The sequence below is a fragment of the Pistacia vera genome, unplaced genomic scaffold (assembly GCF_008641045.1).
Source record: "Pistacia vera cultivar Batoury unplaced genomic scaffold, PisVer_v2 Contig321, whole genome shotgun sequence".
Taxonomy (NCBI): domain Eukaryota; kingdom Viridiplantae; phylum Streptophyta; class Magnoliopsida; order Sapindales; family Anacardiaceae; genus Pistacia; species Pistacia vera.
Genome location: NW_022196137.1, coordinates 291,870 through 361,779, shown reverse-complemented (window position 1 = coordinate 361,779; position 69,910 = coordinate 291,870). Strand labels below are relative to the sequence as shown.

The 69,910-nt window shown below is 33.3% G+C and overlaps 9 protein-coding genes across 13 annotated transcripts; 4 read left to right on the top strand and 5 right to left on the bottom strand.

The window, feature by feature from the left end:
• Positions 1-7,789: 7,789 nt before the first annotated feature.
• Positions 7,790-10,297, top strand: LOC116137226 (transcription factor MYB97). Its single transcript, XM_031422893.1, has 3 exons — positions 7,790-8,083; positions 8,383-9,508; positions 10,026-10,297. Exons 1-3 carry the CDS (start codon positions 7,790-7,792, stop codon positions 10,295-10,297), a joined length of 1,692 nt encoding a protein of 563 aa, XP_031278753.1.
• A 4,576-nt stretch (positions 10,298-14,873) lies between these two features.
• On the bottom strand, positions 14,874-17,279 carry LOC116137236 (autophagy-related protein 8C-like). 2 transcript variants are annotated; one of them, XM_031422916.1, is made up of 6 exons: positions 17,148-17,279; positions 16,869-16,943; positions 15,983-16,038; positions 15,825-15,877; positions 15,257-15,375; positions 14,874-15,172 (listed from the first exon to the last, which is right to left on the bottom strand). In XM_031422916.1, exons 2-6 carry the CDS (start codon positions 16,903-16,905, stop codon positions 15,075-15,077), a joined length of 363 nt encoding a protein of 120 aa, XP_031278776.1. In that variant the 5' UTR covers positions 16,906-16,943; positions 17,148-17,279; the 3' UTR covers positions 14,874-15,074. The 2 variants fall into 2 exon arrangements, with proteins under 2 accessions (XP_031278776.1, XP_031278775.1); XM_031422915.1 differs by lacking the exon at positions 17,148-17,279 and adding an exon at positions 17,086-17,141 and having other exon boundaries at positions 16,869-16,946.
• Positions 17,280-18,640: 1,361 nt separating this feature from the next.
• LOC116137235 (CASP-like protein 2D1) lies at positions 18,641-20,577 on the bottom strand. Of its 2 annotated transcripts, XM_031422914.1 has the most exons (4): positions 20,265-20,577; positions 20,059-20,170; positions 19,620-19,925; positions 18,641-18,967 (listed from the first exon to the last, which is right to left on the bottom strand). In XM_031422914.1, the coding sequence occupies exons 1-3, from the start codon at positions 20,399-20,401 to the stop codon at positions 19,659-19,661; spliced, it is 516 nt and encodes a 171-aa protein (XP_031278774.1). In that variant the 5' UTR covers positions 20,402-20,577; the 3' UTR covers positions 18,641-18,967; positions 19,620-19,658. The 2 variants fall into 2 exon arrangements, with proteins under 2 accessions (XP_031278774.1, XP_031278773.1); XM_031422913.1 differs by lacking the exon at positions 18,641-18,967 and having other exon boundaries at positions 19,541-19,925; positions 20,265-20,576.
• Positions 20,578-21,805: 1,228 nt separating this feature from the next.
• On the bottom strand, positions 21,806-26,972 carry LOC116137242 (probable beta-1,3-galactosyltransferase 3). Its single transcript, XM_031422927.1, has 11 exons — positions 26,494-26,972; positions 25,480-25,576; positions 25,314-25,378; positions 25,020-25,231; positions 24,835-24,898; positions 23,654-23,726; positions 23,390-23,510; positions 23,089-23,176; positions 22,849-22,974; positions 22,649-22,758; positions 21,806-22,381 (listed from the first exon to the last, which is right to left on the bottom strand). The coding sequence occupies exons 1-11, from the start codon at positions 26,616-26,618 to the stop codon at positions 22,233-22,235; spliced, it is 1,230 nt and encodes a 409-aa protein (XP_031278787.1). The 5' UTR covers positions 26,619-26,972; the 3' UTR covers positions 21,806-22,232.
• An 11,075-nt stretch (positions 26,973-38,047) lies between these two features.
• Positions 38,048-39,193, top strand: LOC116137255 (heterodimeric geranylgeranyl pyrophosphate synthase small subunit, chloroplastic-like). Its single transcript, XM_031422938.1, has one exon. The coding sequence runs from the start codon at positions 38,053-38,055 to the stop codon at positions 38,968-38,970; it is 918 nt and encodes a 305-aa protein (XP_031278798.1). The 5' UTR covers positions 38,048-38,052; the 3' UTR covers positions 38,971-39,193.
• A 3,340-nt stretch (positions 39,194-42,533) lies between these two features.
• On the bottom strand, positions 42,534-43,702 carry LOC116137252 (WD repeat-containing protein 48 homolog). 2 transcript variants are annotated; one of them, XM_031422936.1, is made up of 2 exons: positions 43,429-43,702; positions 42,534-43,290 (listed from the first exon to the last, which is right to left on the bottom strand). In XM_031422936.1, the coding sequence occupies exon 2, from the start codon at positions 43,275-43,277 to the stop codon at positions 42,633-42,635; it is 645 nt and encodes a 214-aa protein (XP_031278796.1). In that variant the 5' UTR covers positions 43,278-43,290; positions 43,429-43,702; the 3' UTR covers positions 42,534-42,632. The 2 variants fall into 2 exon arrangements, with proteins under 2 accessions (XP_031278796.1, XP_031278795.1); XM_031422935.1 differs by having other exon boundaries at positions 42,537-43,290; positions 43,536-43,702.
• A 6,870-nt stretch (positions 43,703-50,572) lies between these two features.
• LOC116137251 (ATP synthase gamma chain, chloroplastic-like) lies at positions 50,573-52,162 on the bottom strand. The gene has a single exon (XM_031422934.1). The coding sequence runs from the start codon at positions 51,797-51,799 to the stop codon at positions 50,666-50,668; it is 1,134 nt and encodes a 377-aa protein (XP_031278794.1). The 5' UTR covers positions 51,800-52,162; the 3' UTR covers positions 50,573-50,665.
• Positions 52,163-52,941: 779 nt separating this feature from the next.
• Positions 52,942-56,015, top strand: LOC116137225. The gene is made up of 9 exons (XM_031422892.1): positions 52,942-53,245; positions 53,536-53,592; positions 53,704-53,756; positions 54,019-54,070; positions 54,304-54,369; positions 54,442-54,501; positions 55,025-55,118; positions 55,400-55,441; positions 55,618-56,015. The coding sequence occupies exons 1-9, from the start codon at positions 53,134-53,136 to the stop codon at positions 55,679-55,681; spliced, it is 600 nt and encodes a 199-aa protein (XP_031278752.1). The 5' UTR covers positions 52,942-53,133; the 3' UTR covers positions 55,682-56,015.
• Positions 56,016-58,385: 2,370 nt separating this feature from the next.
• LOC116137237 (aconitate hydratase, cytoplasmic-like) lies at positions 58,386-65,896 on the top strand. 2 transcript variants are annotated; one of them, XM_031422917.1, is made up of 20 exons: positions 58,386-58,841; positions 60,054-60,158; positions 60,377-60,537; positions 60,621-60,713; positions 60,859-61,044; positions 61,332-61,493; positions 61,890-62,034; positions 62,120-62,262; positions 62,385-62,441; positions 62,536-62,615; positions 62,712-62,787; positions 63,131-63,316; positions 63,486-63,553; positions 63,641-63,759; positions 63,945-64,066; positions 64,315-64,413; positions 64,502-64,981; positions 65,073-65,171; positions 65,255-65,497; positions 65,588-65,896. In XM_031422917.1, exons 1-20 carry the CDS (start codon positions 58,535-58,537, stop codon positions 65,657-65,659), a joined length of 3,003 nt encoding a protein of 1,000 aa, XP_031278777.1. In that variant the 5' UTR covers positions 58,386-58,534; the 3' UTR covers positions 65,660-65,896. The 2 variants fall into 2 exon arrangements, with proteins under 2 accessions (XP_031278777.1, XP_031278778.1); XM_031422918.1 differs by lacking the exon at positions 62,385-62,441.
• The last annotated feature ends 4,014 nt before the right edge of the window (positions 65,897-69,910 follow it).

Here is a 69,910-nt window from a genome sequence, read left to right as displayed (position 1 = left end):
GGGAAGACTCAGAAGGTAATCTTAGCAGCAACGTAAACTTGCAAGAACAAAATTTCTTATGATATGGCATAGAAATGGATATGCCTATCTCAGAACTCAGACTTAAAAAGTTTTAGTTGCAGAAGTGGATGAAATAAGTTGGGGATGTCGGATTGCTTCCTCGACTTGAGCCATATTTAGAAGTTGCAGAATATGGAATCATTCTAGGTGGAACTTAAGAGAGGGATAATTTTGAATAGAGCTTCTTTTTTTCTCTCATCTTTTCCTAACAAGAATTATTACTGACTTGGAAAAATGGAATGGCGCTACTTTTATCTGAATATTCACAGGGAGCTAAGCGAAATGGGTTGGAAGAGTTGAGCCAGAGCAGATATTGCTGCAATGGTTGTTGCCCAATTGATTAGAAGTTGTTGATCTTGATTAGATGAAATTAAATGTAAAACCTAGTTGATGCCTTGTAAATAAGATTACAGGTGTACTAGAGTTATTATTTGGTTAGATTGTAGTTTGTATTTTATGCCCTTCCACTAAATTGCATTGATGATTCCACTTCGCTTATGCTGCTTGCTCAATCTGATCCAATGAATAGGTCTAATTATTGTATAATCTCCGTAATCAAGAATAAGCTTACTCTTGAATCTTGATAACCTCAACGTCTGACTCTGGAAATTTGAACATCCTATTAACGCTAATAAGCTACAAGAGTCAAAACTATGGGTGATCGGTTTCAGGTATCTTGTATTTTTTAGAGGAATTGGAACTGGAACCGGTTGGTTTTAGTTTTGATTTCTGGTTCTAACAATGCAGGAATTGGAATTAGACCTAAGAATTCCTAATTCTGATTCCCAATTCCAACACTGCAGGAATCGGAATCGAATTGGCAATTCTCGATTCCAATTTTTTAGAATCGGAACCGGAACCGGAACCGAACTGTAATGGGGCTGGTTCTGGTTTTACTTAGTCAAAACTATTGAACAAAATAAAGATTCAAGGTAAGGATTCTGAATTCTGGCATTCTCATTTATTTACTTTTTTTAATTTCACAAAGAAAAATCATTTCCATGGCCGACGTTCTGACCTTGGACGGCTTCAACATACAAAGCCACGATTATGTACACATAATTGACACAAAAAATCTGCTATCTAAAAATAAGAATACTCATTCTACTATACGGGTACACTAATCACTGGTAAAGGTACACCGTTGGATAAGAACGAAGTAATTGTCTCCAATGATTTAGACATACCCGATATTCATACTACATTATCTTCACGACGTTGAACTTTTTATACAACAATATTATCACGACTAATTTACTTACCTGCATGCAATATGGCCGATTTCCGGGTATAAACCACGGGTAAACCCGACCGGAATATTCTTTGTTTCTACCTTTCCAAGGGACCACTTAGGAGTTAGGACCCATTTGTGCTTTTATCAACCTCTGCAGGATGAACGGCCAGAAAACGGAATACGGAAAGTCTGTTTTCGCTTGTTTTTCGAGGTTTTTTCTCTGAAATTCTTCCCGTTTTCCAGAATACAAGTGTCTCCGTTGCAAACATAACGTTTGGATTGAGATGGATCCGAAAAACAATCGAAAAAGTTTGAGAAAAAGGCCATGGAAATTGAGAAGAAGTATTGGAACTTGGAAGTATTAGAATCAAAGGGCGAGTCTGAAATTTCTTGATATTAAACATTATTTATAACGTAAATGGGCATGCAATTTAATTGTGCTCAACATGTCAAGGTTGGTGGCCTTTTGACCTAACTTGTGGCGTTGGTGACTTGGTTCAGAATTAAATATGATACACGCTTCATTTATATAAACCATACAACTTTTTTTTTTTTTTTCTTTTTTGTGCAAAAAATTATGGACCAAATTTTGGTCCTTAATTTGACCTAGTTTAACGTGTTCATATGCTTTAAAATCATTTTTTTAANAAGGGCCAGTCTGAAATTTCTTGATATTAAACATTATTTATAACGTAAATGGGCATGCAATTTAATTGCGCTCAACATGTCAAGGTTGGTGGCCTTTTGACCTAATTTGTGGCGTTGGTGACTTGGTTCAGAATTAAATATGATACACGCTTCATTTATATAAACCATACAACTTTTTTTTTTTTTCTTTTTTGTGCAAAAAATTATGGACCAAATTTTGGTCCTTAATTTGACCTAGTTTAACGTGTTCATATGCTTTAAAATCATTTTTTAAAACAACTTTTTCGTTTTTTATTTTTATTTTCATACCTACCCCCTTATTAACATATAATTTTGGATTTGTAACGTTTTAGACTGATGATAAAAAAGCAAATTCATGGGCTCTTGAGTTTGAGTCCCTCAGACACTAATAGGAGTAACCACTAAAACTCTTACCGACTAGTAGTTTCACACCTTGAAAGATTGGTTGAAGTGTGCACAAACTGATTCGGATACCCTCGATGATAAAAAATAATAATAAAAGACTTAGAATATCGGACGTAAAACTCTTAATATAAAAATAAAAGTCATATATTAATATTAGTAAGGTATTTTAAGAGATATAAATATATAATATCATTACAAAAATACTCTATCAGAGAAGGTAGGATTATTATATATCAACACATGTTTTGCATCGGAGGACAAGGTAACATTTTCGGTGGTTTATGAAAAATGCGTACATTAAATGTGAAATTCATAACAAATATGGATAATAAGGTATATGTTTAATTTATAATGAAATTTTTTAAAAAAAATTTATAAAACTGTAATTTGAAATTTCGGCTATTTTTAAATACCCAAAAAAAGATGTCAATTATTTTGAAAAATTAAATTACAGGGTTCGATCCCCTACATATCTATCAATTTATAATCCACCTATGAGTAGCTCAACAGTAACGGCGTACTAAGGGGGTTGTGTAGGACTATAACCCACAGTCTTAAGTTCGAGTTTCTACTAGACGCAAAGGTAGTACATTTGCCTATGATTTACTTGGGGGACTGCGACTGTGAGTTACTGTAGAATAGCTTCCCCTAAGGATTAGTTGAACTTACCCGACTACCCCAGTTAACAAAAAAATAAAATAAATAAATAAACCCATTTGACAACAACCATTCAAAGACAAGAATATATATTTGTCAAAATGAGATTAGAAAAAATCAAATCAAGTTTCTAGATGAATTGGAGGCTTTAAACCTAAATGAGTAATTAAATTCAAACTAATTAATTCTTTATGTGGACCATGACAACTCAAAAGGCATAGAACATTAAGCATCTGCCCACTAGTTCAAATAATGAAAAGACTATTTCCTCTCTCTTTTTAGTTCCTGTTATGCTTATGTGTGCCTTGCCAATCAAGGAGTAAATTGTAATACTGCCTTCGTATTTTATGTTGCCAAAAGCGCGTTTCTTATGTGTTTCACTAGTCACAGGGCTATTATCCCACAACCCCCCTGAGGTTTAAGTTTCAGTGTTACTCACACCCCAAATGTATTATTAAAGTAGCCCTATATATTTGGAGAATTATCCAATACCTCCCTTCATTGGCCTTAATTGATAATTTTCGTCCATATGGTTTATTCAATATAATCCTATGAGATTCATTAATATCAAACTCATCCATTTTATTCTAAAAGTATCAAAAACACCCCTATTCAATTTTAAAATTAAATCTCCATTTTATTCCTTTCCATCATATACCAACTTAAAAGATCTATTTTTTTTTTATTCCTCCTACCGTATTGTTTCCATAAAACTTTAAAATGGTGAATAGCTTCCACATAATTTATTATTTATGATTTTTGTTTTAATTATTTTTTAGAAAAAAGATTTAATTTTACCAAAACTTATTTTTTAATTTAATTTTTAATTAAATGTTTGTTAAAATGTGTTATATAAATGTGTAACCTTTCCTAGGAAAATATAATTATTAGTTCAAGGTTGATTTTGTGGATTTAGATTTGAGAAATCTGTTGAGTTAATAAGCAACGGAAGGGTAAAATAGACTTTTAATTTTAAGATTGGATGGAGCCATAACATATAATTGACAACAAGGGTGCTTTTAATACTTTTACAACGAAATGGATGAGTGAATATTAGTCGATCTTATAGGGGATAAATAAAATAAGTCAAGACAAAAGAAATCTATCAATTAAGGCCAATGAGGGGAGGTACATATCTGATAATTCTTCAAATGTGAAGGGAGGTCATAGCTATTTTTTCATACCTTTGGGGTGTGAATGACTACAATTGAAACTTAGGGGAGGTGTGGGATAATAATCCCAAATTTAATGTTGTCCCCATGAGCATATAGATTAATTTATAATGTCCATTTAACTTATAGATGCATTTTAGATAAAAGATGATTTAGTAAAGTCTAATAACAAATATATATAAGTTAGATATAAAACAAAAAATATCTATTACGTATCTGGATTTCCACCGTTACAATTGATGTTAAAATAGGCTCGCATGTTGTGTAATGACCCCAAGAAGACGCTAGGTTCCTTGATTGCATGAAGCTCAAAAACAAATCTATGGGGATTGGGCTTAAAGCAAACCTTATTAAGGATGAAAAAAAAAAAAAACCTGGTCGATCGAGTATTTTATATGAAATCCCAAAATTACCATGACTCCATTGGAGATTACATAAAACCTCTAAAAAGCTACAAATAACCCCCTAAAGACTCCAAATCCCTTCTATGAAATAAAATTTTAGAAACCCTCCCAACACTAGTCAAGCACTCAAGCGATCTTTCATAAAATAAAATTTTAACGACCGCTAAAAAATTCAACACCCCATAAATCAAGTAAAATTATAAAAAGATACCTGATGGTTGTAACTAAACCTGGCTGAAGCCCGGGTAGGCCCAGCCGGGTATTGAGAACCCATTTCTTTTTCCAGGCCTAGGGTATTTATATTACATTTCATGTATAAAATTTTATTTTAAATTTCATATAAATTGCAAATTTAGTTATTTTATTTTGTTTAATATAATTAATTTTCCATCATTTAATAAGGTTTTTTGTAAGTATAATCTTAAAAAAACTTACTCTAAACATACCTGTTGTGCCTGAATTTGTTGTAAAGCTCGGAGGTTTTGGTAGCTTGCCCAACTTTAAGCTCACCGCTACAATGTAGAGCTCGCGGTGATCTAAAGCTCGTTGATGCGTTATTAAAGAGTATGAATGCTAGACCTATTAAACATTTGTTGTTACGTGAATGACAACTCACTTGACATACATAACAATGAGTGCCAGGTTAGACCAGGGTTTTCTGATTCGAACCATGTCAGTATGGTAAACGGTAAAAAGAACCTAAAAAAATTATATATATATACACTATAATTCACAAATAAAATCACCACCATAATATTTGATAACACTACATCAATTAAAACAATATACAATAAGAAATTAGATATAATTTTTTGAAACAAAAGAATTTTATAAATAGAATAAGCATAGCATAAAGGGTTGTAATCTACTTAATAATATCCTTGTGACACAAAATTAGTAACATATATATAAATGATATAGATATTTTGAAAACAATCAAGACTTAAATTATAATTCTGACTCGCATTTTGGAATTTGGGTTGTTTTATAACCACAGATTTTATTATTGGTGCTGCGAATCCAATGAATCACGAGAATGTAACGTTAATATTTGAAAAACTTCTATTATTAAATGTTATTAATATATATATGACAACACATATCATTATGTAATTGGACGATAGTGTTAAAATATAGATAATTAAAGTGGGATATTGAGCTGGAATTGCCAATTTAAAATTTATGGAAATGTTGAACAAATAATTTAAGTAATAAAAAATGGCATGATGTAGATGATGAAGTGGCAAATGGCAAATCCCACTTGTTGCCTTGACTGGTCTTCAAAAATTATCCAGATATTAATTTTACCCTTCTGTTTCTGTGGTGTTTTTTTTTTTAACCCAATTTTACCCTCCGCAGTCAAAGAGTAAAAGAAGCCCAAAAAGCAGCTTTTTGGCTTGCTCAAGACAAAAAATATCTTTCTGTTTTAAAACATGAGAGAAATACTCATTCACCCTCAGTTTTTCATCAACTGTCATCCAGGTCCTGCATTTTTTAAATACTAGAATTTACTCCTCTTAAATTTAACAAACCTTTACATAATCTGTCGATAAGGGGATTTTATAAGTGATGCTATATGCACCCCATCAATTCTCTAACTAGCCCTCATTTAAAATAAATCAACATTAATTCCAAAATAATAAAGATTGGATAACAATTCAGACGTGATAGCTCGTAATTGGTCAGACAAGACCCATTGTTGGGTAACAGAACCTATTACATGCTGCCACATCGGGATTGTAAGAGAAAGTTTGTGAGATTTAAAATCACTTTTTAACTCCTTCAAAAATATCAAAACTAATTGAAGTCATTGTTATTTGTAAATAAACCACTCATGTCTATGAACATATAACTCGTTGGACAACAAGTCATCGTATGAATTTTGAGTCATAAACTATATATGGGATTAAGTGTATATGTTGTAGAAAAAAAAAAAAAAAAGATTATTTTGATGCGTATTATTTCATTTCAAAGTGAAAGAAAAGATCATAACGCTTTATCTAGTGAGAAGGTGTCCGAAGAAATGTTAAAATAGGTGAGAGCTACAGTTTTGATACTTTTAAGTAAAAAAAATTGATTAACTTGAAATAGAAGACATTTGATGGGGACGGTCTATTTAGCATTACTTTTAATATATACATATGAAATCGCTTTTATCACTGACAGGTTGTTTCTCATTAACACTGTTACAATCAGGGTAATACTATACTTACAATTCAACCTTATAAATTATCTCTCATAATCTCGACGTAACAGTTTACAATTGGTCAGCTTGTAAATGGGTCTCACTTGTCCATTTGTAAGTTGTCATGTCGAGATTGTGAGATAAAGTTTGTAAGATTGGGTTGTGAGCTAATCTTTATCCTTACAATCAGGATGTATGTCCCAATATTTTAAATAGTAAGATTTTGACATAATTAACCTAAACCCTAGGGGGTAAATAGAAATTAAGTCATTTTCAAACACAGACAATTTACAGACAGTAAAAAAAACTGCAAGCAAATCAACCAACTAAACCAAGCTGTAAAAACTAAAGCCGGCTTCTCAGCTCCTCCATTAAATTAAGACTGATTTCTCAAAACTCTTCATTCATTTCATTCATTCACTCTTATCACTCTCTCTTTTGATTCAATCAAATCTCGACCGTTTATACCGACAATATCAACAAAAACAATATCAAGATTTTTTTTTTTTTTTTTTTTTTTTTTAACCATTTTCCCAGAAACAAAGAAAAAAACTGAAACAAGAATTATAAAAATCAAAATATTTAAGATTCTTGTTGGGAATTTTTGTTTCAGGATTAGAACAACCAGAACAGAATTATTTAGAAGCAAACACAAAAACCCCGTTTTGTTTGCTTCTAAATAAACTTTTTTTGTTTTCAAAAACAGTCTCTCTGTCTCTTGTTTCATTTGTAGAAGAATCATTGAAGCATTAACAGCTTGACAATGCAACAATCTAGCCCTTAAAAAAGAAAACACATTCTCGAGGACCCACTTTGTTGTTTTTGTTCTTTAGCGACAGATTTTGCCTTCTTCTCCTTCTTCTTCTTCTTCATTTGATATTCTTTTTAGACGTACGTATAAGAAGGTTTTTTTTTTTTTTTTTTATATTAGTTTATTACTACGACAAAGATGATGCTAGGCAACAATGAACAACAACAACAACTTGAAAATGGGTCCTCGGGAATGAACGTAGAGGGAGGAGGAGGAGGAGACGGTGGAGTTCTGTTGAAGAAGGGGCCGTGGACGGCCACGGAGGATAGTGTTTTAACGGAGTATGTAAGGAAACACGGAGAGGGTAACTGGAACGCCGTGCAGAGAAACACCGGCTTGGCTCGTTGTGGCAAAAGTTGCAGGCTCCGTTGGGCTAATCATTTGAGGCCTAACTTGAAGAAAGGTGCATTTTCTCCTGAAGAAGAAAGGCTTATTGTTGAATTGCACGCTCAGCTCGGTAACAAATGGGCTCGCATGGCTGCTCAGGTTCGCAAAATTCTTTCTTTGTTTTTTTGTTTTTTCCGTTTCTGTGTTTTAATTAAGAACATGTTTTCGACTGTGTTGTTTTCTTTCTTGGGAATGTAATATTGTCGATATGTTTTGCTTCCAGAAAACATTTCTGCTACCAAACCAAAACCCTTCTGCATTTGAAAACAACTTTTCTTGTTTTTATTCCTATGAAAAAAAAAACTCCTTTCTGTCCTTTTCTCTTAAAACCAAAAACAAAAACAATCTGAGTATCTCCCTAACATTCATTTCTGTTTTTGCTTTCTGTCTTGTTGTAGTTGCCGGGAAGAACTGACAATGAAATCAAAAACTACTGGAACACAAGAGTCAAGAGACGCCACCGCCAAGGCCTGCCGCTGTATCCGCCGGAAATTCAACCGCAACACAAACACCAGCAACTCAACCATCCACAATCTTCACAATCTCATCATTCTTATCACTCAACTCCTTCAACTCCCACAACACCAAACTCAGCTTCCTTCTCTTTCCACACAACTCATACAACTCCCAACACCCCCAACGCCAGTCACCACCACCACCATAGCTACCACAACCACCCCTACCCTTCACCGTGTTACAGCCGCAGCCAAACTCCCAACCCTCTCTCCCCAACTCCTCCACAGCTCTCCCCTAGCCTCCAGTCTTCAACTTTCCCAACTCTTTCTCTCTTTGACTCCACGAATGGCCATCACTCCAACCATCCAAACTCAAATGCAAATATGAACAACCCCTTTAATATGCCTAGAACTCCTCCTATTCTTCAAAACCCAATTCGTTTTAAACGCATTCATCCTGATAGTAATAATATCAATAACAATCCTAGTAACAACAACCAAAACATGGAGAATATTCATAATAATATGAATATGAGTTATCAAAATAACAACTTTTCGCTTCCTTTTAGTCCACAGTTCTTGAGAAATTCTTCATCGCCTATGCTAATTCCCCAGAGTACTAATAGTAATAACAATAACATTAACAGCAATAATCATAACAATCCTTTCTCAAATAATTCTAAGTTGTTGTCACATCCTTCGTTTTCATCTATTCCCGTTAACTTCAATGCTCAAAACTCATCAATGTACCGAAGCCCGGTTGAGAAAGATGGGTTTTTGAGCAATGATTCGGGAAGTTTTAGTTTGAAACCGGAGCTTCCTTCAAGCCAAGCATTGTCTCAGCAAAATGGAAATGGTGAGATGAATTTTGATAATGAGAAGTTGAGTGTGTCGAGCAGTGGAAGTGGGTTGTTGGAGGATCTTCTAGAGGAGGCTCAGGCCATGGCTAGCAACTATGGTGATGGTTCAAGGCGGCTAAGCGGTGTGGGTTCCATTGAAGATGAGAATAAGCGTGAGTTTGGTGGGTTTAATCAATGGAGTGATTCAAATTCTTTGAATTTATCTTCAGGTACTAAAAGATGAAACCTTTATATATATAAACTTCAAATGTTTGTTTAATCATTAACATTTCTGCATGTGTTAGATTCTCTGATTAATTTAGTTTTCACACACATCAATTCTCATTATGAGCTTTAATTGTGATTTTTAATGAATCTTTAACTAGAATTTTGTGTCTCTCTGGATCTCTGCATGAACTTTAGTATCAGTTTCAGTGAATAGCTTCAAGTTTAATGAATTAATGTTCAGTTGCTTTCAACTCTCTTGATTATGCTCTAAAATGCTTTTAATTATTATCAGAATCTGAATGCATTAACTCTCTCTCATTCATGTGCTATCAGATTCCATAATATGATTATTGAGTGTAAAACAAAATGTCATTATCATCGTCATTTAGGGTAATCTTCATTAAATGTTCTTATCATCCTGTTGCTTATAAACCCCATTTTGGCATATACACAAAGCACATTTATAGAATACAGATTGATTGTCAACAATTCTTTATTTTCCTTTAATATTTCTTACAGGAATGAAGCCTAAGGAAGAAAACGAGCCAGGTCAAATGAACACGCATGAAGATTTATCAAAGTTCCTGAATGTGATTCCTTCAATGCAAGTTCCAGAATGGTATAATGACTGTGGAGAAGCCTCAAATTGCCAATCTTCAGTAGTAACAGATGATAATATTGGACTTGAGATGCAGCAAATAGCTTCATTATTTCGAGGTGACTCTAACACAGGCCATGTCAGGAGCAATCAGGGCTCCTGCTCTTTTGATAACTTTCCAGGAATCTGCTAAAGACTGCAAAATGGAGTTTTCTTATTTTAAATTGCATGTCTATGTACTGAGTTGAACTTGATGTGGCTTTTTGTCCCATCAATAAACTAATAAATAAATAAATAATTATTTGTTTGCATTTTTTTTTTTTAAATGACCTTAGGTTTGTGGGGCAAGTTACAATCATCTCAATTAATCCTCTGGGACTTTGTTGGGTAAGAGTGTTGGTGGTCATTCCCATTAGTAACCGTAAGAATTCGAACTTAGAAGACGATGTTAAATCCTCCTTTTGTTCTTTTATCTTTAAGATGACTCAAACTTTGGAAGACCATGTTAGATTTTTCTATACTTTTTTACCGTCAGGTCACTCGGTGGTGGTTAATTTATAAAAATGACCTCTCTTTTTCATGTTGATTTTCTTTACTAAGACAGGAAGATCACTTAGTTGCATTTATCCAAAACTTTATCTGCACTAAAATTAGCAGTTCAAAATGTGGTAGAACAAGTTATCTATACTGCCAAATTAGGTGTGGGGGCATTTTGTTAATTTTGGAAGCAGAATAGTTTCATTATACAAGGAAGCTTTGGTGTTAAAGCTAAATAAAGTGAGATTGGTATTTGGTTCTGGTGATTCTCTGAGTTTTGGTGGGTATGAAAAAGTACAGACTGGACATTTCCAAAATTACAAAGGACAGACTGTACATTTTTTAAATTAAAGCCTTCCTTTACTATTCTCAATAAACACTAAAAATACAATACAGGCTCTAATTTATTTAGTATTCAATATTTATCGCACTCCCTCTTATTTATTAGTAAATATGCATAATTTAATTTATCGGGGTATTCTTTTAATATTTTTTATTTTGGTAATCGAGGTGTCCGAACTAGTTTACGTATGCCTCAATTAATCTTCAGAATCCATTGAACCAGTGTTTTAAAACCCAACCCGGGGTGAAACCCGGCAAAGTTTCCGGGTCTTAGGTTGACCGGTTTAACTGGTTTGTCAGTTGACAAAAACTTTTAAATTCATTCAAATATGCCCCTAAAAATTACATGGAAGTCCCATGTGTTTGAACTTTATCAAACGCACCCCAAATACAAATCGACCAGCGACTGATTGGTAATGGCAGCACTGCAGATGCAACCCCAATCGTCCATTGAGCTCATTTCCATTAAAATCCACCCAATATCTGGCCGAAATAGGTTCATTTTGGCCAGATCTCACCGACGCCGACGTTGGCATTCCAAGCCAGATCTCATCCACGCCGGCGTCGACAACCCTCCCCATCACCTAGAAAACACTCCCCTATTCCTCCCGACCAAAACCCAGCTCACCCCACCCCTGTTAGCCTCGCCAATCACCGGCAAAATTCCATTGTTGCCTCTGCCATATTTATTCGATTTCCGGTTGATTTACTCACAGGAAATCAACGCTGTCACCACCATTACATTCAGCGGCACTTAGTCTTCAAAAGCCCCAACCTTTCGGCCGTTGATTGTTCGCCAATCATCCTCCCAAATCTTAGGGTTTTGGGGTGAATCGAAAAAGTTAAACCGGGCCCGTTGAAGCCTCCGGGTCCTGGTTCAACCGGCCGGGCCGGGCTGGGTTTTAAAACACTGCATTGAACACCCTACAAGCTTCAAGGACCAAGTAAACCATAATGTTATTGTGGTAGGTGACCCCAAGTTTGAACTTAAAGAAGGGAGCAAACCTCTTCCCTTGTAGTCGGATGACAAACCCTTTAATCACTGGGGTTAATTATACCCAAAAAATCTTGTATTAGAGTTGTAAGAGAAGTGTCTATCACATAATTTATGGGGTGCGACCATAACAGTATTCTTTTAGTATTCAAACATTCGTTTATTGGTGTCAATAAACTTAATCAATTATGATGAGAATTTTTCGTCTTAAACTTGTTAGTATTTACAAAGTGTTTTATCTGCTAATAAAAGAACAGAGAAATCTAAAAGAAAAGAATCCATTGTTTAAGAAACAAGAATATTGGAGGATGGTCTGGAGGTATACGAGAGTAGTGACATGAAAGGTACTTTGTCGACACTGATGAACTTGTAAAAGAACTGCGCATTTGCTAGGACGACAGAGAACATGAACTGCAGCTACCCCATGTGAACTCAGTAAGGACATTATTCCTGGACCACTTTGAGGGATGAGGTGAAAAAAAAAAACACCGCCTGTATTTTCAGTTTCAGTGCTATTATAATACCATCAGTTTAATCTGAATTTTTCAGAGTTTTAAAATTTTAATAGATTTTATGAGTTATGACAAATGTCTATCAATAAACAGGAAAGTCTTCAGTGTAATGGATGCACATACTTTTATGTCTTGAGTTTTTCAAACTTTTAAATTTTTAATATATTTTACAAATAAATGGGAAAGTCTTTTTATGTAAACCGCCTATAAAAGAGTAAAAAGGTCTAATACGGTTCCTAAATTCGAATTTCTACAAGCCCTAACAAGGGTAGTTATTAAGTAAATTTACCCAGTCGTCAATTTTAGGGTCTCGAAAGACTAATTGAGATGTGTATAAACTGGTTCGAACATCTTCGATCAACAAAAAAAAAAAAAAAATGTTCTTTATGTAACGGACGCATATACAACCTATCAATAAGATGCCTATACAATCTATCAATAAAAGTGTGTTTCGACTTTTTATATCATTTCGAGGAAGATTAGATTAGGAGAGCATGAAGCATGGCTATAATTTAATTAACTTATGGTTTTGAAATTTGAAAGTTATAGACAAACAATCAATTGTGCGAGATTCAACCTTACCATATATATATATACACAAGATCACAAATTATATTCGTTGCCTAGAAATAAATGTTATTGACTTTCATAATAAAAGTGGGCATCTTGTGCTTCTAATTATGCTAAAATGGGTTAATCTAACTCTTAGTGAACCATACGCAAGTCTTTTCTTTGGCAACTACAAAACTGGGGGTATTTTCTTCCATGTTGACTTGGCTTTTCTTAAAAAAAGTCCTTTCAAAATTTGTCAAAGCCAGCTTTATCAACATAAACATTCAATATCCTTTTTATATACAGGAATACACTACACGTAATTATCCTTGGGTGATCGAATGGTTCGATAGTGATTAAGTTCGAGTCCCTCCTCCATTGCTAATAAGGATAACCACTGAAGATCTTATATAACCAGTAGTTTTATGGTCTCGAGGGATTAACTGAGGTGCATGTAAACTGATTTAGACACCTCTAATTATTTAAAAAAACAAAAAGGGGCTAAACCTATAGGAAAATTGTAGGGCTTAAGCTTAAAAGGGTTCAACAACGAAGAAACTATATAATATTAGAGGTATCACGTCAACATTCGGTTTAGGGACTCCATAAAACCATTCATACAAGTCAAGTTATTTGGTATGATTGGCGCGACACTTATGGTATTCTAGATTTTCTTCCGAAACTATTGGTCCGTGCATAATGAATACACTGATTTGAGGCTTTAATTTACCAAGTTCACCTTATTTCATGGTACCTTAAAAGTTTACATTCAGATTCAGCATTCACATCCACTTTGAATTGATTTGCTCTTCAATTTATGTTTGTTGGGTCTCTCTTTCTTTATATATGTCTCAGTTTAGGGGAAGGTGATTGTTAGAGGAAAGGCCTCTCTCTACAAATGGCAAAAATGTTCTTTAAGACGTCCAAAATATTGCCTTACTTGCAGCTGATAATCAGGAAATTATCAGAAAATTTTCTCGTGTGCATGCTCTCACCCTCATTTCTCTCTCTTTTGTAATTATTGACTGAATCACCCTTTCAAACTTATCATATTTATCAGCTGATAAACGGGTAAAAATGAAAGGGGAAAAAGAGTCCCACAAGTCAAAATGGGTCAAAGGAAGCAATATTGAGAAGAGAGTATGCAAATTGTTACCAGACTGGGGAAATTTCTATTTTTGTGACATTGGTAATGTTACCTCAGACAGTTTTTTTTTTTTTTTTTTAATTACTTGGGATGTTCGAGCTGGTTTACACGTATCTCAACTAATCTCTGAGACTTTAGAACTGTTGGCCGAATAAAAGCTGCAATGACCATCCTTATTAAAGAATTGTTCTGAGGCTATTAATTTGATGAACAAATCATCAACGAGATAACGAATAGAGGTTCATCAAATTACATGATGAATGCAATCACAAGCATTAACATAACCTACATCCATTGAATTTCATCAAGGTTGACCCTTTTAAGCCATATTTGATCAGAATTTTCTTTTACTTCGGAACAAGAAAAATCTGCTACCAATTTGGGTAACACAGGTGCCATTTTTACCATACTGCCTAAAGTTCATAGTTGTTGAAAGTTGAAACACAATCAATATGACCAATATCTTAAAACCTTCAAATTTCATGTAATTCTCTTCTCAAGAATCTTAAAATGAATTAAATAATTACTTTTTCCTGGAAAATTAACACTAATTGCATGCTAAGCATGGTTTCTCTGTGAAGCTACTGCATATAAAGTTCCAAAAACTGTAGTTGTAACTGAAGAACAAGTTAATTTGGAGTTGGTTAAATTAGATCCAAACAGTAGGATTAATTTATTCATAGAATAGAAGAAAAGCATTAATATTTACTGCATCAAATTAATATAAGATAGGTCTCCACATATCCAGAAGTTAAGAAGAGGCAGAAGCTAAGGAGAGAGCATGAGTAACCATGAGCTCCCTCAGTAAATGCAAACATCTAAGGATTTACATTTTTCCATGAAATATTTTCAAGGTCATTATTTACATTAAGCTTAGGTTGACTCCTTAGAATGATGCTCCAAATGTGTTCTCTCCACTATAAGTCATGTAAAGGAAGCCATCCTCATCTTTGTTTTCCTCATAAATTGCAGACATCATGGCAGCTGCAACAACACAGATAAATATATTAAATAAGTGAATAATTGTGGATACTGAATATAAGGAAACAATTATTGTTACTTTCTTACCTGTAGGTGGCAAAATGTTCTTGACAAAGATGAAAATAGCCTTCTCAGCACTGAGCTTTATCCTCTTCCGGACAACATAAACAAATTGCCCGACAGTCAGATCAGCAGGAACCAGATATCTGCATTCATCGTGCCATAGAACTTAGAAGAATATTATCATGGGGAATAAGGAGATACCCAGGGTGCATCTTAAAGTAGCTAAAGTTCAAAATGTGGAAACCATTATTATAGTTTGAACATTGCAGAAACAATTCTTACTTCAAGACTGTAAAAACTTCCACAACTTTCCATTATCACAATACCTTGCCACCATCCCTCACATATGCTCCAACTCTTGAAATATATGCACAACAGTTGGGCGCAATTATGCTAAAGTAAAAACTAGGCTCCAACAGATCTAATTCATAAGACTTAACATAACATACACTCTGGTCCAAATGACAAACAAAAAGATCATCCTTGATTCATCCATCCAGATGTCAAAACTAATATGCTTCAGTTTCCACAGACAAATAGAAAACCAGAAAATATTGATTTGTTAAAAAGCAAAAGTAGATGTATTACTAACTTTTTCTTGTCAATGTCAGGTATGTCACTTCTTTCAGCTTTCTCCACAATTACCTGTGCAGCAAAGAAGAAAAACAGAAGATGAAAGTGAACACAAGCACTTCAAGCAAGAGATAAACAAATATGAAACATTCATCAAGAATGATGTAAAGTTCATACTGGTATTCTATCAGGATACTTCTCCCTGATTCGGGCAGCTTCCGCCTGCCTCCTTTCTGCCATGTAGAAAAATTAACATATTCAGAACAAGTACAATAAGGCTAAGCATCCATGTGAAACTTAAACTTTCTGTATATTGAGAACAATCTAGAGGAAGCTACCAGCTTTGATCTTTCATCATTATACAGGACCAACCAGTGACAGTGAAAAGTATACTCAATAATCATGCAAAATAAAATAAAAAAGGGTGGCATTTGAAACGTGGGGAAGAAAACATAGACAATTACTGATATTCATTTAAACGTATTCGATCCTCATTGAAATGTATTAAAGTAAAAATGAAAAAAAGCAACTTTGAAGAGTAATCCAACCAATCTCAGCATATTATCAAATCTTCCTCTAAAGTTGCATAAAATCTATAGACAACTAATTGGTTATTCACAAACAGGATGTAATTAACAACATAAAGCCTCATGTTATCCATTCCCCAGAACAGAACATGCTGAAGAGTGTTGCTAAATTAATAATGTCTAACATCTCATATGTATTCATGGCATATTTTCCTTCACTAACATGAAAATCATCAAGCATTCTCAGAAAGCCAAAGACCAGTATCCTCAACAAAATCCGTAATTACAAGGATTTCATAAGAAAAGAGAGAACCTAATTATCCCATTAAAAAAAAAAAACCAACAAAAACCCAGATCAGAAAATCCACAACTGACGTTACCAAACTGTAAAAATTGAAACTTGAAGTGAAACATATAATCAAACAGATCAGACATGTAGCACAACATCATGAACAAAACAATGATCAAATCAATAAAAAAAATTATCAGATAAAAAAAAAATATAATAAGAAAGCAAGAGTTAAAAAGGAGGGGACCGAGAGGGTGTTCAAGCTTGAAGGAGCTCTTAGCCATGGTTTCTTCTAAGTCTCTTCTTCTTCTTCTCTACTGTCCTGCTAATTAAGAGAAAACAAAAAAACAAACAAACAATATAAGGTCTCTTTCCAAGAAACTTCCTTTAATTAATTTTATCAGAAAAACAAAAACCAACAAAGAAAGATTCAAAGAGTGAGATACAAGGAAAAAAAAATTTACCAGAAAAAAAATATCTATAAAAGGGAAAAAATTGATAAGAGAGAAAAAGAACAGAGACTCACAGGATATAACTTTGATCTGATGAGAACGAAGATAAAGAATGAACTGGGATTCTATTTTCCGGGGACTTAAAACGCCGTCGTTTTGTTTAGTTTGGAGTGGCCCAAATCCATCAAATTAAATCATAGCCCAAGATGAAGGTAAGATTTTAGTTGCCTTCAAAATTATGTCATGATTTTTTAAATTTTAAAAGAGAATTTAAAGTGAAATTTACTTTAATTTATTTAACCTTAATTAAATAATTGGTTGAAATATTCTCATATAAATAGTCAACTTACCATAATTGTGACAAAAATAATGGTATCTAAGTCCTTATATGTTTGTGTAATTAGATAATGATTTAAAATCACACGAGTTAATGTGGTTATCGTCGTTGGATTCATACGTTTATTAGCATGATTGAACGGGCATACCCATATAAATAATATTACTAAGTTTATATTTATAAATTAACTGTTACTTAGAGATACAAAATCAAATATTTCTTTTATAGGATGGTATTGCTTCTATTATAATAAAACTTGTTCTAATTCAATGAATCTATTTTTGGTGCATTTTAATCTTTTGATAAGATTATATCACTCATATGTAACACCCACCATATTAAACCTAATATATTATCTATGTTATTAAAATTAAATTAAAAAGCTAAGGGTATCTTACACTTTCACCCCAAAAGTTTGGCATGAAATTTTTCCTCCTCAATATTGGAAAACTAACAGTATCACTCCCAAATTGTGTTTCTATCAATTAATACAGTGATATAAGGGGGTTAAAAAGATGTTTTGAATAAACAGTTGACAATTGTGAACAATAGCTAGAAGTTTAGCCAAATAGTTGATAGTTTTAGCTGATATAAGTAATGTTTGATCTATGTCGGATCTAGACATATAGTAGATAGGTTTCCAAAGGTATTGTCTATACGATTTTGTCATGAAAAGGCGTTTATGGGTGATGTTTTGAATAAAAAATTGACAATTGTGAACAATACCTAGAAGTTTAGCTAAATAGTTTATAGTTTTGGCCGATATAAGTAATGTTTGATGTATGTCAGATCTAGGCACATTTTAAGTGGGTTTCCAGAGGTATTGTCTGTACGATTTTGTCCTGAAAAAGTGTCTCTGGATGATAAGAGTGTCCTTATGTTATATAATCAACTAAGACCCTCATCTCCTAACCAATGTAGGACTTTGGCACCAACACATAACAAAACCTCTATGCGAGGGTTAGAGTGCCAGTATTAGGTTCACAAAACTAAGTGGAAAAATGTATGTTATTACGATCAAAACTCAGGGATAACAGTGTAATATATTATATATGTTATTATGTTTATCAAAATAAAACTGAGAAAATATAATGATAGTAAAGAAATGGTAAAAGAAAAAGCAGGGGTGCTTCATCTTTGGTAGGTGAGATGGACAAATTTCCGAGCTTTTTCTAAGCAAAGTCATGATCCATCCACTTGCCTAATAAAGTGAAATTGTGTTAGGTGCAAAGCATGTATTCTTTTTCATTTTATCTACAGTTTTATAATGACATATTACCAATGATTTAGTACCATGACAAAGCAATCTCTTCTGAGGTGTGTGAAAGTTCTTACTTCTGATAAAGCTTGCTCTTGTATGAACTCTTGATATATCTATTCAAGCTTGTCTTTTATGTAAAGGGTTTCATCAATTTCCCCAGTTTACAATTTACATACAGTAGCTGGTATTGTTGCATAGATCTTTACGAGAGGATCAATTTGTTCAAAACAGAAGCATAGACTTGTGTGAAGTATTATTTATTCAAATGTCTAAAGTATAAGAGCTCAATCATTCACCATGGAACTCATAAAGCTGTTTGAAGGAAAANACCAACACATAACAAAACCTCTATGTGAGGGTCGGGGTGACAGTATTAGTTTCACAAAACTAAGTGGAAAAATGTTATTCCGTCAAACCTCAGGATAACAGTGTAATATATTATATATGTTATTATGTTTATCAAAATAAAACTGAGAAAATATAATGATAGTAAAGAAATGGTAAAAGAAAAAGCAGGGGTGCTTCATCTTTGGTAGGTGAGATGGACAAATTTCCGAGCTTTTTCTAAGCAAAGTCATGATCCATCCACTTGCCTAATAAAGTGAAATTGTGTTAGGTGCAAAGCATGTATTCTTTTTCATTTTATCTACAGTTTTATAATGACATATTACCAATGATTTAGTACCATGACAAAGCAATCTCTTTTGAGGTGTGTGAAAGTTCTGACTTCTGATAAAACTTGCTCTTGTATGAACTCTGATATATCTATTCAAGCTTGTCTTTTATGTAAAGGGTTTCATCAATTTCCCCAGTTTACAATTTACATACAGTAGCTGGTATTGTTGCATAGATCTTTACGAGAGGATCAATTTGTTCAAAACAGAAGCATAGACTTGTGTGAAGTATTATTTATTCAAATGTCTAAAGTATAAGAGCTCAATCATTCACCATGGAACTCATAAAGCTGTTTGAAGGAAAAGCTATGGATTAGTTCCTTTGTTCTTCAACCTCCTTGGAAGAAGAAACAGAAGGAGGTTCAAACAGGCTGAAGAATCTATAAGCTGAGATTACTGCTAAAATGATGAAACATATAAGAGCCAAGGCATGGAGAACAAGAGCTATCTTCATTTTATTGCAAAATTTCCCATATGAGCTGCAGGCTTCACTCCATGTAACTTCCTGATCACCATTGTAAGTTAACCGCAGTATCTCTAACACTGCAGCCACTGATGTCACCATCAAGTAGGCCACAATCTGCTCAAAACAATCCATTCATACACAGACACATGGAGAAAAAAAAAAGTTAGCGAGCTAGCTCGACTACTATCACATCTCACATCGCTAGCAAACGAGAACATGAATTAGTTCATAAGTTTTGAGTTAGAACCTGATCAGAGGCAAAGAAAATCCAAGCTTTTGAAACAAAGAATTTGAACCATGAGGAAACAGCAGCAAAAAATGCATACGCACCACATATAGCACTGATGCAGACCATGAATCTGTTGAACAATTCTTAAATTTTTTTAGAATATGCATAGAATGAATTAAGGTTATAATAAGAGTAAAAAAGAAGGAGAAAGAACTTTATCTTACTTGAGTCCTGTCAGATTGCTGAACTCTAGTTTCCCATAACTGGGGTTGTCCTGCTGGTTAGTCACAGTTAACCAAATGGTTGCAACACTAAGAGGAATGGAAAAGATCCTGAGGGAACAATCAAGGAGCTTAAGCATTGGTGAGGTTTAATTAATGAGAAAAGGAGTGAAAGAACGATGAGAACGTTGGTGAACTGAAAGTGGGAATGTGGAGATAAATAGTTTGTGATCTTATCAGGTCTTGGAATGGAAAGAGAGAGTTTATAAGGTGTGGAGTTGTAGGTTTAGTGGGATGAGTGAGAAGCAGTGGGCAGTGGGGGCTCTGCCTTTTCATTGCAGGAATCATGATACTATTTGTTTGGTATTATCTAGTAGAAATGGTATCATTGATTCAACTGCCCACTGAAAGTTTTCTTTTCTTTCCTAGTAATGCTTACAGGTTGGCCAATTGACTTCCATTTCAGTTTTTCCAATGTTTACACTTGGCCGCGTTTACACTTGGCTCAGCCATGAGTTTCTGATATCTATTCTGCTTGCATCTTTCTTACTTCATGGTGATGAATGTGAACAGATTATTTCAAACACTTCAAAATTTTGGGCTCGACTATGTCAGAAAACCGAAGTGCTTCGAAGAAAGAATTACACGCATTTTAATTAATTGTCGGGTCTATTGAACATCCTATAAGTCCAAAAGATAAAATAAGTCACAATATTATTATGGTAGGTAGTCTCAAAGTTTGAACCCAAAGACTCAAGAAATGGAGATAACGTCATTAACAGTCAGACTAATCTCTTGGGGTTAATCAAGTATATATCTTTGACTACAAACAGTTTTATTTTTAGGTTACAAGTGTTCTTCTCCCAAAACGCATCTAATCAGTTATGAGAACTCAATCTTATAAGCTGCATCCCAAATTCATTAACTAAAGATGCGAGATGACAAACTTCCTGCACTTGGGACTTTGCATCTTCATGAGGATGTCACACGAGTCCGATCAGATAACAAACCCGTTTCAAAGTGTGAAGTATAGACTTGACCATTGATAAGATTAGAAAATTAAGTCCGAATTCATGGAGCATAAAATTGATAAAGTGAGCTTGAGTAAAACTTATTTTTAAAAGCTTACTAACTCAATGGAGGATAGAGTCAAATTATATATATACACCATAACAACCTACTAATTCAATGATGTATCAAATTCAATTTCAATACCCTCCCTCATGCATTGGGTCCAAAGCTATCATCGGGTCAAACAAATGGTTCTGATACCATGATAAATTGGGTTTGAGTAAAACCCACTTTCAAAAGCTAGCTCAAGGGAGAAAGAAATCTAACTACATATATACACTAAGACAAATTCAACTTCTTCATAAGTAAATAGCCTAATAACTTATAAAAATAAAGAAATTATAATATAGAAGATTATAAATCTGACATTTTAAGAGTAAAATTTACTAGTACTGGTGAGATAAATGAGTTGACACACTGGATATGCAATCTATTTACCTGCATAATGGAAGCTTAAAGATCAAGAAAAGAAGTCATCAAAAGGGGGAATCTTCATCACTATTTTATTTACAAATCACATAAAGAAGGTACAAATCTATTAAAAGCAACACAAAAAGCCGCTAATTTATGAAGCACAAGGCAGCAAAAGCTATTCTCAGCACTTATTATGAAGGTTCCATAAGCTATGGCACGCTTACAAAATGCCCCCCAGAGAGCAATCAAAGAATGGTTAAAATACAAACTCTTCTCCTTTCTTAAAACTGCTTTTGAGTCTCTCTCCTAGTCTAAAATTGAGCAGAAAACTCAGCAACCAAAATCTCTCCTGCTTGCCTGATGCATATCTGTCTCATTCGATGTTTCGATATTACATAGGTTTCTCTATAGCAACATCCCCAAAACAACCTCAAGCCCTTTACTTGCTTCCTCCTGAGTTTGGAAGAAATGTTGTTTTTGGTTTGTTTAGAAGACTGCACTCCACAAAGCATTCTCACCTTCCCCACAACGCCGGTGGACCTCTTTCATCCTCTCAACAGACTTGCAGACGCCACTGCAGGTCCAATCAAACGAGGCAACACACACATTGCCTGCCTGAGCCTTCCACTCACAATCTGTGGCAAGTATCCAAATTATTAGATTTTTGCATCACATTTTGACAGTACATTCACCAAGCATCTAACTGTAACTCTTTGTGCAAAGTTTAAATCACACACACAAAATGAACTATCCAAAAAGGCCAAATCCAATAGATTGTATATCATGTATGGTTGGCAGGACTTTAGTCTGCTTGTTTCATGATATCAATGGAGTTCAGTGTTGGAAGACTGTTAATAAGTTCAGGAAAGTAGAACAACAGTAGAGTAAGTTTGTAAAATTACCAGGTGGGGTACCGCAACATAGTCTCCTGTCATCTATGTGTTCTACATCCAATCCGATAAACCATGACCCCAATGAAACATCCTCATTGGCATACTTGTGTAGCATATGCCTAATTGATATACAAGTGAAATGGTTCAGAGGAGATGTATATTGCTACACAGAATTTAACCACTTATTATTCAGATGATCTGGAACTTACCGGTTAATTGATATATAAGAAGCCAAATCTTTAGAAATAGCATATAGCTGCCCTGTAGCATGACGGAAGTATTTGTTTCCTTCTTCACCAAATTTCCAATATTCAGGTTCATGGTACCTCACTCCCCTGTGCATTGAAAAACTAATTAGAAAACATGACGGATAGAAACGAAAAGATAAAATGTTAAATTCTCCAAAACACAGGCCATATGGATATAGAGTAAGAACGTTCTTGGCTTACTTTTGAGCTAGGACTGGACCAGATTTCATGCAGCCTATGTACACTCTGGGTTTGGATCGATGCCTAGCCAAAGTTGCTCCAAGAGTTGCTGCAATAGCATGATGGATGAACAGTATGTAAGAACAAGGAAAAGAAAATATATTTTCCAGTCTTTGATTAAAGCAATTGGAGGAAAATATTTTTCAGTGATGAGCGGCCTTCTGAGTGCTTCGATTCATGTAAAACTTAACAATTTTGGTGACGTTTGCCAATATAGCATATCTAGAAGTAAAGAAACAAAAATTAGTAAATAACTCTTTACCTATATTTACATGTACATCATCATCAACTTTGACATAGAAATCAGCATTCCACAAAGCAACCGCAGTGGCAAAAAATATCTTCGTCTTGGCTGACAATTCAAGGTAACCTTCTACATGTTCCTGCCCACACATTTATTTTCAAATTTTAGTATAGCCATTGTTCTTTTATAAATACCAGCTCATAATGACAATGTTCATACTATCTGCGTTAGAGTATTTTTGTTAAAACAGATTGAATAAGGAAAGAGAGAGGAGAAGCTTACCAGCCTCAAAAAGTCACCATGTCGTTTATCTTCTGCTTCAATGGCTCTATCAAGGATACCACCAGAAGTAGCACTGAGATGAACAAAAAAAATAGAGAAATATGTCAAATTTTATCCATCAACCAGGTATTTGGTTTTGCAAATTAAGACTGCCCTATATACATCATTGACGTACAAAATTAAATGTAAATGTGTCTACAGGACGAAAAGCTTCATAAGTCATCTTCAATGCCTTATACAGCTAAAATCAGCAACAATCAGCCTGATTATCAGGTCTTGATCGGTGAAACAATATTCACTTGATAAAATTCTACCTACGAGAAAATGTATATATACCTATTATGAACTATGACACAAAGGTTGGAAAACTGTACATCCAAATTTTTCAATCACATATAAAGCTAATCTAGACTGTTTAAGCCTATCTGGGTCTTGGACTTCTGAAATTTGCAAATCTAACAAACTTATTCATGTCACTATCAATTGACTTCCAGACCATTTTTCATGTATGATGATATTTCTTTAATTTAAGAATAGATTGTTCTTTTTCACCCATATTAACCACAAAATTAAATTTTGAAGTCATGTTACCACCTACTTATTAGGTTTTCCTGGCTATTAGAAACATTAACGCTTCTGAGACATCTCCTGATTAAAATTTTTCTGTTTATCATGTGGTGCTACCCTCCTCTATATAAGTTCTAATTTCTTTAGTTGCTGTCAGTATCTACACCATCAGTACCTCTCCATCTTGACATTTGTCTGTAGTAAGAATATGATTATATTATTAACCCATAAGATCCTTCAAATGTGAAATCTATACTTAGTTTAAGTTTTCCTTTTGTCATTCTTAATTATATTTTCTAAATGTGTACGACCCTCGTGCACATACATAATAGAAAACTAAAGCAATAAACATCTTTTCCAAAACTTTTCTCTTTCCAAGTAACTTTCTTGATTGCTAAGACGTCTTTCAGTAAAGTAACTGTAACCCCACAATTTGTGACCTGCATCTGTGCCATGATGGAAACAGCATAGGAAAAGAACCATATTCCATAAAGTATATGAAAGAGGGACCAGAAGAGCACAAGAGGCTTAAATTTACTTTAAAGAAAGCTATGCAAATTAAAGATGTAACATTATTCGACAAAACCAGATTTGAACACAAATGAAATACCCACCTGTGACCTATTACAAAGCGCATGACAATGCCCTTCTCTTCCTCAAGCTTCCTTCTTTTTTCACCTAGTTTTTATACAGAAGATTCAAATGTTACTCACAGATCAATTAAATACTGTATGTGAAATATTATATAAAAGAAAACAGTACGGTCAATGAAAAACATAGCAAGTAACTAATTGACAACCTTGAGGCATCCAAGTAGCACGAACTGAATCTCTTCGTTTTCGGCTGCTAAAAGCAGTATTAACTCCTACAACCATTAAATATTTCCTTTTACCACTTGATTCGCTAATCTTTATGTCATCTGACAAGGGAGAACCATTAATAATTGATTCCTGAGCAGCTCTTGCAGCAGCCAACTCCATCTCCAAGTTTGAGATTGTTTTATCCAATGTTCTGCATTTCATATACAGTCAAAAGTTTAACTTACCACTAAGATCACTGTAATCAAAGAATATAAATCCTATAATATACTCACTGTATAGCATGATGGGTTTTTGAAACCTCCCCGATAATGTCCTCTGGTTCACGCTTTGCATCCTTCTGAAAAGATAAAGAAAGGAGGCACCCCACATGTTAACAATCTAACAAATATTCAGGTCAAGGTGAAAACATTTTCAACTTTCAAGTGATTGAATACTCACACTAACTGGATCACAACCCTCAGAAATCAGCTTTAGCTTTTCATCCTCAACCCCCATTCCTCTCGGTATATCTTTAACTTCAGGCACTGTCCACATTCTGTTACCAACACAAGCATATAAGGTAAATAAAAGCTTATGTCCTATAAAGTTCCATGTTATTATGAGTATGTCTTATAGACAGAAACAAAATATTCATGCTATAAAATGTAGACAACCGTGAGCCAACCACAATCAACTCAAGTCAAATTCAATAATTAGAGTATGAAACACAGAAGGAGAAACCAAAGAGCAAAGAAAGACTATATTACAACTATGGGAGAAAGTACAGCCCATATTTCGTGAGGAAAATTACTGTTTGTCACTGTTATAACTCCTTAATTTTCAGATATAGGACTATATTGTGATGGTAAATCCTTAAATAGCCAAAAGAATTAAAGAAGAGTTCCATCACTCTTCAGGCTTCAAGGGTCTTTTCTGGTTTTTATCAAATAACAACCACCCAGATCCTGAATTCAATACGCCGATACATAAGCAGCAGGTTATTTGGAAAAAATTGAATTGCCAAAGAAGGGAAACTGAACCCAGAGCTAGAACATTCATAAACGGCACCTCTAAAGCACAGCAGCAGTGACCAAGCATAGCAGTCAGACGGTTAAAGAACTTTGTTTGATATGTTACCGTAGCAACCGACAGTTCAAACTTCGATTAAAATGGCAATCGACCGCTCAAACTCAAATTCTGAACAGTTTTGAATCCATAACAATAATTCCAGATCCATCTACTAACCATAGAATCCACCAAACCAAGGAATTAAAAGAAATTAGAAATCATTTTTCATAAGTATTATCAACACATCTACACGAAAATTTCATCAAAGTCAATCCCTCCCAGAATTAACAACAGAACCAGAAACCTGATAAACTAAACACTACCAGCAAATTACAAATGCAAGCTAGAAGTGCAGTTCAAGAATTTCAAAACAGAAAGCATAAAAGCAACAATGAGAAAAATTACCTATCAGAGAAGAGCATCCCTGCACAAAAGCAACCAATACAAAACAAAATAGTCCATTTTTTTGAAACTGCATTCTTTGAAGCTGACTCAAACCCTCCTCCTCCTCCTCTACTCTTCCAACTCATTTTGCTCCTCTTTTATCTCCTCAAAACAGCCAATCAAGAGCCAAATCAAAACAAACGCATCTAAAATCTCAAGTCCACCAGCTCAAAAACCCCAAATTCAGATCCAAAAAATCAAATTTCCCCCCTTTAACACAACTCAGCTCTAAAAACACACAAATCCATGAACAAACATGCTTTAATTCATATCTCCATCTCCTTATCCACCTCCAGAAGACTTTAAAGACTAGAGCTTGCTTATGTTTTGGCGTGTTCTGAGACTTTTTCTTTGTGTATATGACCAGCTAATGTGGCTGGCTTAAGGTTCTTAGGTGGAAATGGAATAAGAAGACTCAACAACTTGACTGTTGATGAGAGTTGAACATTTATTTATATGTAAAGATAAATAAAATACTGAAAATAAATATATGAAGAAAATGGTTGTAAATAAATTACCCAACCGACCTTTAACAACCTTTCCTATTAAACACTGTTTTGTCTTAGTTGTACGTATCTCCTTCCTCGTATGACTCTTGAACTACCCCTCTTAAGCCTGTCTTGTGTCTTCAATAAATTATTCACTGTGCCAAAATATGTTGTTGGTTTTCATCATTTCAGTTAGTTGCATCACATAATTTTCTTGATTTATGCAAAAAATAAATTAATCAATAAGTTTTTACGAGATTCACGATTTTACCGCATTAATACATAACATCTTACGTCACGAACGAATGAATGAGAACTTAAATCAATTAATAAACTACAACAAAAAATTTCACCAGTAGTATTTCTCTTAGTAACCAATTCAAAATTATGAAACTTGTAGTATGTTTTTGAGGAATTTATATTAAATAAATGATGTATAAAGACAATAACAGTTTACCCTTCTAAAGAGATTGATTAACTTAAAGAAAGTGGTGATGGGATGGAACTCCACTATCTTCTTTACGGTATGTAATAAAGATTCGCGAACAAACCACACTTAAGTTTCAATTATCATGTCAATTTTTGAGATTGCAAGATAAAGAAAGGTTGAGTTCTGGAAGGTTAAAGCTAACAGTGGGGTGGTTATAATCAAATAAAGGTCAAGAACAACGGACTTGTTAATCATTGTGTTTCATCTAATTAAGATTGCATTTTGAGATCAAAACTCAGAAGGGTTTGTACTTAAATGAGTAAATAAAATCATATCAAAATGCCATGTTTAATGAGCCTTTTTCTCAGATTATAATGCCTGTTGTCCCATTTGGGGAAGACAAAATTCCAAGCAGAAATGCTAATAGAAGCTAAACTAAAACATGGCGAAGTCACATGCTATTATGAGAGAAAGAGAATTAGTATAGGCTGTCAACCTTTTGATTAATTAACATAGCTATGGAGTTTCTTTCTTTCTTTTTTCTGTTGAGATTTTGTGTTTTGTTTTGTGTACTTGAAATTTAAGAGATTGAAGATCAATCATTCTAAGGCAACAACAGAGATGCAGGGACAAAGAATGTATGTACACATGCAGCACGTGGAGAGAACATGAGCTCCAATAATGGATTCTACTTCTACAGGTCATGATAAATCAAAAAAAGCCAATTTGTGTACAGTCCTTTTATTTATTTATTTATTATTTTTTTTTTTTTAAAGATAGGGTTCATGGGAAGACAACACTCAACAGGGCCATGCAAAACTTTCTGTCATGGATCCTCATGATGGTTGCCGAGCCATGTTGTTGTCCCTAGATTTTTTGAAACCTCCATGTGACTCACATATACATCTATATTAAAGGAAAATACATATATATATTTTATATGACCAGAGGTGTCCAAATAAGTTTATATACATCTCAACTAATCTCTTGAGACCCTAAAACTACCGGCCAAATAAGAGCTCTAGTAGCTACCCTTATTAGCAACCAGTGACGGATCCAGGATTTTGGTCGAGGGGGGGCTTCCGCGGCTCCGTCATTGTTTGCTAAACAACTAGTAAAAACTTAAAAAAAAATCATGAAACCTTAAGCAAAGAAAATAATACAATATCAAGAACCTAAGAAAAAGAATGCAACAACGCAATACTTTCCTATTTGAATAAATTCATGAGAAGCAAAAATTTGAGTAAATGTGTTAAGTAAACCTTGAGCAAAACTTTCTTTCAATTTTTTTTTTTTTTAATTTTTATTTTTGTTTCCAAAGATTATAATATAAATTTTAATAACTTTGACCAGACCTAACATAAGCTAAAGTCAACCAAAATTTAAATCAAGTCAACATTGCGTTGACATTTAATATGAATTAATAAATAAATAAAAATTCTTGATATAAACATAGATAGTAACTCAAATTTCTTTATTTATTTTGAGTAGCAGGATGGTGATATTTGAAATGTAGAAAAGTGGTGGGTGAAGGGTGAAGAATAACATCTTTTAAAACATAGTTAAGGTTTTAATTTGGGAAAACAAGTTCATTCTTAGACATAAAGCACAAAATAAACTCACAAGATCCATGTTTTTTTCCCTCAAATTAGAATAAAAAACCTCAAAAAAAAAAAAAAAATGGACGATTCAACCTAAAATAAACTAAATTGAAATGAGCAGTACATATACCTAAAATTGATAAAATATAAAACAGAGCTAATTGTGATATCTTGAGTAGTGAAAGCTTCAACAATTTCAGTCTTAAAAGTTTTAAGATTGAATAGCATAAGGAAGAGAACAAGAGAACGAGAGAGTAAAAAAGTGGAGAGAGTTTTAAACTTTTAATATGATATGGGTTTGGAAAATATATATTAATAACAAGTTTTTTGTGGGTCTAGATATATATATAATAATTCTTATTTTTTTTAAATTTGAGGATAGCCTAAGTATATATGTTAATATCAATTTTTGTGGGTCTATATATTAATAATTTTTCTTTAAAACTTGAGGGTAGGCCTGACCATCAAAGGGGCTGAATCCGCCCCTGTTAGGAATCGAAGAGGAACTCAAACTCAAGACCTTTTGAGTAATACATTCAAGGGTCTCTATCGAACCACTTGACCACCCAATAATAGTAGTTAAAAAAACAAAGAAAATGAAATATAAAAAAATTGTTATTTGAAATTAAGGAGAAGAGGATGCAACCCAAAAAAACTAATTGAGTTTCAAATTAGGAAAAATTTAGTGTTAAAAAAAAATTGATTAAGCGTATAAGGTTACAATTTAATATATAAAAAATGTTTATTTAACAACGAGGGATACTGATAAATTAACAGTAATGTTAAACTTACCGACTCAACTACCGATTTGGCATACTGACTCATGTATATTGAGTTAAATTTTGAGATATGGATAATTGGAAAGGTGAGTCAGAATGTCAAATTCGGTCATTGGGTCGGTAAGTCTAGCATTACTAGATAAATTAAATAGTGGCTAAAAATCAGTTCCCGCTAATAAATCGTTGCAAGTATGAGCTTAAAACAAACGACAAATATATTGAATTTGATATGTAGATTGGTTGTGTATCAAAATTAAAACAATATATTCATAAAGTTGTAATAAATTTAAGGAACATAGGGTTGCCATTTTATGACTTTAATTTAAAGCACAATTTCTTCCTTTTCTATTTTTTGACTTTTGAGATATTTGCTTTAATTAACCAAAAGCATCAAAAGTTCAAAACCCACCACGTTTGGATCACTTGTTATTATAAACATCATTTCTCTAGTCAAAAAGTGATATTGAGAAGTAAGTTATTATACCAACATGATTGAATTTAATTGCCTTTACTAAGTTCTTAGGTTTAACCTCTAATTATGTTACTTATGTATCATTAGATTTTTTTATTTTTTAATAATCGGAGTATCCAGACTAGTTTGCGCATACCTCAACTAATCTTCGAGATTCATTGAACATCTTATAAGCCCAAAAGAACAAGTAAACCACAATATTATTATAGTAGGTGGCCCCAAGATTTGAACATGGGAACTCAAAGAAGAGAGCAAACCTCTTTGTTGGTCGGACCAATCCATTGAGGTTATATATCATTAGTTGATGGTTCAAATATATTTAAAGTTTCTAAACTATAATAAGTTAAAATGAGTTTTTTTTTTTTTTTTTTTTTTTGGTGTGATCGTTTAATTTGAAATACATTGACCGTTATCAGAAAATATTATATACTTTTGAGATTATTAAAAAAAAATTTGAAAAATTAGAAATTTGAAAGTTCAACTTCATAAAAAGTAAAAAGCAATTAGAAATTTGAAAATTAATTAAAAACAAAAAACAAAATCCTAATTTCACACACTTAATTAAAAAATATATTAAAATCCAAGATATATATATATATGGGTCAAAATAATATGATCATTTAAACGACCTCCACTTAACACTTATATATATATATATATATAAGAATAATGTTAGTTTTACAAAGATACATACAAAGGAGGTATACAAAGACAATCCTCACCCTTGATTTTCATGATTTCTCTCTCTTTCTCTTTCTCTTTTTTCGTTTTTTCTTTGTTTTTCTTCTGGATGATGTCACTTTGTAGCCCTTTTATATGGGTCTTTGTAAGGATATCATTTTTCATATATATATAGTAACTATACATATATCATTCATACAACATTTCCCATATAACCTTAGTGGAAGATATGATTGCTTAATTTAAAGTTAAAATAAACTTTCACCTAATTATATCTTGTCACATAATGTGTATGAGAAATGTTGTATGAAAATAATGTATGTATAGTATTATTAATATATATTATATATATATATATATATATATATATATATATATAGGTCAAAATAATATGATCATTTAAATCGATCCACTTAACACCAAACACCCACCTAATATAACATTTGAAAAATTAAAAATAAAATAAAAATATGGGTAGAATTTGATATCTCTAATATATTTATTTATTATCATTGAATAATAATTTTATTAATATTGCGGAAGTGTATACTTTGTTCTTTAGTCTTTTGATAAATGCGTTCCACCAATAATTGTTGGTATTGTGGCCGACAACAGGGGATAATTTTCAAGTTACTTTTAATTAAGAATTATTATTTTTTTGTGCACTATTTTATTAATAAACTTAAATAACTTATTTTCTCCTAAAAATAAAATTAAAACATAAAACATTTATCAAACGTTTAATTCTTTGCTAAATAATATTCTAAGTGTAATGATTTCGATTCTTCATCACATTTTTTATGTTGTTGTTTTATTATTATTATTTTTTTAATCAATGTGTTCGAGTCAGCTTACATGCATCTCCACTAATCTTTGGAGGAGATTGGTGCAACAATCCTCCGCCACAAACCCACAACCCCCACTTAAATCGTGGATGTTCAGATGGGGAATCAAACTCGAGATCTATCCACACTATCATCAATTCGCTCTAACCATCTGGACTACCCAGAATGGGTCACATTTTTGTTGTTGATCATAAAGTATAGCTAAAAGATTGTTTCGACAACTAAAAAGTATAAGTTTGGACTAATAACATGGACATAAATCTTTCTCGTTTAAATTTTTTTTTATCATTTTTACATATCGTTAATTTTAAAAACTCTATAATAAAATTATATGGTATTAAAAAAAGATTATTATATTTTTATTTTAATTTTTACTTATTCATTGTTCTAAACTAAAAATTTAATTTAAAAGATCTAGTTCCTCGATATAAAGAATATGTATATATTTTAATAATAAAAAATAGTATTATTGGATTGAAATTGTTGAATGGGTGACCTAATTAACTATTGAGAGGTTAGTTTGATGGAGGATTAGGCAAGCAATGTAGGGCATATAATTAATTAATTAATTAACCCCAATAAACTATAATTAATTAATTATAGTTTATTGGGGTAGATAAGAGAGGTTGACAAATTCTCAAAAATAAATGATATCATGCAATAACAACTAAAGAGCATCACATGATGCACATGTAATCACCCACCACCGTATGATCAAATCATAATCATCATGTGATGTGTTTACTTTTTTTTTTTTTTTTTTTTTCTCTTTTGACTAACATTTATTTTTGCCTAGACCAATTCCAAGTTACAACCCAACATGTCACAAATAATTAATTAAAAGACAAACTATATTTTAACTTAAAACACGTGAGATTATTATTATTTTTAAATATTTTTTATTAAAATTTAAATAGATTTTATTTAAATAATTAGTATGTGAGATCTCTTCATGGACTTTGAATTGATAATAGTATGGTTTAGAAAATGTCAAAAATGGATTTTACCAACTATTATTTGGGCCCAAACTTGACATAAACAGGCCCATCAATTCAATTAACAAACAACAAACCACTATCTAGCATGAATTAGTGAAATCACAATTAAAAAAAAAAAAAAAAAAATTACCCACCAATCTTATTAAATTATCCATCTAATTGTCATCTAAGATTTTGATTATGCTTGTTTAACTTTCTTCGACGATGATACAAAAGATAGAAAAACCCAATAAAATTTTAAGGATATCATATTAGTAGTACAGGATTGTAATAATTTATAAAGATGTACTCATTTAATATGATCGTCTAACATCACGAGAATGATTAAAGTTAACTTATTACAATTGAGACAAGAGTTATAATATTAAAATGATGTAAAAAAATATATATATTTTTTCCTATCCCTAGAGGAATCCTTCTCTCCCTTTTTGACTGGTTGTGGGCGATGAGGGATTTGAACTTTGGCCACATGTTCTAATCCTTTGAATTATAGGTCTCGTCCCATCTATATTGAATATATTCCAAAAGTATCCTTAACCAAAAAATAAAATAAATAAATAAATAAAAATTCATGTCCTTAATCATTTCAGGTTAAATAGAACTAAAAATGCTTCTCTCTATATAAGAATAACAACATGGTGCATTACAAAGAGAGAAATGAGAGAGAAGGGGTTTCATGATTGGGGTTTTAAATAAGACATCTTTTTGTTTTTCATTTTATTTCATATTGCTAAAATATGTTGTATTGATTATATAGAAGTGTTGATACGAAAATTCGCACTAACCTGAGAGAACCGATTGACTTGAACAGAATTGGAACCAGTGGCAAACTCAAGATTTTTGTTGAGGGGGACCTCCGCGCAAGGGCGGATTCAGCCCCTTTGACGGTAGGCCTGGGCCTACCCTCAGATTTGAAAAAAAAAAATTATTAATATATAGGCCATAAAAAATTGTTAATTAACATATATACCCAGACGCACCTTCAAATTTCAAAAAAATAAGAATTATTATACATACTATACAAAAAAACTTGTTATTAATATATATATATTCCAAGCCCACATCATATTAAAAGTTTAAAACTCTTTCCAGTGTTTTTCTACACAGCTTTACCTATTTTTTTATGATTTTATCTGCAAATTCTTCACTCTCTCTTTCTCTTTCTCATGTTATTCTCTCTTAAAATTTTTGAAGATTAAAATTGTTAAATTTTCACTACTCAAGGTGTCATAATTAGCTCTTTTAGGTATATGTATTGTTCATTTCAATTTAGTTTATTTAAAGATTGAATTATTATTTTTTTTTTTTGAGGTTTTTTATTCTAATTTGAGAAAAAAAGATATTAATTTTGTGAGTTTATTTTGTATTTTATGTCTAAGAATGAACCTACTTTCTCAAATTAAAACCTTAACTATATTTCAAATGACGTTATTCTTCATCCTTCACCCACCACTTTCCTATATTTTAAACATCACCGTTCAGTTGTTCAAAATTATTAAACAAATTTGAGTTACTATCTATGTTTATACTAAAAAAAATTCCGCTCTTTTATTAATTCATATTAAAAGTCAACGTAACGTTGACTTGATTTAAGTTTTGGTTGACTTTAGCTTAATTAGGCTATGTTTTATTAATGCTATGAAAATTTATATTATTATATTTGAAAGCCAAAAATAAAAATATTAAAAGAAGGTTTTGTTCAAGGTTTACTCAACACTTTTACTCAAAATTTTGCTTCTTATAGATTTATTCAAGTAAGAAAATATTGTGTTAATGTATATTCTTTTTTCTCAGGTTCTTAATATTGTATTATTATTTTTATTAAAGTTTGGTGATTTTTTAAAGTTTTCACTAATTATTGCTGAGCCGCAGAGGCCCTCCCTCGACAAAAATCCTGGATCCGCCACTGCCTCCGCGGCTCCGTCATTGTTAGTTAACCAACTAGTGAAAACTTTAAAAAAATCATCAAACCTTAAGCAAAGAAAATAATACAATATTAAGAAGCTGAAAGGAAATGATGCAATAACACAATACATTCCTATTTAAATAAATCTATGAGAGGTAAAACCTTGAGTAAATATCTTAAAAATCACATCCAATTTACAAGAAAACACAAGAAAATTTTGACGTGGAAAAACTTTTTAAATGTGAAGAGAGCAAAAAAAACCATGAATCCACTTAGATCCAATATAATCAAAAGAGTTCATAGCAACCACAATCCACCAAAAATATTTCATACAAATTTGGAGTCCAATCACAACTCTAATACAAGTAAAATAAATAAATGTTTACAAAGAAATAAATTAAAATCACTAGAGAAGCAGCCAAACTTTAAGTTATATAACTCTGAATCCAACTATTAAGATCAAAACTCAACCATCGAGATTGAAAATTTAACAAAACTTTGCCTCATTTGCTCATCCGCCAAACATACTACAAAAAATATACTTAAATAAAAAAAATTAGAATTTAGAGCAATATTACTAAACGAAAAGGAGGTAAAAAAAAGGAAAAAAGTTTGCCTCAAATTCTAATCAATCTAACGACTAAAAACACTTTAATAAATTAAAATAAAAAAACCGTAGTATTCAGAGCAAAATACAAAACAAAAAGACTGTAAAAAAGGTGAACAAAACTTAGTATCATTTTCTCATCAACCTAACAGACCAAAAATAACTTAATAAAATAAAATAAAAACCGTAGAATTCAGAGAAAATTACGAAAGATAAAGAAGGTAAAAAAAAAAATAATGAACAAAGCTTTGCCTCATTTTCTCATCAAGGAAACACATAACAAAAGTCTAACAAAAAATAACTAAGAATTCAGAGCACAAAAATAAAATAAAATAACCTAACAAATTAAAAAAAAAATAGTAGAAAAATCAACCTCATTTTCTCGGTAACCAAACATGCAAGAAACAGTTGAAAATAGCAAATACCTTAGAATTTAGAGGTTGAAGTTGAAGAGAAGAGCGAGCGTGAGTTTGTGTTCAGAGGTTAAGTCTTATATCGTTGCACAAAATTGACAATTATTGGTTTTGAAAGAATGATCATTCTTTCAATTATCTGTATGAGTTTTTACCTTTTTTTATTTCAGAAAATTGGTAAAGGTCATTTGTAGAAGTGGTTTTTTATTAATGTTATAAAGTTTACTCTTGATGAATTTTAGGAGAACTTTATGATAATCTGCAAAACTTAGGAGAATTCTTGTCGAAGCTTAATGTTTTAACTAAATTTCAAAGGACATCATTGCTAAATGTAAAGATAAACCAACAATCAAATATAAAGAACATTAAAGGATTTTTAAAGTGGTTCGATAAGTTAGAACTTGAACCCTACATTCACTATTATCTTATTGTTTTAGAGAGTTTAAATAGAAATATAATATGCCTAAACAAATTTGTTAACCCATCTCTCATCGTTTGAGTTGAGTTTTTATATAAGTTATGATTCATGGAAAGAGAGATAAGTTTGGGATTGCATCAGAGTTGATTTGCAATCCCGCGATCTTCATGATTGAGCGTTGAGATTATGCTGCTAGTGGTGTTGCTCTTATCCCTTCCGAAATATCCGAAATTGAAGCTTATCTTTGATCTCATTAAACAACTACTTGGATTGGCCGCTATGATGAGCTTCACCTGGATCAAATTTACTCTGAATCAAACTAATTCTAAGTCAGTCGAGTTGATTTTGGGTCGAACTATCTCTCTGCGAGCTTCCAAGATCTGCAAAGTCCTAAGGCAAAATCACACACAATAAGAAATAATAAATCTTTCTCGTTAATCTAAGTTCAAATATATATATATATATATACAAGAATGAACATGGAACTATGAAAATCCGGAAGGTTATGGGGGAAAGATAATATTTGATTTGTATGCGATTTCACCAAGAAAAAATTTACTGAAAACAGAATTTAGAAAATAAATATAAAAGGTTTTGAATTTTTCATGATATTTCGAAAAGAGAAAATGTCGGTGTCTTGATTGGAGGAGACAATCTCAAAAGCGATGGGCCTATAAGCCCAGTGGGAATCACGTGATTGCATTTCCAGGTACAAAATGAAACAGAAAACACCTATTGTCTGGATTGTCACTTCAGTGTTTTGTCCTTGTTACGTGGTCGTTTTTTTCTTTTGTTACGTGGTCGTTCCTTCTATTTTAGGTGGTCGTCAATTTTTAATGGGTAAGAATTTGGATTTTTGTGAATAAGCTTACGGTGTTCGAATTTTTATTTAAACATTTATGATTTAAACGAGGGGTTCAGAATCAGTTTCTCTTGAAAAGTAATTGTGATACACGTAAATTGATTAAAACACTTTAATTATAAAAAAGTGAATAACATTTAATTGTTTAAGGAAATTGGCACATTAATTAGCAATTTACGCCTTGCTAAGCTTAATTTTCTTGATGTTTAATACAATATTACCCAAAATAATTTTAATAAAATAGAAATATATTTCACATGTATTTCCTAAATTTTGCATCTTTTTCTTAGATAATATTATAATATAAATATTAATTTTTTAGTATAAACATCCTAAAATTTCTAATATCTTGATTAAAGGTCAATCGGTAACTTCACAAACATTAAATTAAAAGTCATCTATTGAGTACTCACCTTTAATCTACACGATAAAAACTTCAATTTTTTGTATCAACATAATGTTTTTTATATATTCTAATGTTTCTATCAGGTATAAATATTAAAATAATTTTTAACGTGTATTTCTACTTAATCATTCAATTTAATTTAATCACAAAGAAAATGAAAGTAAAAAAAAAAAAAAAAATCTCACATGATTTTGATAAATTACTAATATTTTATATAATAAAGTCCTTTAAATAATTAAAAAAATAGGACACGTTCGCATTAAAGTTTAAAAAGGACAAAAAAATGATAATCTCAAGTCGGTTCACAACCACCGTATGTTTTAAACAAAGCATCTATAAAACGACTAGGACACCATTTTGGGTCTATAGTCAACATCTCAATTATAAAATTATTAAACAACTCCATTATTTCATAAACAAATTTTTTTACTCTTTTAAAAGCGTTTAAACGTTTTACACATGGGCTTGCAGACAAAACTTACCATCTAGAAACTTTTATCATGTAAATAAATTTGGAGACATTTACATCTCACACACTCCTATTACACACCGTTTTGGTTTTCATTTTCTCCTTCACTTCTCCTTCTTACTTTTTCTTCTTTTAAGTTTCATTCATGGCTGGAGCTCTAGCCAAGATCAATCAGACGATCCATGTTGCCTCTGGGAAGCATCACAGCCGTCCATCATTGCCGTATAGGAGGCCCATGATGGTGTGTATGTCACAAAATAAATCTTATTGGGCCTCCATCCATGAGGATATTGAGTCTCATCTCAAGCAGGCTATTCCACTGAGGGAGCCGGTCGAAGTTTTTGAACCCATGCGCCATTTTGTCTTCACTTCCCCTCCAAGCACGGCCCCAGCTTTGTGTATCGCCGCCTGCGAGCTTGTTGGTGGCCACCGTGACCAGGCCGTGGCTGCAGCTTCTGCCCTGCATGTTATGCATGCAAGTGCTTATACTCATGAGCAGCTTCCGTTGTCGGACCGGCCTAGAGTGGTACCTACTTCCAGGCCCATAGCTCATCATGTCTATAACCCAAATGTAGAGCTGCTCCTTCCGGATGGGATTGTGCCCTTTGGGCTTGAGTTATTGGCAAGATCCGATGACCCGGCCCAAAATAACTCGGGACGGATTTTGCGGGTGATGATCGAGATGACACGTGCTCTCGGGTCACAAGAAATGGTAGATGGGCAGTATAAAGAAATATTATGTAGCCAGTTAGATGACAAGGATCCACGTTACGCTGAATTAATAAATTACACGTGTGAGAAAAAGGAAGGTGGGTTACACGCGTGTGGTGCCGCAAGTGGTGCAATATTAGGAGGTGGAAGCGAGGAGGAGATTGAGAAATTACGAAGGTACGGTTTTTACGTGGGAATGATACAGGGAATATCCCAAAGGCTAATACCAAATCAATCGAAGAAAATAGAAGAGTTCAAGAATCTAGCACTCGAGGAACTAAAAGGATTCAATAACGAAGCTAATATCGAGGCGATTTCTAGTTTCATCAATGTTAATTATAGTCATGTTTAAGCTTTAAGATCACGGAAATATAAAATCGATAATGTTTTTAGTCCAATATAAGTCGATAACCAAAGAATAATATGTTTTTATGGGCGGATGATTTAGAAGAATCCGAAAAGGGATTGATGTTAATGTCTAAGTTGTGGCCCTGTGGGTCTTAGTATCAAAGGATTGTATGAATCTCATGTAACAAAGTGAAGTTATCAAAATCAAAAGTTCTGGATTCTAACAAGTACTATGAGTTTCTGGAAATTTATGTCTTGTCTTTATCAAATTTTGTGGTCACATGTTATGATTTTATTATATTTCTAGAACTCAAAAGAATGACCGACCAGACATAAGGCTGATGTTTCCGAAAAGATTTTATGGTTTGAGTTACAAGGAAATCAAACATATTGTCCTCCACTCAATTTGCATAAAAATTATTATATATTTTGTTAGGGGTTTCTATGATATCAAAATTCTTAATCATGTCGAGTAGGTTAACCGAACTATGATTTAACAATTCATATGGGACAATGGTATCCTGGTAATTTTCAAAAATCTTTTATAATTCATATAGATGGTAATATTATTTTAAGAAACCACCCTTACATGGCCGGGTGAGACTATATAAATTTTTGAGTGTATTACTCAAGAGATCTTGAGTTTGATTCTCCTCGGTTGCTAATAAAAGTGGGCACTAAAAAGTTTACCTGATCATTAACTTCAAAGTCTGGTAGATTAGTCGAGGTGTACGCAAACTGATTTAAACACTCCTATTAACAACATTAATAAATATATAAAAACATTGTCAATAAGAACTTTAATCGTGATTTAGAGGTTAACTGAACTATGATTTAATTATTCATGGAAAAACGTATAGCTGATAATATATAGAATTTTGAGAAATTATTGAATTATATGGGATTTTATAATTCATGTGGGTGGGCATAAAAATTATTTTTTAGATCACCTATGTGATTTAACACATAGTGATTATAAATTAATCAATTACTTTATAATTACTGTTCCCTAATTAATTACTCCCTCTGTTTTTATATAAAAGTCGTTTTAAGTGTGTAGTATTTTTTCAAATTAAAAGTCGTTGCTTTCTTGTCTTGTCTCCCTTCTCACTTTTCGTCATGGCCCACATCTTCTCTGTCTCTCTTTTATCTTATCTTATCTCTTCCCCTCTTCTCTTCTCTTCCATATTTTCCATCGCCTAGTTCTTCTTTCTCTACTCTGCGTCTCTGCTTCCATCTTCAACCTCATCCTCATTAGAAATTACCACCTTTCTGAAACAAGAAGGGTCGAACTTGTTGGACTCTAGTTGAAGTCTATAATCTTTAATTATTTCCTTTACTCGATAATCCAACAAGTTTAAAGATTTGGGTAACAACTGGGAGAACTTTTCGGAACAAAGTTTAAAGACAGGATCCCTGACTCGGACTTTATCGAAGGTCAATTCTTCGACTTTAAGGAGCCACGTTTCGCTAGGTTGCTATGTGGAGTTGAGGGGTTCGAAGGCGTAAATGGTGGACTGGGCGAGAGAGACGTCTCCATAGGGGTAAGGTGTGAGGGTAGAGTACACCTCTACTATTACATTGATCGGCCATGGTGACTGACCGAACAGAATCAAAGAGATGGAAAATGGAACAGAAATGGAAATGAGTGAGGGACGACAGAATAAAAGAAATGGAACAGAGTAAAAGAAAAGAAAGAGACGAAGGAGAAGAATAAAAGAAATGAAATAAGACAAATGTAAATTATTTAAATATGCAGTGGGAAAGTTTCCCACCTGCAAAATCAGGGGAAAAAGTTGGATGGGATAGACAAAATTTTTTTTTATTAAAAACCGTGTACACCCTTAAAATGATTTTTATATACAAACGGAGGGAGTATATATTAGAGGTGATGACTAACACTAAATAGATTAGAACTAAAACAAGCATGAATTCATTGATTCTCAAAAGGGTACAAAACGAGAAAGGCTAAATCAGTAATGGACAATTACTTGTCAATTTAAAAGGTTTAAATTAAGATTAATGATGAATTTAAGGTCAGAAAAAACATTGTTAACTATTACTTGTCAATTTAAAAGGTTTAAATTAAGATTAATGATGAATTTAAGGTCATTAAAAACATTTTTAAATTGTTTTTAATCAAAATTTTGACTTTTAGGGTCTAAAATATTTGGGCAATGAAAGACACTTTAGAATGAGAACAATGGAGTTGTTGTTATGTCTCTTTCAATTCTCATATGGGCTAAGTTGATGGGTCATTGAAGATTGATTCGGGCCCATTTGAAACCTCTCTGACCAATTTAGATATTATGGGTTGGGTCAAGGCCCATTGGATATAGTGAGCCCAATTTAGAGCTAAAAACTCAAATTGAAATTAATAACATTTGGGGTTGGCGAATGTCTCTTAGGTCCAGTAAGATTGAAAAGTGACACTCTTTGCCAGATTAGTATGTGAAAGAGTGTTAAACAGGGAAAGGGTATTTTTGTCTTTTAATATAAAGTATATTTATAACATGAAAAAATAAAATTGAAAGTTTAGAAAAAAACAAATAAAACATTCCTTATCCCCACCTATAATCGTCGTGACTTATAGAGGGACGATCGTCTTTAGTAGGTATGAGTTTAATTTATCATTTTTTTATAATTTTATTCTTTATATCATGCGGCACATTTTTTTATACAATATTTTCTTTTTAGTCACAAAAATAGGGGCATTATAGACATTTTATTTGTCAAGCTTTGATATAAACACAAATCCTCTGAATGGATAGTGATCTAACAGGGATTATATTTCCAATAATACTATGCTTACTCACGAGTTTACTAACCGCCTTACTACTTTTGTTAAAATTACATATAGTACCCGTAATATGCGTATGGTACCTGTACTATGCATTATATTTACAAAGGATAGTAAAATGGTTAGTAAGATCGTGAGTAAGCATAGCATTACTCTTATATTTCACTTTCGGATTTTACTGGACTCAAATGTTACTTTTCTTAAACTTCAAGGACAAAAATGTCATTAATGTCGCAAAATTGAAGTGTATATAGCAAGGACAAACCCTGAATATTTAATAGAACCCTACGACATCACATTTAAAACAGGCTTTTTGCAATAAAATTCGAATCCACTCTCTTTCAAAAGTGATTTCACCACATTTGGCATATGATTTATTAATAGAATGTTTAAAATGTATATTAACGACCTAATATTATAATATTTTAGGTCAATAATAACACTTAACGTAACATCGATTATCCGACTAATAATATTATTTCATCAATAACATAATATTGATTAATAATATTGAATGAGATTAAACAAAAAAAAAATTCATGTTAAAAAAGTTAAATTATATTATTTTAGAATGATAATAACAATTACCATAACATCGTTTATCCGATAGATAATATTACTAAATTGATATTATTACTTTGATCGATAATACAGCAAAAAGAGAAACCAAAACCAATATAAAAATTCACATATATTGATTGCAATTTTTACACAAAAATAGAACCTTTACTTGAAACCCTAAACAGAATTGATCTAAACAAAAATTTGAGGCCTATGAAACCATCACAAAAACCCTAAAAAAACACATACTATTATTTACACTAAATAATAATAACAATACCATAATTTATGAAATAAATTAAAAATCATTCCTCAAGAAAACCAGTTCTTGTCAAAACAGCATTTCTCACTTTGCTGAGATCTCTCCCTTTGAGTGTCCTCCCAACTCCTTCAAACACTGAAAATGAAGAAATTTGACTCCTTGATTGCCTTCTTGCAATGAATTCATGTGGAGGAACCCTGGAATCATAACCAACACCATCATCATCGTCGTCGTCGTCGTCGTCGTCGTCATCATCGTCATCATCAAAGCTATGATAATTTTCATCATCGTCATCATCAAAGCTATGAACATTCTTGGAGGATTTCTTTGACTTGTGGTGGTGGTGGTGGTGGTGGCTATTAAACTTTGACCAATCAGGGATTTTCACAGGAGCCGATTGAAGCTTTGTGACTACCGCCGGGCTGTTGCTGTTGCTAGAGCCACTGGTGCTGCTGCCATTGCCACTTGTTTTCGGGACCATTCTCGCCGCAGAAGGGAGGCGCCGTTGAACGGAAAATGAAGGTTCGAACTCAGAATTATTTATAAATTGGCTTACTTTAGAAGAGGGTGCTGATGAATCTCTTCTTTCTTTGATCACAGCCCACACTTCTTCTTCTTCAAAATCTCCATCGGTGAATGATTTCCATACTCCACTTCCTTGCCTGAAGTAGCCATACCTATTCTCCATTTATAGTTTGTTCCTGAAACCATAAAAATCCCAACTTTATAAACATTTTGAGGATTCTTCAAATCCCCAGATAGATTTTCAGGATTACTCAATTGGGTATCCGGCAAAACTCAAAAAGATTCACTCAACAAAGCAAGAATGAAGAATCTACCTTTACTTGAATTCAGAATCTGCTTTTTTGCTTAAGATTCCAAAGGGTATCTTAAATTCTGCAAATTAAATCATAAACAAAATTAATTCTTGAAATTGGGATAATACCTGAAGTTGATTGAGAATTGCACCGATTGTAGGTGGATTTAGGAGGGATTCTTATAGAGGAGAATTGAAGAGACCAAGAACAGAACAGAACCGAAACCGGAGACAAGTCACTTTTGCCTGTCAGAAATTTACATTCAGATGTCTTTGTTTTTAACTTAGTGGCTTATAAAGCCAGAGAATTTCCTTTTTATTATTATTATTATTTTTTTTTATTTCTGAGAAGAAGACAAAGCCAGGGACTTTGGTCAAAAATATGGAAATGAAGTAAAAGGGTAAATTCAATTTTGGAAAATTTTTACTAAGTTTCCTTATTGTTTATTACTATTCTGACGGGATCATCATCAGAAACTGAGTCAGACAGTCAGACTGCTGATTTCTCGCCATTTTATTGATCAAATTTGGAAGAGAAAGTTGGGAGAAATTTATTGCTATGACCAGTGAAAATAACTTGAGGATTTTATTTATGTCATGTAAATTTCCTTGCTAGATTTTTAATAATAAATGTTTATTACACTGTCACCTTTGAGGTTTGACAAGAAAATTTTTCCCTTCACTGTGGGAAACTAACAATCTCACCCCCAAATAATATTTTTGTGTGTTAAATATATAGTTTTGGACAAACGGAGGTTGGAAGTTTAGGCCAAATGGGTGACTGTTTCAATAGAAATGCTTGATTTTTTTTTTTTTTTTTTTTTCCAATAAACGATTATCCATGTTGAACTGTTTATTCAAAATGTCATTTCTATCCTTCTATGTCGTGATATTTTACCGATAAAACCTCTATATAAGGGTGACTATACTAGTATTTTTACACCAAATTTCAGGATGATAATGTGATTAACCCTAACTATAATAAACCTTTTTAAAAATCCCACTTGTGCCACACACATGTGCAATTATTGATACATTGTATTTCAGAATTGGTACTCCTTTTAAGTTTGATTTTTTCTTAAGAGTTATAAAATAGTTCAAGTTTGTTTTATAAGGTTTAATATTTAAAATAAAGAGAGGAATTTTTTAATTAGAAGTGTGTTTTATACATATAAAATGAGCCGGCGCCGTCAAAGGGAGAGATGGTAGAAGACAATTGGGAGAGAGTAACTTCTGAGAAATGAGGTTATCAAATATGGGAAATTTTACAAGTTGAAGATTAAAAAAAAAAAAAAAAGATATTTTGGAATTGCTTTGATTGCTTTCCTTATTATATTATTGTGTAAGCCATTGATATTAAATAATGATGAGATGTTAGATTATAAAAATATACTTGAGATGAGCGGGCAAGCATTAGTCACCGTCCACCTTTTAAGTTCTCAAAGGAAACTTTACTGCTTAATTAATCTCGAGACTTTGAAATAAACAGTCAAAATAAACTCGAATTTAAAAATTATTATTAAACCTTTTTGCTCTTTTATCATCAAACCATCCAATGATGGTTAAAAATAATATTTATATTAAATAATCTCAATACGTCACTTTGTTGATGTAATAAATTGTTAATTGGTATCACCATGATTTATAATAACTAACCTTTATCATTCATCAGTAACCAATACTATAAAATACGATGATGAGATTGCCTTATATAAGTTTTTTTCCAACTTTATAGTTGTTGTAATTGATAATTTTTTGAAATTAACATCATTACCGTGAGATTAGTATTCAAACATATATATGGTTATTTATTTGGTATCAATCTTATCGTTATATCGATCCATATTGATATACGTATGTATATTATATCATCGGTAACAATAGATGGTATAAATTCTCCCACGTGTAAAAAGGAAGACATAAAGGAGGGAAAAAGGCGGTTTTTTAGGTCAAAAAGATGGGTGTTTGATGAGTAAAAAAATTCAAAAGAAAATGTGATAAAACCAAAGAAAAAAAGGTGGACATAAGTGAAGAATAAAGTTAAAGAAGGAAGAAAGTGGGAAATAGAAAGAGGGAAGATTTGTTTTGAGGGTTTATTTTGTAAGGTTTTGGTCATGGGTTGGGGCCAAAATGTGACCCACATGGAGCAATTAGAGAGCCGTCATTCAACGTATCTAGCCTACCAAACACCAAATGTATATAGTATGACACAAGCATTTTTGACATTAATTAATATTTTAGATTTGTCTTGTCTTATGTCCTGTCACTCCTGTCTCTTCTTCTGCTCCGAGTGATTTGTGGATAGTATTGATATCCATCTGTTTGAGTGCCTATTATAATATTATTGGGGTATTGTCATTCTCTCTTAAACTGATTGATTCTCCCAAGATTACAAAGAATATTATCCCTTCTGTTCTGTCATCCCATCCATGCAACTTAAGTATAGAAGACATGGGTACTGTTCCTCTCTTAACCCTAAGAGGGTGGTTAGCGGTTAAAAAAGTTTATTTTTTTTATTAATTTTTTAGGTTAGAATCTTGAGATCATTTATCATATTTTATTACTTATTTTGGAACAAATTTGTAGAATATTTAATGGACCCCGATGATTAGTTAAAATATGCATAAGCTGACCCGAACACCTCGATTATAAAAAAATAAAATAAAAAAAGTTGCCCCCTTTTGAATAATCTGAATATGGTTCAAAACTTAACTACACTAGTGTTTGCTATTATTTAAACGGTTCGACTATGGTTCAAAGATAGTAGTGTTACCATTTTTTCAACAATTTGATCATGATTCAACAGTTGAGTAAGGAAAACTTTATATTTAGTTGGATTTCTAAAAGACTAAAACTTTTCACTTTGAGATGATATAAAAAATTGTAATTCTAGCTAACGTGCACCTCGACTAGCAACCCATCGTTACGATCTCTTACCTAAATTGTAGATGTTTAGATAGAGAATTGAACCTAAGACCATGCGTCTATCTACACTATTCTTAAATCAGCCTAACCATCTGAGCTACCCTTATGAACATTATTTATGTTGATGCGTGATTTTGACACCAACTAAACGTACGTGTGAAATGTTGAGCTGACCTAAAGAACACACGTGAATAGGGGTATGAGAATGGATAAATGATGGAGAACGATGTTTAAAGTTGTTCGGATGCTTAAACAAGCGACTCCTACGTCCACTGATATTGTATTAATATACTGATATCAGGTTGTGTTCAACGAGCTGATTTACAAGTGATTACAGGAGAGATAATATATGTTATTACAGAGAGAAATTAGCTAATCCTACAAACAGGAGAGGAACCCTTTATTTATAGTGGAATAAATTGAGGTAATGATTACTAAATCAGGAAGTGGGTCAGATTTCTGTACAAATCCTTCCTTACACCCCGTTATTCACTTACCCGAGTGATTTACTCGATTCTCGTAGGGATTGGACACATGGATCACCTCCAGCCTTTCACCAGCCTGACGCGCATCTACTGCACTGGTAGGAACATGTCTCTTGCGTCAGCATGCGACGTGACTGTACTTGAACGGCACCTGAACTTACCTAAGCTTTGACCGCTTACGCTGACAGGACTCTGCGTTAGTCCTACTTTTTCAAGCATAACAATTTCATTTGTCAACAATAAACAAATCATGTTTTTATGATAAACAAATAAATAATTTTTGTTTATGACCCTTGTTTAATTAAGATCCAATTTGGATCTTATAGTCGAGAAGGTTCGAAAATTAAGTAATTCTGATTTCAAATCTTCTTTTTCCCACTTAATATTATATTAATAAAGATCATAATTAATTGAATTTTTAATGATTACATCAACCCTTTTAATTAAAAAATATAATTAATTAATTAGTTAATCATAATTTTGTGCTTTCACTATTTCGACCACATAAAATTGATTGCTTTATCATCAAGAAAATGGAATCTTGAATTAGGATGGCTAATTTTGTCAAAGATAAAGATTGCCTAGATTCATATTACTCGCACCTTAGATTCCATCTTTTGTTTTTGCATGCATTGAATTAAAAAAAAAAAAAAAAAAAAGAGGCGGCCCAAAACATGTATTGTGGGCCCATTTACTGTATGACCGACACAAATATCGAGTAATATTACATATATTAATAGATAAATTAACACGTGCCGAATCTAAATTTTATATAAAAAATAATATAAGTTTGTATGAGAAATATTATATGTGGTATATTATTCATTGTATTTAGAAGTAAAAAAGCTCTGGTAATTAATGGCTCCGTTTGGTTCACAATTTTGTGTTTTTGAGAAAAGTTTTTTTAAAAAAGTTAAAAAAAAGTTGAATTGGACGGGTATTACGATGTAAGATTTACAAATTTAAAATACCCCCTATGTTTGTTTTCTTACAAAACACCCCTTATAATAAAACATTAAAAGTTAACAAAAATACCCCCAATCCACCCTCAAATACGGACAGTCGGCCACCACCGCCGGAGGGTGGCCGGAGTCGCCGTAACAAAAACATTAAAAATATTTAGGGGTATTTAATTGAATTAACAAATTTAGGGAGTTTAAAAAATGTTGAATAAAGTTGAATAATATTGTGAGTTTTTTGGTATTTTACTGTTTTAACTTTTTTGGGAATACTAAAAGTAATATTCCCAAAATCCAACCAAACGAAGCCAATAACTTTATCATCGGAAATGATAACGATTTCATGGTTAGAAATGTGATTATTTTTGTCCTTGTTGAGGGGATAAGTGTGTTACTTTTTGATTTTGTCGGGACCAAAGGGTTAGTTTTTTAGGGGAGCAGAATGTTACTTTCTGATTTTAGTGGATCAAAGTGTTCTAAACATAAAACGGGTTGTTTTAATTTGTGCCCTGAAAATGAGTTGTCTTAAAGAGTAAATGCTAGAATTACTAAAACACAACCTTATATAAATTTGATAATTCATGGTAATTAATAATAAAGGATAATATAAAAGATTATATTGATAATATAAAATGTTACTTATCACGGAATTTACTGCAATACAATGCTGTATCAATACATCAACCTAAATTTTATAAACTTGTGATGTGAAATTTGTAAACCAAAAACTTAAAACTTGTAAAATACATTTATACACTGTTGTATAATGACCAAAGCCATCAAATTGCATATACAATATCCCTCTTGGATGTTAATAGGGGTAGTCATTGAAGTTTTTATCTAACCTGTAATTTCAGGATCTTGAATGATTAATTAAAATATATGTAAATTAGTCTGAACACTATCGGTCATTAAATAAAAAAAAAAAAAAAAAAAAAAGAAGGGTATACACAACAGGGATAGTAGTCAAGGTATTGATAGAAAGAAAGCAAATCTAATCGCCGACTACAGGCTGACAAAAACAAAATGCAACTTGGTGACAGGTTATAAATTCAATCAGTAAAGTAGTTGAATTTCAAGACGAGAGAGAAAAAAACAAAAGTGTGATAAGAATATGAGTGAGATATGTGAACTCATCTGTCTCTATCTTCCAGAAGGCAAAGCAGCCACTAGATTTCTTGCAAAATCTTTGCTTTTCAGAGGAAACCCCCTCTTCATCTTCCTGAAAGGGACCTTGAATCATATAAGAATTACCGTCACCAATTCAATTCCACGCGTGCTATAATGCAGTTATTAAACTAAGATGAAAGATCTATGGCTGAATACAAGATTAGATGCACATAATTTTCAATATTGGAGGAAAGCTAAGATCCCGGTTATGAGATGTCAACAAAGCATGGAAAAAGGTTTTTGTACTGTCAAACTCGAATTGACATAAAGAGAAAGAAGGCCGTAACTTAGCCGTCCATGGTTAGACAATCATGAAGCTCAGTTTCATGAAAAGATTTAGAAACAGAAAAACCTTTCTATCTTCTTTACTTTGCTGTTTATTGTTTAAAGTCTTAACGAATAACGATAAGTCTCTTATCTTCATTTTATCAGTAAAAAAGTTGATTATCAGTAAGATTAGATGAATCTGTTTCGTTCAAGCCTCTCGTGCGGTGATTTATGACAGGAGAAAAACACATTTAATACTTTCTCTTGTGTTCACTGTCTTTATCAACTTATGGTTCTAGCCTGATTTAGACCTTGTTCTTGTCCATTTGTTCTAATGCATTTGTGAACACTAGTTACCGAAAATTGTGCTTAACAAATTGCAGAATGGTGTTATGTCTTTTGCTTAAAATTTCTAAACAAAAAATTGACTCATTTTAGCTTTGCCCTTGGATTGAAATGAGACAGCTATCAAGCTGCGTGAAGAAGTTTTCTTCCCAGAAAACAGACAATCCGGGGTCTCCGTTTCCATATATAATTTCAGGTTTTGATCTCTTTCAACCTTCTCTCTTTAGACTATTAATGTCATTAATCTATCACAAAGTACTTAACCTAAAAATGGAGGATCTATAACAAGGTTTTGACTGCTTCATTCAAGAGAAAGAAACAGGCAGCAAACATGATCCGGGCAGTACTTTTAAGATAAATAATTGCAGGTAGCTGATTGTGTAAAAGCTAGAGAACTACCGAAGATGACAGCTTGAAGAAGTTTTTATTAACCATGTATTGCCTAAAGTTTACGACCAAGAAACAAGGTTTGGTAAATGCATCAATCACAAATTTTCAACCTGTAAATGAATGTTAGCCAGAAAGGAGAATGGTGGGGTATGAATCTATGAGTCACCGTAAATTGAGGTCTTATAGATTGGATCTAACACTTTGTCACCACATGAACACTAATCTCTCTTCCACCTGCAATATCTCAGCAGTCTTAACCATGACAAGAACCTCATCCTCAATAAATATCTATATCGGATAATTTTCCTGGTGTACAAATTCCAGGTTTTTAATTTTAAGCTCACAAGAAGGTTCTGATAGGAAGGTCAGAGAATTCAAGTTAGTCACTTGGAGTTTTCTCTTAGAATAGCAACTGTGACTAAAAATCATCTCAACTGAACTGAACTATAAATCATAAACCCTAAATCTAGGATGTGCAAATACTAGTTTAAATTCCAGCAACAAATTCATTGTACAATTGATGAACGATGCGGCGATGAGCATAATTGAAAAGCAAAGACTATAGGATGGAACAAGACAATTCGAGAACAGAATTGTAATTTCATTCCAATAAAAAATTCTAGTTCACCTGCCTCTAAAATGATGGATTCCTTTACCAGCTTATGGAGACAACAGCAAAATTCTCAAAGAACAATACAATTAACGGAAAGAAAATTAGTCAAAACTGTTCTGACTGTGTAAGTGCCTCGGCTCCAGAGACAATCTCCAATAGTTCACCAGTGATTTTAGCCTGACGTTCCCGATTATAAGCAATGGAAAGATTCTTCTTCAACTCAACAGCATTATCCGTAGCAGTACTCATGGCACTCATCCTCGCTGCAACCTCACTAGCCACTGATTCCTGCAATGACCTTAAAATCTGACTATTCAAATATAGAGGCATCATTGCATCAAGAATCTGAACCGGATCCTGCTCAAATTGCATAAGCGGCGATAATCTTCCACCACTCACCTTAACACTATCTCTCTTAACAATCAACTTCCCCTCCTTAGTTGTCAGCCTAAATAACTCATCCTCCACAGCATCAACACACTTCCCATTCACATCACAAGCCTCGCCTTTGATTGATAAAGGTAACAAAGTATGAACCACAGGATCGGATTTCACCAGCGACACAAACTTAGTGTACACTAACTCTACCTTATCAACCTCTTCACTAACAAATAGCGAAAAAACATTATCAGCAATCAGTTGTGCTTCTTTTACACTATAAAACCCCCCTCCCTCAATACTCCTAACAACTGATACATTACTCCTATTTTTAAAGTAAGCATTACCCTTTTTCCCTACACTAATAACAACACAATCAAGTCCATTTCCTTTCAATTCAGCCATCCGGGTTTCGGCCTTTCTGATTACAGCATTGTTAAAACCACCACAGAGACCTCTATTTCCAGTTATAACAACAATAGCAACTTTCTTAACAGGCCTAATATTTGTCAAAGGAATATCAATATCATCAGCTTGTAACTCTTTATTTACAGCATAAAGAAATTCTAAAAGCTTTTCGGTAAAAGGTCTACTATTAATCACAGCTTCTTGGGCTCGCCTGACTCTCGCAGCCGCAATAAGTTTCATTGCCTCAGTGATCTTCAGAGTGTTCTTCACTGTATTGATCCGGTTTTTAAGGTCGCGAACACTACAATGTATTGGTATAAATACTGAAGATTGACAATGGTATTTTAGGAATGACGAATTTCTAAGATTGTGGCATGAGTTCTGGTCTAAGAATGAAAGAGAAAATGTGTTAGTTTTTGAAGATACCCAAGCGGTTAAATTCGAACAAGACATGATTCTGATGGAGTTTCCTGGGTAAAGGTTAGCTTTTTCTGAAGTTTTGAATCTCTGCCAAAACCCTAAGAAATGAAATTTAGGGTTTTAGAGAGTTTTTTGAGCAGTAAGATTTTGAGTTCGAAATTTAAACAAAAATCTTACCTTTAAGAAACTGTTGAAGGAGGAGTTGTAAACTTGTAATGACCTAATGGGTCCGTTCTGACCACCTTGAAAAGTGTTGGAACAAGGTGGTCAAGGTGGGACTCTGTTTGGTTGGCGAGAAAATTGATGGGAAAGTGATGCGGCTGTTGTTGTTGAAGTCGGTTTTTGGTCGGTTCGTTATAATCAAAGGACCTGTTTGGGTGACGGTGGAACAATGGTCTAGACTTGATGTAGTGTTGTCTTGCACCAGTTTTTTTATTCCGAGTATATATATATAATGGACGAAGAAAGAAGTCTATGATTGTCTAAGGCGATAAATAAAAATCTAGATTAAGTATAAGGTTAAGGTATATATAAAGTTTAAGGGTTATTATAGAAATAAATAAAATTGATTTAAACATTTTTTCGTATTTATAATTTTTATTTTCTTAATAAGGCATCCGATCTAGTTTACGCGTACTTCGATTTATTTTTGAGAAAATCATATTTATAATTTATAAAATATAATATTTATAATTAAAGTTAATTACCCCCAAAATATAATTTTATAATTAAAGTTTACTAATAATGTGAGACTTTTATAATATAATATTTAATTAGACCAATGATTGAGTGGTTTGATAAAGACTTTTAGGTTATTAATAAGGATAATTTTTGAAATTTTTACCTAACCGATAGTTTCAAAATCTGAGAGAATTAATTGGGATACCGATAGTTTCAAAATCTGAGAGAATTAATTGAGATGTACCTAAATTGACATAAACACTTCAATTAAAAAAAAAAATAGGGAGAACCATACAATACTATTCTTAGTATATTATTATTATTATTATTAATGATTAGTGTTAAAATACATAAAATTTAAAATATAAATTAACGGAATACAACATTTCTTATAATATTATTGTGAGTTTATAACAATTTTATACAAAAATGTAATAAGCTTAATTAATTAAGGATTCAATCTAGTTGAAAGCATTACTGTTTTTCAAAAGAAAACCTATTCAAAGGATAGGCGGAACCGAGGTGGAATGGATATTTATTCGGGTCGAGAGACAAACCCAAATTAAACCCAGCTTCTCAATACAACATACATCCCGGCAACACCAGTGAACGTGAAAGCATAAATTTTGATTCATTTCTCTCCATTTTATTCAGCTCTTGATTGTTTAATATTGTAAAAGAGATAAATGTCGAAGCTTTTTTCAAGACTTGCTGGGTTTTTCAGCGGCCGGAGTTTGGCGGGTATGGACAAAGCAGGGAACCGCTACTTCACTAGAACCGAAGAGCTTGATGGAATCAGTAAGAGGGTCTCACTTTTTTCTATTTTATTTTACAATTCATGAATTGCTACTTGATATTTATTATATTTGGCGACTGGGTTCTTGTTTTCTGCTGAAAAAATGCATGGAAATTCAAGAAATTTATATAGTTGTTTGGCTTACCAGAGGTATAAAATTTGATAATTTGTTAAAGTGAAACGATTTTTAAGGTGTAGCGGCAATGTTGTTCATTTGATCATGACAAGAGACTATAAAATGATTTTGTTGTGTTAAGTTTAACTTATGTTTGTAGTTTCCGTGATATGCTAGTGAAAGAGAAAAGATGGGTGGTGTTTAAAGGAGAACAAGATCCAACCTCAATTCCAGGTTAGCTTTTTTTTATTTTATTTTATTGATTGTGTAACTAGAGTTTTTTTTAGGTTTGGTTATGAAGTACATTGCACTATAATGTTTGCTTACAATCTTGACTATTTATAGTTGAATGGATATGTTGGCTGAATGGGCAGCGTAAAAAAGCTCCAACACCAGAGGTAACTAAAAATGGTTTCGTTTGTATTCATCATTTATCTTTTCTATTTGTGGTTTATCTAGGAGGGGAAAGAAACTCTCAATGACTAGTCATGTTGATTAGCTTTTTTTATTTTTTTGTCAAATACCTGCTTTTTCATTGGTCAAAGGCTCTAATTTTAAAGAGATATTTTGGTGGAATTATTGATTGCTAGTGTTTTTAGGTTTAGCTATCTTATAAGAATGGTTTCTTATGTTTTTTGACAATGTCATGTATTTCTTCAGGAAATGGCTGATCTGGAAGCAAGGCGTGAACGTGTTAAGCTTAATGTTGCTCGTATGTGTCCGTTAGTATCATCATTTGGTGTTTATATTTTAGTGCTTCTGCTATGTTTGTTATCTCATTATTTCATGAGAATTATCTTACTCATGGTGCTTTTCAGTAAAATTGGTCTTCAACTATTTGCTCCTATTGAAGTGTAAATTAGATCCTAGAACGTATCTTCTTCTTACTAACTTATTGCTTTGTAAGTAGACTATTCAAGCATTTATTTATTTATTTGTGTATAGTTCTCAAGAAAGAAGAAGAGGAAAAGAGAGCCAGAGAAGGCAGTATTCCCAGAGGCACAAGCATTGGTCAGTTGCTTTGAAAATCTTCTTGTTAATTGTGTTATTATGCTTTTCAGATGATAATACTCCATGTTATAGGTAAAATTGGAGGTCCAGACTTGAAAAGTTTCATCAAGCAATTTCCAACTGCATCAGAAGGTATATATACTTCCTTTGTTGTACTGCTATAATCAAGGATTGCTTTTTGAGCTAACTTGATAATTTGGTGTGAAGCTTAGTTAAGTTGAGCTGTATGATTGATATCAAGAGAAAAAACAATTATTTTTTTCCTGAAATAACCGTGGCACCAGTAATAAAATGAAGCTCTGCAGCCATGAACTTACCCCCTATGCAGAAGCAAAAAGACTAATAAGATCAACCCAAAAGCTCAAATGAAATCCTGAAAATTACTCAACTGGATCTTTGTAATGACTTTTATGGTGGTTAATGATCCTACTGGTCTTTAGATTGATTGCATTATGGCTCACATCTGAGTCTAATAGACAAGACAAGTAACTATTATAGCACAGGATTCTCATTTCACGGCTCTTGTTTCTACAGAATACTATAAAACATATATCTTTCTATGGTGCAGTTATAATCTGTTAAGGACCTTGAGCTATGCTGCCTAATTATCGACTTCTGTGTGTGTTGCTTATGTTCTTTTGCTATAGAATATAATTTCTGCCTTTGATACTGAAAATGCTTATTTTTTATTTCGTTGTTCTTGAAGGTGAAAGGCGTACAGAAGCTTCTGATTCAAAGGATGGTGAAAGGTGTGTCAGTTCATATATTTAGTTAGATTTTATAATCATAACTAGACAAATTTACAACTAATGTGATGTAGTACTTTTGGGTTCTATGTTCAATGATGGAAGGTTGTCTTGTCACTTGAGCCAATGTCATGCTTTGATCTTGACATCTTATGCAAATTTAGCTCCTCTAATATCCAGTTTCGTTTTGACTCATTGGTTACTGTTTTATTTCACTTATCAAGGAATGCATATTATTGGACTTGGTTCTCCTTGTGCTCTAACATTAGGAATTATATTTACAGGACTAAAGAAACAGAAGCAGAAAAAGCAAGACCCGTTCCAGAGTTAGTTCCTTGGCCTTCCTTCTGATTGCTTTCTTTCTCTCGATATCTTTATCTTTCCATAAAGTTAACCATTGAACATATTGAATATTTCAAGTGACTTCTAGTATTTACAAGGAAATTCCTTCATGCATGGTAGTATAGATTTTATTGTATTCTTTTAAAAACCTTCTTTTCAGGTCTTCGGAACCAACAGGAACAGGCGCATCCTACAGACCAGGGATATGGCAACCACCGACATGATGACTCTCACATGACATTACAAGAGGTTTCATTACTATTATTTTTTCTGGTCCTCACCCTTGATGATTCTGATTGTCATCCAATCATCATAACCAGACTCGACTTTATTGATGAAACACGTCATTAATCGACGAGGCTTTTGTTGCAGCACCCGAAAAAACACATTCGTTTTCACATAAATGTTGTTTGATCTTCACCTCAAAAAGGGGTAAAGAATTGTTGGAATAAGGCTTCTGAAAATTTTCGGTGTGTGACTCGTGCTACACACGTATGCAAAAGTCATACATGGAATTCATGTTATCAATGTATAATTTTGAGTATCGCATGAAGAATATGAACATTGTGAGAGTAGTAGTTTACAGTTATAAATTTTTTCATGATTTAAATACTCTTCAACTGCTGCTTGTGTCATGACTGTCTTTGGTTCACTGAACTATGCAATGGAGTGAAATATTTAAAGATTATGGTTGACCATTCTGTCTCGTTTGGGTTCATGGCTGCTAATGACCTATAAAAAGGGGTGTCCCCGTGGCATTGGCCCTTTAACCCTGTTTGAAGCCTAAAAAACAAGTGTCCTTTGGCCTTTGCATCTTACAAAAATTCTCAAAGTCTGAATTGTAACAGTAATGCTAGATTTACCGATCCAACTATCGATTTGACATACTGACTCATGTAAAATAAGTTAAATTTTGAGATTTGGGTAGTTGGATTGGTATGTAAAAATCGGTATTTGGGTCGGTAAGTATAGTATTACTGGAATTGTAATTACCCTTGGATTAAAACCTTATATAATGATCGGTATGAGACTGTATGATAAATTTCAATAATATTTAAAGTTTTGGGAGTTTTTTTTTTAACAGGATGTCTAAATTAATTTATGTGTATTTTAATTAATCCTTTAGACTTTGAAGTGAATGATTGGATGAATTCTTTTAATGATCATCTTTATTAGTGTTTGAGGGTCTTGAACTGTATTGGACTCTTTTCTTTTTACCCATCTAATTATTCTATACAATGATATAAGTATATTTGACGTGGTTATATTATTGAATTTTATACTATTATGAGAGCGTGTGCTGCACACTCCATTGATAGAGAACAAGTTGTGCATTGCTCCACCATGAGAGAAAAGAGAATACTAGAAAGCACGAGATATCGGCATCCAAATCCACGTGGCTAGTTGTAGAAGAACAAATCTCCAACATGATTTGTCCAATTCAACTGGAAAAATTACAATTGTATCCCTAAAGTATGGTCTAATCATATGTTTCCGTAACATCTTGTCCCCTATCAAATCGTTTTGGTCGTTTCATTAATTAAAGAGCATTAGACATATTCCCAACAAGGATAAGAGAATATTTTTGATTGAATTTATTCTAAATCCTCACTTTTAAAATAATATCATTTTTTTTATTTTAATATATTCTTTTTTACTGTAGTATGACATATATTAATATACTTAAGTATACCGTTAGTTTTTTTTAATAGAAAATGAGCTTATATTAACAAAAACAGCTCACGTACACTTAACAGCATCTAAGTCGATAATTTTTGGTTTTTTTCGAACAATTTGGAATTCTAAAATCACTTCCAAGACTACCTTCAGATTCCTTATAACCTCTTTTGTAAAACTTATAACTTTACTTGTCGATCTTAATCACCGTTTTTGACCATTTTTAACAGTCATTAACGACGATAGATTAAGGGTGAGAATATAGAATAAATGCAATTAAGGGTATTAACTTAAGATTTTGCTAAATCTTAGGTGGGAATATGTCATTTATTCTTAATTAAACAATGAAATGGTATTTTGTAATTTTGTCTAATTGTTTTATTAATAATAGATACCAAAACGTTACTAAGAAATCCTACTAGACTCAAAGAGTTTTCAGGCCAAAAATAAGGGACGAAATTAAAATTAAAACTATTTTCATCTAAGTGTGCATGCAGGCATGCACCCACCATAAGTCACTGTCACTCCTAATTATTCCTATCCAATCTATATATAGTAATGTTGTTGTTCGAAGTAGTGTATTGAATTTTTACACCAAATAACGTGATAAAATCTTAATCATTGATTAATATTAAATTAAAATTAATCAATGGTCAGGATTTTACTACGTCATTCGATACATAAATTCGGTGTACTATCATCGATGACTATATTATTTTTCATCCATATAAATCTATATTATAATATAATCTTTTTATTGGCTAGAATGTACTGACTGGCCACTCTCTTTCGTCAAAAAAAAAAAAAATCAAATTTTTATAAATTATTTTGATGAAAATCACCAAAAATTTTAGATATATTCGATACAATCTTCATCTAATTTGCTATGATCACGATAAAAATGAATAATTCTGACAATTTCGATCATAATATTAAATAAATATGAAACTTTATAATAAATCTTTAATTATTTTATGAGTCTTGTGATGAACGCGCGCCTAAGCCTAACCACTAAATTAAACATTAATTCATGTTAATTAAAATATGATTAACCGGAATAATTCTTTATTATCTAGAAAAGCCACGAACCAGAATGAATAGTCAAAAGGTCAAATATAACCCGAATCTAATCTCCACTGTTAATTTCCTGATCAAAATCCATCAAACGGTCCACACAAAACCCCACTCTCACTGTGCCACTTATATAAATCCCGTCATCTCTGTAACTATGCTCTCTCATTTACACTCCTCGCAAAGGAGCTGAGTCCCCATTTAACCAGATTTTCTCTCGGCTTCTATTCTATCTTTTAGGGGTTACAGTTTCATTTCCATTTTTCAATTTAATTCATTTTTTATTTATTTATTTTTAATTTTGTTTTTGGTTACGTGAACGAACCAAAATGTATATATCGAGTTCTTCGGCTTCTCGTGCACGTTTCGCGACGAAGTCGTTTGCGAGAGTCTCTTCTTCGTTTTCATTTTCGCCTGCTTTGTCTAAAACGACGGGGTCTGCTTACGCTTCGTCTCAGTCGTGTGTTTCTTTTGTCAACCAGAAGTATCGGTCTTTGAGTTTCTCGTCAGTGTTGCGGTGCGCGGCGCCGCGGTGGAGCCATGGAGTCGACTGGCGCTCCCCGGTCAGCCTCCGCGCTCAGGCGAGAATTACCGGTCCGGTTCCGGAACAGTTTGAGCGAAGGATCGCGACTTTGGGTGCGTGAGTCTGTTAAGTTTTATTTTGGTTAGAAAAAAAAGTCTCTTTTCCTGATGACCCTTTTTGTTTTTTTTTTTTTTTTTAATGTTCGGGAGAAATGTCGGAGATTGAACTGAGTTGTTTTGTAATTTTGTGAGTTTTGCGCTTGAATCTTAAGAAGGTTGGTTTTTTGATATGTTTGGGAGTGCTTTCTGTTTGGTTGAAAAGAAAACAAAAGGTGGAAAGGAAGAGTTTTGTGTATTTTTGTATTAGTTTTGTTTAGTTTGTGGTTGGAGCGGAAAAAAAAATAGTATTTGATGTAATTGGAGTGTTTTCTGCTTGTTTGCGAAAAAAATGGCGGGAAATTAAAAGCGTTCAAGTTGATTGTGATGGAGTAGATGGTGTTTTCATGATAATTGGATTGCTTTTGGATGAGAACTGACTGGAAATGGAGTTAAATTGTTAGGTAGTTTTTAAGGATGATCGTGGCTTTTTGTGTTGTGTGAAATATGTTTTCTGTTGATTGTTATGGTTGATGAGGACATCGTGGAAATGGATTAGAATTGTTCGTTGGTTAAGCTGAGCAGTTTGTTGATTTTATAAGTGATGTTGATTAACTTAGAGTGGGACTTTTAGTGATGATTTGAGTGTTTTCTGTTTGGTTGAAGAGGAAATGGTGGGAAATACAATTTACAAATCATTGAGTGATTGACTGAGCCAAAATGACCATTTGTTGTGGTTGTTTGGTTTGATTCTTCTTGGCTGAATTGAATAGTTTCATGCTTTATTATAATTTTTCAGTTATTATAGTTTGGTGATGTACGACCAGTGATAAAAACTTTGCCCATTTGCCTGTGCTTTTTTAGTTTCTCTGTAGTAATTATTTTAAGCAGTTTATGTAAGGAGGAAAATGAATTAAAATATTTATTTACATTTTGTTTTTCTAGTTAAAGTTCTATTTAAACTGGAGTGTCCAGAATTGAGCCAGAGAAAAAATAAAAAAAATAAAAAAAGAGAGAAAATTGCAGCTTTATGTACTTGGTTTGTTCGTCTTTTTTGTACACTTATTGAGGATCTTTGAACAGCAATGGAATTTTAAACCTTCTTCTTTGGATGAATATCTTACTTAGTTATGCACTTTGTGATTTCCTTGGTTTTGTATGATATGAATTCGATTATCAGTTGGAGAATGATCTATCAATTGTAACATGTTTATTCTTGAATTGATTCAGCTCCTGATCATGCATTCAAGGGAATACTGACCAGTCTTCCCAAACCTGGGGGTGGAGAGTTTGGAAAATTCTACAGCTTACCTGCTTTGAATGATCCAAGAATTGGTAAACTCATCCAGCCTATACTATTGGATAAGAAAACATTTTTAAGCATATATATATGTGTATGTGTGTGTGTGTATTAAGCTTGTTAGGACATGCTTTACTGTTGAGGGTACTTTGAATTATAGATGAAATATTTTTCATTGAGCAGCCTTCAAACTACCGTACTCTGATCCCTAATGTTTTACTTCAATTGTTATTTGTTCATTTGTATTTTTCAGATAGACTGCCATACTCAATAAGGATCCTTTTGGAATCTGCAATACGTAATTGTGACAACTTCCAAGTTACCAAGGATGATGTAGAAAAGATTATTGATTGGGAGAATACTTCACCAAAACAAGTTGAAATTCCCTTCAAGCCTGCCCGTGTTCTCTTACAGGTTCATTAAATAAGTTAAATGATCACTCTAGTTTTAGTCATGAGGCATGAATTCCTCTTGATAGAGATTGCTTTCTTGACCAGGATTTTACTGGAGTACCAGCTGTTGTTGACCTTGCTTGTATGAGGGATGCCATGAAGAGTCTGGGCAGCGACCCCAAGAAGATCAACCCATTGGTTTGTTATTATGATTGAGTGTAGAACTTCTGGTGCCTTTTTGGATACTTGCACATTTCGGCTTTGCATCTGAGCTGCCTGTGTACTATATTTCCTTTCAGCAGAGGTTATATCACATAGTTTAACATAACATATTTGTATCCAGGTTCCGGTTGATCTTGTCATTGATCATTCAGTTCAGGTTGATGTAGCACGATCGGAAAATGCAGTACAGCAAAATATGGAACTTGAATTTCAGAGGAACAAAGAGAGATTTGCTTTCCTTAAGTGGGGGTCATCTGCTTTCCATAATATGCTAGTTGTTCCTCCCGGTTCTGGAATTGTCCACCAGGTAAAGAAGTTTAGTATGTGATGATTGCATTAGAAGACTGTATTAGGAATCATATGAACCATTATAAAGGTTGACATTCTCGGAAAGTTGCTGACTTTCTGTCTCTCATGAAATATGCACTTACCTTTTGAGTGGGAGCCTTTGCATAGTTAAGTTTCACTGTCTAGTTTCTTGTGAACGAGGTGATAAAATGTGCATGTTACCAATTTTTTCGTTTGTTTGAATTTACACAATGGAGGTTATAATGATTGATTTGGTATCGAGTTTACATGTTAATGAATTTGTAGGTCAACTTGGAGTACCTTGGACGGGTTGTCTTTAACACTGATGGAGTTCTTTACCCTGATAGTGTGGTTGGTACTGATTCCCACACAACAATGATTGATGGGTTGGGAGTTGCTGGTTGGGGAGTTGGAGGGATTGAAGCAGAGGCTACAATGCTTGGTCAGGTAGAGTATGCTCTTCTTTCATTGTTTTATTTCTTTTTGTAATTTCCAAACAACTTTTATCTGGATAGTTTTAAGATACTAATAGTAGAGAGCATCCTGGACACTCCTTTCTTCATTTTCCTTTTTAAAATGATTTGGAACTGATTTATTGGTGTTATTATTCCTATTATGTCAAAGAAAAACAATGTTCATTATGGTAGTCGTTGTTGAGTTTAGAAACATTCATAAGTAGACATCATGGCTTTAGTTAGGACAAGAAGTCTTCCTCATTCCTGTGTTTTGTATCACACTGACTCAAACCTATGGTTACATACACGTTCTTGCTACTCGCTGGTTTTGTTCGTACAATTGCATCTCTGTTTTTGTCTCTAATGCTGTAAATTACAACATTGACAGCCCATGAGCATGGTATTACCTGGTGTTGTTGGATTCAAGTTGAGTGGGAAGTTGCGTAATGGTGTGACAGCTACTGACTTGGTTTTGTCAGTTACTCAAATCTTGAGGAAACATGGTGTTGTTGGGAAGTTTGTCGAGTTTTATGGTAATTATAGTAAAGTGACTGAATTCAACAGTTAGATATCCATCATAATTGTATGTATGACTATTTAATTTGTATATGTTTCTAGGGGAAGGTATGGGTGAACTATCGTTGGCTGATAGGGCCACTATTGCAAACATGTCTCCTGAATATGGAGCAACCATGGGTTTCTTCCCTGTAGACCATGTTACATTGCAGTATCTGAGGTTAACTGGAAGAAGCGATGAGACAGTGAGTTAATTCCTTTTCCTTTTTTTTTTTTTTTTCCTAGGAGGCTGGAGCTGTTGCTAGATTTTTGTGGTTTTGGATTGTAATTACTTGAACTGTTTTAACTGATAGTTCCTATACTTTAGGTCACTATGATAGAGGAATACCTGCGTGCGAATAAAATGTTTGTTGACTACAATGAGGTAAAAGGTTTTCCGTTCTTGGTGCATCTATTACTTTATTTTTGAAGATAAGCATTCTCAGGTCTGATTTCAAAGGTCTTTCTTTATGATACAGCCTCAACAAGAAAGAATATACTCATCTTATCTGCAGTTGGACCTAGCAGAAGTTGAACCCTCTATGTCAGGACCGAAGCGGTATATACTTTATCTTTACAGCTTCGGAGTCTTATTGACTTGGTGCTTCTTTTTTTCTCTAATCCATGGTTCATTCTTTTTACTTTTCATTTGCAGGCCTCATGACCGAGTAGCTTTGAAAGACATGAAGGCTGATTGGCATGCATGTCTTGACAATCCAGTTGGATTCAAGGTGAGTTGCTAACAATAAAATTAGTGGACTGAGAACTTTTTATTGCTTGGAGTTTCTATGCTTCTTTATTCTAATAATTGACATCTCTATAAATTTCGTTTTTAAAACAAAGTATTCATAAATCTTGGGAACCTTTGCTGTGAAGTCAGAAATCTGTGCTTTCTCTTTGTCCTTGTTTAATGATGGAAAGTTTAGCAGTTCATATGTTTTCAGCTTTCACTAAACTATCCACTGATGTGAAATATGAATAATCATCAATAGACATGCTACACGACTAAATAATAGTATAGATGCTTATGATTATTTGTCCCTCGTCACAATATAATTCTTTTGTTTACTGCAGGGTTTTGCCATACCTAAGGAAGAGCAGGATAAAGTGGCAAAATTTTCATTCCATGGACAGCCTGCTGAACTTAAGCATGGTAGTGTTGTCATTGCAGCCATAACCAGCTGTACAAACACATCAAACCCTAGTGTCATGCTAGGGGCTGGTCTTGTGGCTAAAAAGGCTTGTGAACTGGGTTTGGAGGTTAGTTTTTTCTTCTTAAACATATGCACTTTTTCATTTTATTTTTGGTTCCTTTGAGATGAGATGATTTAGTACAAAATATCTAGTTGAATAATAGATTTCTTTGATTGGGGAATCAGTCTTTGATCATATGGTTTTATAACATGTACTTTAAATTATCATACATCAGGTTAAGCCATGGGTGAAAACAAGTCTTGCGCCAGGCTCTGGTGTTGTTACAAAGTATTTGCTCCATAGGTATGTCATAAATGTTTAGTATTCATTTAATGTTATAGTATGTTTCTGTATAGAAGTTACTTATGGTTCATGTTTTTGTGACTGTAGTGGTCTGCAAAAATACTTGAGTCAGCAGGGCTTTCACATTGTTGGCTATGGTTGCACAACATGTATTGGAAATTCTGGAGAACTTGATGAATCAGTTAGTGCTGCAATTTCAGAAAATGGTAGAAGTGCCGACTATCATTACTTTTCTAAAGTTTATGAAACTGTTTTGTTTGAATATTAACATAAAATTCTTATCTGGTTGCTCATGGAATTTTGACCAATTTGATTAGAAATTTTTGTTGACAGTTTATGAATTACCATTTCTGTGTCTTGAAGCTAATTCATTTTGGCTTGACTTGGGCAGACGTTGTTGCAGCAGCTGTGCTTTCTGGTAATCGAAACTTTGAAGGCCGTGTGCATCCTCTGACAAGGGCTAACTATCTTGCTTCACCGCCTCTAGTTGTTGCTTATGCTCTTGCCGGCACTGTAAGTAATATATTTTGTGGCCTAAATTTCTTATAAACAGGTATTTTTATGTGGAAGCTTAATTTTTCAATATGGGTCGGAATATTAAGTTGAAGCTGTTCTCTATTTGTAACCTTTATGTTAGTCATTTGATATGCTTTTTTTTTTTTTGGTTTAAAATCCTCTCAATCCCTCCAAAAACAATCAAACTAAATTATGATTTATGTCATGTAAAACTGGTGCTCAATTTTGTGATTTATTATTTTCAGGTTGACATAGACTTTGAGAAGGAGCCAATTGGAACTGGGAAGGATGGAAAGGATGTGTACTTCAAGGATATATGGCCTACTAATGAAGAAATTGCGGAGGTATTATGTTGCCCCAGAGAACATATGAAAGTTACTGAACTTGACATCGTCTTATTATTTAGCTTCAATTTGGAATGTCTTTTTGTAGGTTGTTCAATCTAGTGTGTTGCCTGATATGTTCAAGAGCACTTATGAGGCAATTACAAAGGGGAACCCTATGTGGAATGAGCTCTCTATTCCCACTACCACTCTTTACTGTTGGGATCCGAACTCAACCTACATTCATGAGCCTCCATATTTCAAGAACATGACTACAGATCCACCAGGCCCTCATGGAGTGAAAGATGCCTACTGCTTGCTCAACTTTGGTGACAGCATAACCACTGATCACATATCTCCTGCTGGAAGTATCCACAAAGACAGCCCTGCTGCAAAGTATCTGCTTGAGCGTGGGGTGGATCGCAAGGACTTCAATTCTTATGGTAGTCGTAGAGGCAACGATGAAGTGATGACAAGAGGAACCTTTGCCAATATTCGTCTTATCAACAAACTCTTGAATGGAGAAGTTGGTCCAAAAACAATTCACATTCCTACAGGAGAGAAGCTTCATGTTTTTGATGTAGCAATGGTGAGTAACATTGGAATAGTGCTAGATGCTAATTTTTTGCACTAGTATTGACAATCTTATAACATGATAAATAATGTTATGTTACTTGCAGAGGTACAAGTCTTCTGGGCAGGACACAATTGTCCTAGCTGGAGCAGAGTATGGAAGCGGAAGCTCTAGAGACTGGGCTGCCAAGGGTCCCAAGCTTTTGGTGAGTTCTGATTTCTTGCAATCGATATCTTTGTGGAATTTTCTGTTTATTCCTTTCTCTAACAAATTTATCAACTTTCTCAGGGAGTGAAAGCAGTAATTGCCAAGAGCTATGAGAGAATTCATCGCAGTAATCTTGTCGGTATGGGGATCATTCCACTTTGTTTCAAGCCAGGCGAGGATGCAGAAACTCTAGGATTAACTGGTCACGAGCGCTACACAATAGACCTACCAACTAAAGTCAGTGAGATAAGGCCTGGCCAAGATGTCACTGTCACAACCGACACTGGGAAATCCTTTACATGTATCGTTCGCTTTGATACTGAGGTATGTAGCAGCATACTCGTTCTTTGGTATGTGGTTAACTGAAATCCGTTCAAGTGTTTAAACTTGTATAAAAATTTTCAATCTGCGCAGGTGGAATTGGCATATTTCGACCATGGAGGCATTCTTCCATTTGTTGTTCGAAGTCTAAGCAAACAGTCGTAAATGAGTCTTGGATCAGCAGCCTTTTACTTGCATTACTTCACCCCTACAGTTTATAATAAGATGTAGAAAGAAGTACAGAAGTACATTTTTTGATTCTTTTTTTCTTTTTTCAAGTGGGATGATGAGTATTGCAACTTGTGTAGTTCTCGCTTGAGTTTTTGGTTACACTGTGAATCATTGCAGCTCATAAATGGCATTTTGAAGTGATTCCAAGTTGATCTAACAAGCTGTAAATCTCTTTCATCTTTTCCATTTACTTGTGAAGCTTGTTAACGTCTACACTAAAATCTATTAGTTTAATTGAAGAAAATATAACTTGTGCATCAATGGCTTTTAAAATGAGACATAATCAGAAAAAAGATGGCGGTTAAAACCATGCATTTGAGTAATCTTGGGTACCTACTACCTAGCGTTATTGTTCAAGATAAAATCAGACACGGAAGAATTTGGTAAAACCTAAAACAGTCACATGAAAGAGCATTTATCAAAATATAAAGATTTGATTCACAATCTAATCTTATAAACTTTATTTTATAATTTTGATGTAATAGCTTACAATTTGTCAGTTTACAATTGGATAGACATAACTTATAACGAACAGATGAAACCATTGTTTTAAAAACTGGACCGCTCATTGACCTGATCAAGGGACTAGTTCACGGGTTGATCTTTCCAACCGATTGGACCGATCGGTTTGACCGGTATATAGTAGTCATATCTTTAAACAATTTCATTAATTGTTATAAGTTTGAAAACTAACAAATACATCCCTAAAATTCACCTATAAGGCCCCTGCAAGTTTAAAATAAAACAAATGCACTCTGCAGATTTTATTATTAATTATTTTATTCTTTCTCCCCATCACTCCCCATTAGAGCTGGGTATTTGGGACCGGGCCCAAAAGCCCAGCATCAAAACCCGGTCCTAGGACCGGTCCTGAGGCCTGGTCCCAAAACTGGACTAGGCCTAAGGAGGAGGGCCCGAGCCCTCCACTGGGCCCTCCTCCAAGGCCCGGGCCTGGGCCCAATTTTTTTTTTACATTNACTTTATTTTATAATTTTGATGTAATAGCTTACAATTTGTCAGTTTACAATTGGATAGACATAACTTATAACGAACAGATGAAACCATTGTTTTAAAAACTGGACCGCTCATTGACCTGATCAAGGGACTAGTTCACGGGTTGATCTTTCCAACCGATTGGACCGATCGGTTTGACCGGTATATAGTAGTCATATCTTTAAACAATTTCATTAATTGTTATAAGTTTGAAAACTAACAAATACATCCCTAAAATTCACCTATAAGGCCCCTGCAAGTTTAAAATAAAACAAATGCACTCTGCAGATTTTATTATTAATTATTTTATTCTTTCTCCCCATCACTCCCCATTAGAGCTGGGTATTTGGGACCGGGCCCAAAAGCCCAGCATCAAAACCCGGTCCTAGGACCGGTCCTGAGGCCTGGTCCCAAAACTGGACTAGGCCTAAGGAGGAGGGCCCGAGCCCTCCACTGGGCCCTCCTCCAAGGCCCGGGCCTGGGCCCAATTTTTTTTTTACATTTTATCATTTTAGTCATTTGTAAAATTACTTAAACCCCCTAAAATAAGTATAAATTATAAGGACTAAAAAGAAATTTTACAAAATTTATTAAAAAAAAAAAAAATATTTAACCTTTCATAACCGTTGGCTGCCAACGGTCACAACTCACACCAACAGTTATAAACTTATAATTATAAGTTTTTTTTTTCATTTTCGCCCCCACAACTACACTATAAGTAACCCTAAAACCTTTAATTTTTTTCACACCAATTAATCTCTCATTCTTTCATTCTCTCAATCTCTCTACTCCAAATCTCCGATCAATTTCTCATTCAATTTATATTATTCAAATTTTTTTCTATTTTTCAATATCATCATAATTTCATATTATTATTTAATTTCTTTTCATTTTAATTATTTATTATTTTATCATAAATTTATAATGTCTTCCCTAAATGAGTTTTACGTTCCATCCACCGAAGAAATTGAAGCCTTCAATCCATTTTCACCATTTCCTCCAGAGGATGCAGCTGTAATTCCACAACCACATTCGGTCAGGACGAGGTGTAGCCAAACACATGTGAGCTGCGAGTCAACGGGCACGCAAAAACATGTTAAAAAAAAAACACAACAAAAAACACCCAATTTAAAAAACAATGTGCATAATGTGTTGTTTATTTAACCAACAAACAAATGATAACAAAACGGACTAGCCCAACCCCCCGACCGTCAAAGAGGGTCATGTCCGATGTCTGGCGATACCTCACCAAATCAAAACGGCCAAAGACAAATGGAAGGGGGAAGAATGTGTGGGATATGTATGTGGAACCATTATTGGGGCTGAGAAGGGGACTTCGACGATGCGACGACACGTAGAGAAGAAGCATCCCCAAATAAATGCATCTTCAAGCGGATCAGGAGACAAATTCAAACTAACTTAATTTTAATCCACAATCCCAACTCTCTCAACATGGCAATACAATACACATGTTGCACGAGAGGAAATAACAAGATATATAGTTGCTACGGACTCTCCCATTGTTTACTGAAAATCTTTTTTTTGTTAATATGGTTAAAACTCTTTTGTCCAACATATACCCTGTTAGTAGAAGTACAAGTAGAAGAGATATACTAAAATTTATAACAAAATAAATAATAAACTTAAAAACGAATTTCAAAATTTTAGGAATATATCTATTGCACTTACATCAGACATATGGGCTTCTAGATCAAAAACCGATTTTTAACTGTCACAGTACATTTCAGATCATAATTGGGGTTTACAACAAAAATTGATAGGTTTTAAACCATTATATGAAAAACATAGTGCTGAAACTATTATTTTACAATTCTTGAAGTTTTGCAAGAATATTTATAATGATAGAGTTGTAGCGCTAACGCTTGATAATGCAAGCTGCTAACACCGCGACAATCTCTTTATTTGAAAAGAAATTGGATCTGCTTGGTGAAGGCAAATTTTATCAACGCGATGTGCTCGTCACATATCAATTTGATAGTTAAAAAGGTTTAGATGCATACATTCAAAGATGGAGAGGATGCGTAGAGCTATCGGATTTATCGTCGGTGGTAGCAATAAAAGATGGCAGGAGTACGTCAAATATTGTAAGCAAGAGGAGCCACCGGTTCGACCTTTGAAGTTATGTACAGACATGCCTATCCGTTGGAACTCTACCTACTTGATGTTGGAAAAAGTTTTGCCAATCGTGAAACAAATTACAAATTTCGTCAACCGGAAAAACTATCCAGAGGAAGTTGTCAACTATGATGATTGGGCGGTTTGTGAACTTTTTTATTCATTTCTTAAAATTTTTTATGATGCTAAATATATTAAGTGGTATTTATTATCCAACTACTAATTTAGTGTTAGATATTTTAGTTCAAATTGCTAAAATTTTGCCTCAATATAGATATGATAACATTTTAAGTGAAATTGTTTCAAGTATGGAAGAAAAATATAAGAGATATTGGTTAGATATTCCATTCTTATATGGATTAGGCCTTTTTCTAGATCCTAGGTTTAAATTATCCGTAGTTGACGGTGTAATTACTGAGTTAGGCCATTATTTAGGACATGATTATACGTCTTATTTGACTGACTTTAAACACAAATTGGATATGCTTTTTTCTTTATATGAGAACAGATACAATGGAAGTAGAAGTGGAAATGGAAGTGGAAGTGGAAGTGGAACGTCTAGGAGAGGCGATTAGGACCTTAATGCAGCCCCTCCTCAAGGATCGAGCAAGTGGGCATATGTGGAACGTGGCGGAAGCTCCAGCTCCAGCTCGTACATACATAGACCAAATGAGATGACTCGCTACCTACAGGTGGACCTGACCTTTATGACGATGAAGGAGCAACTTGACATGGATATTTTTCAATGGTGGAACCAACAAGAAAGTCAATTCCCCATTATATCCCAAATGACACGTGACATTTTATCTGTGCCGTTTTCTACAATTGCATCCGAGTCAACATTTTCAATGAGTGGTCGGATTGTTGAAGACAGAAGATGTTCTTTAACCGATGAGATGATTGAAGTGATAACGTGTTTACGGGATTGGACTCATGCAGAAAGAAGACTACAACAGCACCCTGAAGATCCCGAACTACTCGAACTCTTTAGGAATACAGATTTGAATAATGTAACTAGTGTTGACGATGAAATTGAAGATGAATAATTTAATTAAA

Excerpts from the sequence above, each read along its gene's own strand:
- LOC116137226 (XM_031422893.1), top strand. The coding sequence starts at position 7,790 with ATGAACGTAGAGGGAGGAGGAGGAGGAGACGGTGGAGTTCTGTTGAAG. Across the intron at positions 8,084-8,382 it reads GGGCTCGCATGGCTGCTCAG|TTGCCGGGAAGAACTGACAA; the intron begins GTTCGCAAAATT and ends GTCTTGTTGTAG. Across the intron at positions 9,509-10,025 it reads TTCTTTGAATTTATCTTCAG|GAATGAAGCCTAAGGAAGAA; the intron begins GTACTAAAAGAT and ends TATTTCTTACAG.
- LOC116137236 (XM_031422916.1), bottom strand. The coding sequence starts at position 16,905 with ATGGCTAAGAGCTCCTTCAAGCTTGAACACCCTCTCG. Across the intron at positions 15,376-15,824 it reads CCTGACATTGACAAGAAAAA|ATATCTGGTTCCTGCTGATC; the intron begins GTTAGTAATACA and ends CGATGAATGCAG. Across the intron at positions 15,173-15,256 it reads GAACATTTTGCCACCTACAG|CTGCCATGATGTCTGCAATT; the intron begins GTAAGAAAGTAA and ends GTGTTGTTGCAG.
- LOC116137235 (XM_031422914.1), bottom strand. The coding sequence starts at position 20,401 with ATGCTTAAGCTCCTTGATTGTTCCCTCAGGATCTTTTCCATTCCTCTT. Across the intron at positions 20,171-20,264 it reads AGCAATCTGACAGGACTCAA|ATTCATGGTCTGCATCAGTG; the intron begins GTAAGATAAAGT and ends ATTGTTCAACAG. Across the intron at positions 19,926-20,058 it reads TTTTCTTTGCCTCTGATCAG|ATTGTGGCCTACTTGATGGT; the intron begins GTTCTAACTCAA and ends TGTTTTGAGCAG.
- LOC116137242 (XM_031422927.1), bottom strand. The coding sequence starts at position 26,618 with ATGAGTTGGAAGAGTAGAGGAGGAGGAGGAGGGTTTGAGTCAGCTTCA. Across the intron at positions 25,577-26,493 it reads GGGATGCTCTTCTCTGATAG|AATGTGGACAGTGCCTGAAG; the intron begins GTAATTTTTCTC and ends TGTTGGTAACAG. Across the intron at positions 22,759-22,848 it reads TCTTATATATCAATTAACCG|GCATATGCTACACAAGTATG; the intron begins GTAAGTTCCAGA and ends TATATCAATTAG.
- LOC116137255 (XM_031422938.1), top strand. The coding sequence starts at position 38,053 with ATGGCTGGAGCTCTAGCCAAGATCAATCAGACGATCCATGTTGCCTCT.
- LOC116137252 (XM_031422936.1), bottom strand. The coding sequence starts at position 43,277 with ATGGAGAATAGGTATGGCTACTTCAGGCAAGGAAGTGGAGTATGGAAA.
- LOC116137251 (XM_031422934.1), bottom strand. The coding sequence starts at position 51,799 with ATGTCTTGTTCGAATTTAACCGCTTGGGTATCTTCAAAAACTAACACA.
- LOC116137225 (XM_031422892.1), top strand. The coding sequence starts at position 53,134 with ATGTCGAAGCTTTTTTCAAGACTTGCTGGGTTTTTCAGCGGCCGGAGT. Across the intron at positions 54,502-55,024 it reads ATTTCCAACTGCATCAGAAG|TTCTGCCTTTGATACTGAAA; the intron begins GTATATATACTT and ends ATAGAATATAAT. Across the intron at positions 55,442-55,617 it reads AAAGCAAGACCCGTTCCAGA|GTCTTCGGAACCAACAGGAA; the intron begins GTTAGTTCCTTG and ends CCTTCTTTTCAG.
- LOC116137237 (XM_031422917.1), top strand. The coding sequence starts at position 58,535 with ATGTATATATCGAGTTCTTCGGCTTCTCGTGCACGTTTCGCGACGAAG. Across the intron at positions 60,538-60,620 it reads CTGCCCGTGTTCTCTTACAG|GATTTTACTGGAGTACCAGC; the intron begins GTTCATTAAATA and ends TTTCTTGACCAG. Across the intron at positions 61,494-61,889 it reads AGGCTACAATGCTTGGTCAG|CCCATGAGCATGGTATTACC; the intron begins GTAGAGTATGCT and ends CAACATTGACAG.